The sequence below is a fragment of the Lagenorhynchus albirostris genome, chromosome 8, assembly GCF_949774975.1.
Source record: "Lagenorhynchus albirostris chromosome 8, mLagAlb1.1, whole genome shotgun sequence".
Taxonomy (NCBI): domain Eukaryota; kingdom Metazoa; phylum Chordata; class Mammalia; order Artiodactyla; family Delphinidae; genus Lagenorhynchus; species Lagenorhynchus albirostris.
In genome coordinates, this window is record NC_083102.1 from 101292329 (window position 1) to 101364417 (window position 72089).

Sequence of the window (72089 nt, forward strand, 5' to 3'; positions counted from 1 at the left end):
AATAGTGTTGTACCCATGTACAAAAAGAGGCGAAGACCAACCAGTTATAGCAAAACTGCAGAATTATACACAATTACTGATAGGAATTTATGGTATGATAATTGTGCATACAAAATCATTCAATACAAGACGTAAAGATAACCGGATAGTAATTTGGAAATTAAAACAAAATGAGATTTATATATCATGCCATGTAACAAAATAAATTCTTGACTGCATGAGCAATTTAAATATATAATATGAAGCCATCATATTGAGGAGGAAAATTTGGGAAAACTTCTTTATGACATTGAAATGGGGAAAACTTTTCTACTATGACACACAAGTCCAGAAGCCGTCAAAGAAAATGATGGCCCCATTAAAACAGAAAACATGAAAAAACAACAACAACAAAATCCACAAACTTTCTATGTGTTAAAAACACTATTGACAAGAGACCTTCAAGATGGCGGAAGAGTAAGATGTGGAGATCACCTTCCTCCCCAACAGATACATCAGAAATACATCTACACGTGGAACAACTCCTACAGAACACCTACTGAACACTGGCAGAAGACCTCAGACCTCTCAAAAGGCAAAAAACTCACCACGTACCTGGGTAGGGCAAAAGAAAAAAGAATAAACAGAGACAAAAGAATAGGGACGGGACCTGCACCAGTGGGAGGGAGCTGTGAAGGAGGAAAGGTTTCCACACACTAGAAGCCCCTTCGCGGGCGGAGACTGCAGGTGGCGGAGGGGCAAAGCTTCGGAGCCGCGGGGGAGAGCGCAGCAACAGGGGTGCGGAGGGCACAGCGGAGAGATTCCCGCACAGAGGATCGGTGCCGACCAGCACTCACCAGCCCGAGGCTTGTCTGCTCACCTGCCGGGGCGGGCGGGGCTGGGAGCTGAGGCTCGGGCTTCGGTCGGAGCGCAGGGAGAGGACTGGCGGCGTGAACACAGCCTGCAGGGGGTTAGTACACCACGGCTAGCCGGGAGGGAGTCCGGGGAAAAGTCTGGACCTGCCGAAGAGGCAAGAGACCATTGTTTCGGGGTGCACGAGGAGAGGGGATTCAGTGCACCGCCTAAAAGAGCTCCAGAGACGGGCGCGAGCCTCAGCTATCAGCGCGGACCCCAGAGAAGGGCATGGGACGCTAAGGCTGCTGCTGCCGCCACCAAGAAGCCTGTGTGCGAGCACAGGTCACTATCCACACCGCCCCTCCCGGGAGCCTGTGCAGCCCGCCACTGCCAGGGTCCCGTGATCCAGGGACAACTTCCCCGGGAGAACGCACGGCGCCTCAGGCTGGTGCAACGTCACGCCGGCTTCTGCGGCGCAGGCTCGCCCCGCATCCGTGCCCCTTCCTCCCTGGGCCTGAGGTCCAGCCTTAAGGGTCTGCCGCCCACCCAGCCACAGGGACAGTGTCACCCCAGGGTGCAGATGCTCAGCTGGACTGCTGGATGCAGCCCCCCGCTGGGGCCTCAGGCAATCCTCCAGAGAACTAGAGTGCACGCGCCCAAAGCATTTAATTTAGCCCGAAGGACGCCTAGCCGGCTGACCCCTTTGGCTCCTCAGATTCAGGACCCTGCTATCCACCTTCTGAGACTCAAGTCTACATATCTGTTCTCATCTTGCAGAACCCTTGTTCTACCCCAGCATGGGACTCTGACATTGCTGCAGCCCCCACACCGGCCAAATCCCCAGAACCCCAGTCCTTATTCTGCAGAGCCCACGCTGAGGTCGTTGATATCAAAACCCTTGCCTCCCCCTGCCTGCCCACTCCTTCCTGCTCTCTTTCCTTTTCAGGAAGGCATACTTCATTTCTATATACTGAAAACAAACAAGAGGAAAGGAAAATAAAAGATGCAATACCATTTACAATTGACCCAAAAAATACAAAGTGCTTAAGTACGTATGTCATTGACATATATACACTACCAAACGTAAAATAGATAGCTAGTGGGAAGCAGCCGCATAGCACAGGGAGATCAGCTGGGTGCTTTGTGACCACCTAGAGGGGTGGTATAGGGAGTGTGGGAGGGAGACGCAAGAGGGAGGAGATATGGGGATATATTTATATGTATAGCTGATTCACTTTGTTATACAGCAGCAACTAACACACCATTGCAAAGCAGTTATACTCCAATAAAGATGTTAAAAAAAAAAAGAAAAAACACCATTGATAATATTAAGATAAAATGGCAAACTAAGGAGAAAATATGTTCAAATATATCACCAAGAGATGATTCCTGTTTAAAATATTGAGTTCTAGGGAATCATCAGGAAAACAAATGCTCCAAAAGAAGATCAAGAAAAATACACGAAAACAGCTCACAAAGAGGTAAATAGCCATGATATTTAAATATGATATGATACTGATCTTACTACATAATAAGAGAGATGCACATTATGCTCACTCAAGGATATAAAGTGGAGGGTAAAATTGAAATATGTTGTTATGTGGTCAACAAATATTCTTATGCTTTGTTGTGGATGTAAAGTTTGGCATAATACCTGTAGAGAATGAAGGGATCAAAATTATAGGTTAATTTAATCTTTAGCTTAATAATCTAACACTTAGGAATTGACTTGGTGCAAATACATTAACGCGAGGAAAATGACGTTTTGTTTAAGATCATTCCTTCACAACCTATTCTAATGGCAAAAGTTGGAAACAAAATATCTATCAAGAATTGATAGGTTAAACATTTTTTGTTCAGCCTTACAATAGAATAGAATATGAAAGGTACAGTAAGGTTATGGAAACTCTCCTTGTAATGTGTGTTCTTGTTCACGTGTGTGTGTGTGTGTGTACCATGTTATAAATAAAAGGGCGTGAGCATGAGCATATGTGGTACTGTGGGAGCTTTGTGAAGAATGTATTACAAGGAGGTGAGAGCAATCTGATTGGGACTCAGAATTGATTACTGAATTGAACAACACAGAAGTCATTTGGGAATATTATCACAAGAGGTTTCACTTGGTTATTCCAAAGCTTTAAGTGTAATGGCTTCAAGAGAAGTGAGGGAGAGGAATTACAGAAAACTGGTTAGACAGTCCTTGAGAGGAAACTGGCCAGGAAAAGAAGGAGAAAATGGGGCAGGGGCTGGAGAAGGAGGTGTGGACAAGACAGAGATTTTTATTTCATAAAAGACGTTTACATGCTGAAAGAAATGAATCAGTAGACAGAAAAAAAAGTGGTGATGCAAGAGAGAAAGCTATCTATGTTTGGAGCAATGCCCTTGAGTCGGGGAGCTAGAATGTTATCACTAGATATCATTCCACTGAGTGGACTGGAGTGGAGAGGTTGGTCTTAGATTGGAACATTAGTATCTCTCCTGAAGAAGCAGGAGGGAAGGCCAAGTTGATGAGCTCATATGCCTGTAGTGGATGATGGTGTGGTGGAAACTGTGGATTCCTCTTGTAATTGCTTCTGTTTTCTTGGTGTGATAAAACGTACAGTTCGCATCAAGAGGAGGAAATGAAGCAGAGAGCTTATCACTATTATTTTGCTTCTTTCTGTACTGATTTATGGAAAATACACTTGAATTTTAATAAAAATAAGATTTTCAATGAGAGAAAATAAGTATAAAGATTTTCAATGTGAGAATTACATTCTGAAAAAATCTGGTATGGTTAGGTAATTGACATTTATTTTTAAACAAATTATCAGGATTTATCCTCACAAACTCTTCCACTGGCCCTAATTGTTTACTTATTTTTAAATAAATGAAACCCACACATCAATATAATTCTATTTCAATTAATAGCCCATCATTCTTGTTAAGCTTTTACACTTAAAATAGTTAAAACATCTTTCAAGTTATCTTTACTGGGCCTATTAATAAAAGAAACTGTCAGTGTGCTGTGTTCCATTTTCCTTTCCATGTGGCAGATTCTCAACAGTAGACAGAGTTGTATAATATTTGAGAAGCTCTCTCTCTCCCTCTCCATTTCTGCAATCCTTTCCTTTCTCTCCCTCTGTGTCTATCTCCCCAGTTTAATATTTCTTAATCTTTCAGCAAACAAGCTCTCCTCTAGCCAAGGTAGACCCTTAGTTAAGAACCATATCTCAAATAGCATATTACACAGAACACAAACTTGAATCCTCTGGGTCTTACTGAATACAGTTCTCACAATGGTGTGAGAACATCTTAGCAAACATTGTTTTTCCTTCAAGAATGCGTGTTCACGTGGAGTCCGGAAAGGCACACAAACATCACCAGTGTAAAACATCATTACTGTAAAACATGATGGAGGGGAAACTGGATTTTGCTTAAAGTTTAACCAACTTAGCTAAAGAACTTAGGGAAAAATTAAATCTCAAAGTGGAAAATAATTTTATCTGAGCACTACCCTTATCAATTGATTTTATTGCGTTTAATTTTACTTGATATTGAAATTAGATGTAAGAATTTCCTAGAAGACAATCTCTGACTGAGAATATTAGCTATTTTTACAAACCTTGTACTGTAAATTTGAGTTCAAAATTTAGAATCTGTGATTTTGGTCTCTCTAAGTAATATAGGTAAAGCCCACTTTTTGAAAGTTTGCTTTACACCACCTCACTTTTATGAAAGACCTACTTTTATTAAAGTACCTGTTTTTGCTAAGGAGAATAAATCCAAAGAGGATTTCACTTTTATGAAAAAAGGTGAAAATAGCATTGTTCAGCTTTTGATGTGAAGCTGACACCTAGAGCAGCCAAGCTCCTTCCCTGGGAACTACACTCAGCATCTCAATATCCAGCCACCAGCTTTGAATTGTGTGAGCATCTCTGCTTTATCTGAACTTATTTTGTGCAACCATTAGCAAAATGTGTCCTAAGGGAACTGCTTCTTTGCTTTACATCATTTGGGCTCATGAAAGTTCTCCCAGGAGCACCCTACTTTCTGATCGCAGGGGAAACCTGTATGTTTAGTATTCTAGTTTTTAAAATACCAAAGAATTTGAAACAGCATTTTAATTTAGAACTTAAAAACAATCAATGATTAAGATTTAAATAAATACAATCTGAATTTCATTTTTCTATTTTGTATATTTCAATTTAGTTTCTATACGAATGAATGCATTTCAAATGTGTCCTTTTTTTTTTCATTCTCAAATATCAGCATTGTTCTTTTGAAAATATAAAATAGCTTCTGGAACTTTTAGTCTATTGAGATAATGCTCAGTCTGACTCTCCATATTGTTGTTAACTATGTCACATATTATTTGTGTCATTTAGCAATCAAGTTGTGAACATAAGGGCTGTCTCCACAAAGATAAGAATTGTTATGGGTTATTTTAGTTTTTTCTACATTTTCAGAGTGCCCAGAGTCTTGCCTTACTTTCTTTGCCATCTTAACTACCTTTTACTTGCTTTATCATAGGCCCAATAACCATTTGGGTTTGCTTCTTGTTTTACTCCACTAGTATACTAACAATTTTTTTCAACTGAAAAGTGTTTTATTTTTAATTGAAATATAATTAGTTTCCAATGTTGTGTTAGTTTCAGGTGTATGGTAAAGTTATTCAGATATCTATATATATATATATATGTATGTATATATATGTGTGTGTGTATATATATAATATAATTATCTCTAGGTCCATCCATGTTGCTGCAAAGGGCATTATTTCATTCTTTTTTATGGCTGAGTAATATTCTATTGTGTATATGTACCACATCTTCTTTATCCATTCATCTGTAGATGGACATTTAGGTTGCTTCCATGTCATGACTGTTGTAATTAGGACTGCAATGAAGTCAACTGAAAAGTTTTAAATAATGCCCTGAGAACATATTCTGGACTTGCCTGTCTGCTTATATGAAGAATATAACGATTCATATAAAGAAAGGGGACCGGAACATAAGGCACAAGTAGCATATATTCTGCTCACATGACCTAGCAGAAATCCCCTAGATACTTCCTAGCTGATACGATGAAAAGCCTTTGACTTAAAAAGAAACTAAGAGTTCATTTAATCCACCCAGAAGTAGCAATAGTTTGTATTTACATAAAGATGCTCCCTGCTCCCCACATCTTTTTTCCAGGGACACATCCAACATTTCCTCTCCTCAAGAGACTAATTTTTACCAAGAGGGAAGCAGAGAGATAGGTATACGAGGATGCCACCCCACTGAATTCATCCCAATGGTCCCTGAGCATTCACCGAGCTTAGGTGCCTTCTTACTAATCCAGTCAGTTTGTGTTTGCATTTGAGCAATTAGATACATCATCAGAAAGAACATAGGGTAATAAATAGATCCTTACAAGGCAATCACAGTGTATACAAGAGAGTAGAGAAAGAAAGACAAATACATTGCGAAACTGAGCAATGATCTGGGGGCATAGTCACCTCTGGTGCAAAGAGCCAAATCTCAAATCTAGTCCACTGAGTTTGAATTCCTACTAGTCACTTACCCTTTACTCTTTTTTTTTTTTTTTTTTTTTGCGGTACGCGGGCCTCTCACTGTTGTGGCCTCTCCCGTTGCGGGGCACAGGCTCCGGACGCGCAGGCTCAGCGGCCATGGATCACGGGCCTAGCCGCTCTGCGGCATGTGGGATCTTCCCGGACCGGGGCACAAACCCATTTCCTCTGCATCGGCAGGCGGACTCTCAACCACTGCACCACCAGGGAAGCCCTTACCCTTTACTCTTGTGCAAGTTTCTTAACCTGTCTCAGAATCACTTTCCTTCTCTATAAAGTGAGGAAGTTAATAAATACTGGTTTTGAGTGTTAAATAATTGTTTGTAAAAGTTTAGCACACTGTTAAAAAAAAAAGCCACTCAATAAAATACTGCTTTGCTTTTTAATTCAAGTTATTCATTGTGTCTGAAGTAAAGCTGTTTATGCAGTGCCCCTGATAATGATGAACTTCTCATTACACACAAAAAAATATTGACAAAAACTATGTAGAAATACATGTGTCAACTGGAGCACAAACTCTGTAAGAAGAGTAATTTGGGCTCACGCTGTATCCCCAGCACTCAGCCCTAACAAACACACAGTAGGGGCTCAATAAATATTTATGGTCTAAATGAAAGGCTTTGCCTATGTAAAGGATCCACCAATTTGTCTTTGGCATTGGTACAGATACAAATTGGTATCTGTGCTCAAGCAAAGAGCTTTCAGAGACAAATTAAGCAAGTACATAGATTTGTCATTAAGAACTCTGCCAAGACAGGGACTAAAGGAATCCTTGGGTTGAACAGAGCAGAGGGTTGTAGGGATTATATGCCACAGAAATAAATTGCATTTACATCCCTAAAGAGACTAAGGCCAGCTGTTAGTCCTGGTTGCAACAAGAAATACCACTGCATTCTCTCTACATCAGGGATCTGCAGCGACACATTTCTCCCTCTCTGTCTCTGTCTGTCTTTCTCTCCTCCCTCAACTTTCCCCCATCTCCTTCCCTTTCCCTTCCCTCCCTCCCCCTTCCTTCCTTTCTTTGTTTTTCCTTTCCTCCCTTCCTCTCTCCCTCCCTCCCTCCCTTCCTCCCTCCTTCCCTTCCTTCCTTCTTTCCTTCCTTCCTTCTTTCCTTCCTTCCTTCCTTCCTTCCTTCCTTCCTTCCTTCCTTCCTTCCTTCCTCCCTAATTATAGTTTCCAGAGCTATAAGGTGTTGGGGGAAACAAGAGAGTGTGGCTGCCATAGCTGCTTTGGTGTTAGTGAAACTAGGAAACAGAAAATCCAAAAAGACCCTAAAGCACACCCAGGGAGGAAGTTTTCTGCATGTAGCAATATAATTTGTGTCAGTTGTCCTAAGATACTTAACTAGACAAAACAGACTCTACCCTACAGGATAAGGCTTCCCAACTACAAGGGGGATAAAATAGGTAAGCAAACAAATACATAAAAGAGCTAATCTGTATGCTGGCTAAAAATTTAGAGAGGTTTCATTCTGAAGCATCAAGAGAACTCACGCAAACAGGCTTTATATTTTCATCTTCTGAGCTTCTATAAGAAAGGGTATTCTTACTTAATGTTTTAATCAGGAAAAATCTACAAAATTATGTGCCTATAATATAGTTTCTCTCCTACTAAATTTTTGTAATAAATAAAAAATAGAAAGTATAATAGATTTATTCTAAGATTTATATAATCATGTAAGCTCTCCCTTAAGTACATAAGTTTTAAGTTTCTTCATTTAATATACATTCTTGATTTCTCATGTAGATGATTCCATGAAATATATACTTCTTTTAAGGACTTTAAAATAATCATTATATATTTTTTATAATATATATATTTTTATAAATATATTTAATATAAACATATATTATTTCATAATACATAATATAGAATATATAACATATATAGTATATTAAAATTAATATGCATTATATACAATATATAAGATTATATATGATATAATATATAAAATGATACATATATTAATATATATTATATTATATATACATATTATATATATACATAATATATAATACATATTATATATATTATATATTTTAAATTATACATAATATGTATTATATAATGTATATATAATACATAATACAGGCATAATATACTATTTACATATATAATATACATACATATAATATATGTATATTATATACATATATACATATAATATATACATACATATATAAAATATAATCTATGTTTTTATATTATATGCATTTATATATATATTATGTGTATATCAATATATATTTGTATATTATGATATATAACATATTTATATATATTTCATATTATTTATATATTATTTATATATAATATAACATTATATTAATAATCATTATTGTATAATGACATTATATTATATTACATTAAAATAATTATTATATTATTATATTATATTATATAATAATGAAAATTAGAAAATCAGTCTTTAATAATGGAGATTAAGGATAAAAGGAAAGTTAAAATCTGTCAAAATGGTCTGGTTTTTAATAATTTGTTTAAAATCCTCTTCTAAAACATTTGGTCCTGCTGCTCCTTTTATGAAATAGATCTTAGAATATAGGTTGATTTACAGGATGAATTTATATACATTCATTTTTTTTGAGGTAATTGCAAACTTACATGCATTTTTAAAATTAGTTTCCTATTGCTGATGTTACCACCTATCACAAACTTCCTAGTTTAAAACAACAGGTATGGAAATTAAAAGGTCAAAATGTATCTTGCAGGGTTTAAATTAGTCTATTCTGTCTATGATTGGTATAGCTAGCCAAGTTCTCTTCTGGTTGCTACTTACATGAAATATCTTTTTCCAACCTTTCATTTTCAACCTATTTGTGTCTTTATATCTAAATTCAGTCTCTTGTAGACAGAATATATTTAGATCATTTTTTTTTTCAATTTATTCTGTTAATATCTGCTTTTTTATTGGAAAGTTTAATCCATTTACATTTGAAGTACTTACTGATAAAGAAGAGCTTACTTCTGTCATTATGTCATTTGTTTTCTGTATGTCTTATAGTGTTTTTGTCCCTCATTTCTACCATTCCTGCCTACTTTTGTGGTTGATTACTTCTGTAGTGACATGTTTTGATTCCCTTATTATTTCCTTTAGTGTATATTCTGTAAAATTGTTTTGGTTACCATGGGGATTACATATAATATCCTGAAGTTATTACACTCTTATTTGAGTTGGCAGCAATAACATATTTCAGTTAGAATAACTTTAAAAAAATAGTAGTAACAGATGTTAATCTAAGGTATGATGTTCTGTGGGACTTTCTGTGAATCAAGAATACAGATGACAATTCATTTTAATGTTCTTACACAGTGTCCATGTGCAACAAGTTATGATTCAGCTGCCTTAACTTCTGGGTGCATGTTTCTTCCATGACTAATCATCTCTTCTACATCATATCAAAAATTTTTCATTTGAACAAATGGGGAAAACATTGTTCTTCAGAATATAGAAAAATATAATGTGATAAAACAGATCTTTTCAAACTAAAAATTGTCATAGTTTTCTCCTTCCGTATGATTACATTTTGATGTCAAACACAAATTATCTCAACAAAACAGAAAGAAGAAAACAGTTGTACACTGTTGGGAGATAAATCTCTCGTTTTCTCAGAGCATTGGTTGCCTTTTGCTCAACACTGTATTTTCAAGAGTATTTGTATAGTGGAGAGCTTTAGAAGATAGAGATAGTGTCTTCCCCAGAGCAAAGGATAAGCATGAATAATGTCTAATATAATAAAGTTGATATCTTCCTCCAAAGTGAAGGGTAGGCATGCTTAGTTCCCATAACAAATAATTCCAGTTGTTCTCCTGTAATATAATTTATTGTGGGTGAAGATGTCACTTGCTGTTCTTTATGTCACTGAGGGAGTGGGGGCTGGAAAAACCAGTGCAAAGCAAAGAAAATATCTGGTGTTCTGGCTGTCAACATTGCAGTAATAAAATCATTTGTCTCTGATACAGAACTCTTGTTTCTTCTAATAGCACCAATGAAACTGTGGCAGTTAATTTGTTAGCTTGAAAACAATGTAAAACATCAAGGCTTTCATAGGTCTTGACTCTTTTGTCAATAGAGGGCGGTGCTGAGAGAAACATGGCTTCCTGGATAAGGAAGGATGAGCATCCAGTGGACATTTTCATAGAATTTGAGGAAAGTCCATGGGAATCAATAGAAACAATGTAACCGAATTTTATGCCAAACTGGGTAATAAGTGATTCTCCCCTTATCGCCTCTTAATAAGAAAGAATGAGGAAGTGATTGGAGCTAAACACAGGGGAATAGGTGCAAAGACAGCTGTCCTAACTTTGTCCTGGTTATTGTTCACCTACTCCTGGCAGGAGGACTTTATTACCAAGCTGGCAGCCAGACTCAAACTTGTCTTTAAGTAACAATTATTGCTGAGAATTGCCCTGTATGGGCAGTAGGTTCAGACTTCTTCCAGACAACAGTTTCTGAAATGCATACCACACTAAGCTTTAAAAAAAAAAGAAAAGAAAAAGAAAAGAAAGTTGGGAGGGAGTGGAAACTATCAGTAGAAATCAAGCAAATTGTTAGAACCTTGGTTCGTGGTTTGTTGACCTGGGAAATCATGCGCCAGGTCACAATGCTTGTTAAGGAAGAATGGCAATGCACAAACCTTAGATCTATTCAGATAAGACATCAATAATTCTCAAAGTTTTGTTATTATTGCTGATGTTACAGTGGGTTTCAGCTGTAAGGGAGTTTGACCATTGCAGTGTGATTTTCCTGAAACAGACACTCAGCTGTGGGAAACCATATGTGAAGAAATGACTAGTCCTACTTGTTTATTTTTTATTATGATGCCTGTGCTTTAGTTGTCAATCCAAAAATTTATTTTCAATACCCACGTCAAGGAGTTTTTTCTTGTTTCATCCTAGGAGTTTTATGCTTTCAGGTCTTACATTTTAGTCTTTGATCCTTTTCAAGTTCATTTATGTAAGTGGTATAAGATAGGGTCTAATTCCATTCTTTTGCATGTGAATATCCAATTTTACCAGCACCATTTTATCAAAGAGGCTGCCTTTTCTCCACTGAGTATGCTTGGATCTCTTGCCAAATAATAGCTGACCTTATATGCATGGGCTTATTTCTGCACTCTTGATTCTGTTCCATTGATCTATGTGTCTAGCTTTATGTCAGTACCATATTGTCTTGATTACTATAGCTGTATAATATAGCTTGGACTCAGAAAGTGTGGTACTGCCAGCTTTGTTCTTCTTTCTCAGGATTGCCTTGACTATTTGGGGTTGTCAACTAGTTCTGAGCTCCCTGAATCTTAAGATGGGAAGGGAAGTAAAAAGACAAGTTTTCAAATTCCTCACTCCATCTGTCCTTCAGCTTAAAGTCTTTTTCAGTGTTTACAAATTCCAGGCTTCTTCCCCTCAAAGGCATTCTGGTCTAGTCAGGGGCAGCCAGAGGCAATGGAAACCACATGCAGTTTGATTTCATCCTGATAGGTTGAGATCCCAACTCTGACCTCACTGGCTACCTAAATGCTCGCATGGCTCAATTGGTTTACCAGAAAAGAGCAACGAACAGCAACGTAAGTATAAGTAAGCATTTAAGTATTATTTTATTTTATTTTTTTAACATGAAGGCAGCTACTTGATTTTGAACAAGAACATGGCATAATCAAGCAAGGGTCCCCCTAACACGCCAGCTCATCCCCCACGGCACCTCCACCCAGCTTCCTCCGTGTTTTGGGAGAAAAGCATCTTCTCTCTGCCCAGTCCTGTCATCAACAGTCACTCCTCTGCACAAAGCAGGCATGGCCTCGCCTAGTATCTGCTTAAAGTCCAAGAATCAGGTCCAGATGGGGGCAGCCAAGTGGCTCCGTTTGGGGAGCTGAAACTCACCAGGTCACAGCTGAAGCCATGAGCTGACACAGGGCCACTGACCACTGATCCTGAATCGGAGAAAATGAGTGGATTTGCCCAGATTTCCATAGGTGCTTCCATGTACAAACCGGTTCTATAGCTACTTCCATTAAAACGTATTCTGATCAAATAGCCTTGCAGAGGAAATCTCACCTAGCCTCAAGTCTACAACACAAAAGCAAGGAGAATACGACAGATTTCCTGCTGCCATCACGTCTGGGACCTTCACAAGGAGGGCCAGGGTGCGCGATGCCCCAGGGCACCGCTAGGCCGTCTGCAACAGAAACTCCAGGTACTGCCCAGGGGCCTCGAAGTGGTCAGCCAGCCAGTTGAACGCGAGCCACACAGGGTCTCCCACAAACAGCCGCATGGCCTTCAGGTAGTTCTTCTCGTCCAGCATGAAGCGGTGGTATATCCCGGCGAGGAGAGAGATCATGTCTCCTTTCTCCCTGAAGATCCGGATCCACCTGTCCTCTTTATCTCTCACATCGAAGTACCCACTGGCGTCCAGGATGCAGCGAATCTCGTCATCCAGGTGTAAATGCTCCTCGTAAAACATCTTAATCTTTTCCTCATAATTTGGTAGTTTGTCTTTGCATATGATTATTATGTCCATCCAGGAGTAGTTTCTCTCTTTTCGGATCTTTTCTAATTCCGACAGGGCGCGTGGGCTGCGCGTGGTGGAGCCACCGGGGGTTGTCGGCTGACTCAACCAAGTACAAGGACTGCACCACGGCCGGGCCAGGGATGCCGCGACTGACCCCGGACCTGCTCGGGCCGGTCTGACCCCGGGACCCGCGCGGGCCCCACCGACCCAACGTACTATTTCAATATTATGTGAACAATAGCTAATAATAGTAAGCCTAAGTATTTATTGATTATTATGTGTGAAGTACTGTGTCAAGCATGCGTTGTACCTTAGGAGATCAGTAGACTATTTCCTCAATTTTGTATTTTAATCATTTAAGTAACTTTTTTAAGGTAAGAGGATAATTTTGGGGGGATAGCATGGACTTGAGTTCCGGGTCCATCGACACGTGGAGCGCCTCTGTGCCCTGCCTCTCACTGGGCATTTGACACAGGTGTTTGAGACATGGCATCTTCACCTCCTTCCTGCCCTTCAAGATACTTTGACTTAACTCTCAATTACATCAAATCAGAAGAACATTATGCTACTGTTTTCACAGTATTATCTGAACAGAAAAATGAGATATTATGTCCAAGTCTGTAAAGGTGTCTGATTTTTTTTTTAATTTTCTCTTAAGGAAAGTATTGTTTTTGTTGTCTATTACCCATATACATGGATCCAATAACACTATCCTTTCAGAAGATACTTATATTTCCTGATAAGGTAATGTTCTTCCCTATGATTCAAAAAATGCTGAATAATATTGATGGTTATCTCTAATATTACCTATTAACCCTAAGTAAGATAAACTTATACATCGACAAAAGCCATAGACTTCACATCAAGCCACATCAATACCATCTTTGAATTGAAAACATGGTTCTCTCTTTAACTCTGTGTGCATGCATGCGTGTGTGTGTAAATATAATGAACCGAAAAAACGCTCCCATCCTAGGCATGCTCCCCTAACCTTTTATAGGTCCTGTGTTGGTGTCTTTTATTATTCATTTAACATAACATGGATTATCTTCCTTATGAGCCCAGGCTTTAAAGCACTGCACTGAACCTTGACATGTTGGCACTGACACATGACTTGTGCCTCAAAATGTCCAGTAACAGAGAAATGCACCCAAATATCTCAAGGACATCACATAAAGAAGGTTAAGTGATTCTTTTTTGTTAGCTTTGGAAGAGAAGAATGTAATGAACAAAGACGTTCAAAACATTAAAGAGTCAAGGAATTTCTAGTACAAGGTGCTAGAGGAACTAAGCCATGCAACATGACACTGTGCTTTAGAACATAAAGCCCAGCACCCCATCAGGCAGGTGGGGAAAATTTGGTTGGGGCCCTCCAGAAAATTTAGAGGTTGTCCCTGCCCCACGAATAAACAGCTTCACTTTTTTACATTCCTGGAGAATAGCCATGGGTTTCTAGCACAGTTTGGCAGCTAAGAACATCACAAAAAGGATTCATTTTCACAAGTCCACTTGGATGTTTTTCAGCATCAGTGATTTCTGCAATCCTGTGGAATCCTAATGCTGATTCCGACAGCAGTTATGCAGGTATCTAGGATGAATTTTCTCCAAGGGAGGGAGTTACTGAGTGATATGAGATACATGTCACATTTCCTTAATTTCTCATATACATGCATATATTAATCCTTTAGTAAATGCATTTGCAGTGTTAATAATAAAGGGAAATGAGGTTGATAGGATGGAATTTTTAAGGTGTGCTGTTTTGTGAAAAGGAAGTGCATTCAAACAGGGGACTGCTATTTTATACTCCCTTTGGTTCATAATGGTCACTCACTGACTTATCTCTTCCCAGGTTTCTTCTGATATCAAACTGAAGCCACAGGACACCACTTCACTGGCCAATGAGAATTCTCTCGTATTAGTTGTGTGTGCTTAGATGTGTATAATTACCTACTTCTTATCATAATAATATCAATTAGGGAAATTTTATGGGAAACTTTACTAAGAAAATAAAGAACGACTTTGATACTCAAACTTCCTGGTCTGAGGGTATATCCTAAGTAATCAGATAAATGCACAAATATGTGTTTGGGATGTCTAACACAAGAATGGTAAATGGATAAAATGAAATGCTAAATAGGCATAAAATACAATTGTATGCAGCAATGCTTACAGGAAATGAATCAACAATGTACTGAAAGGTAAGAAAGGTAGTTTATAAATTATTATGTATTGAGTCTCTATAATTGTTAAAATTATATATGTATATACATATATAGTGATAGAGATTGAAAAAAAATACTCACCAAAATGTTAAGAGTTGGTAATAGAATTATGGATGATTTTTAAAAGTTCTCCATTACACATTTAATGTACTGTTAGAATTATAATAAGAATACGTTAGCTTTGTAATCAAAAAATTAGAACTATTTTCATTTTCCAAAGCCAAAAAATAAAGAAAATAAAAGTAAAGAAAATAGGCATAAAAAGATAACCACTGAGTAAAAATCATGATCTTTAGAGTCAAAGACATCAAAATCTCTTCTCAAGTTGAACTAATACCCACAGATATTGATGTCATTTCCACGGTGTTTCTGGTACTATATAAAGTACTTGTACAAGGATGAATTGAAATTGTGTATTGTAATGGGTTTTCTAACATGAACTTGGGAAACAGAGAATTGTTCCCTTATTTACCCGCCATATGGGATCCTGATCTGTACTTTTAAGCCTGAAAACCTCTCACTATGGTGATGAGCAGTCTCCTTACCTCCTCCCAAGTCCAGATGACAATTCTGGGTCTTCTGGCCTTTCCTGATTACCCCTGTTCCTATTATCTTTGGAGACAAACTTTCATAACCACCTTAAGCGGTCCACGCTTGAACTTCATGTCACATTTGACCATGACTTCCAACGTACCTAAGAACTCAGAGGGTCTTGAGCTTGTACTCAAGTTCTTGTGAAACAAGAACTCAGACAAAGGTTTCCAAAAGGAATGGAGCTTTCCAGAGAATCAGGAACAAAAGTAAAAGTAAAATTCCAAAGTGAGGATCAGTTATGCACATATTTAATCATAATTTTGGGCCATTTTCCAGGGTCTGGAGAACAGATGCTAAGAGAAATTTGAAGGGAAATTTTTCTGATGATATTTGGATTCATTGGCTAATTATTAAAGAAATATTTTTAAAAAAACTCTAACTTTCTAGTTTGCCTCAGATCCCTACCTGCAGCTTCCAGGGAGAATCAACTGGTCCTCATGAAGTAATAAGTGTGAGAATAAGGAAAGGGTGGTGTGATGATCTTAATTAACTGCCTTGATTGGGAGAGTCCCCCACATAAGCTCAGAAACCCCTGGAAATGTTGAAGCAGGGCTGCAGAGCAGGGCAGGCACTTGTCAGTCAAATATTCAGCAGCCATCAGAGAGAAGCTGGTCCCCTTGGCCATGCATACAGGGCTAAAATATGCCTCCCATTTACTCTATTCTGGCTCAAATGGAGGATTGCAAAGTGAAAAGCCCTCCCAACATTAGATATTTAGAGGAAGTATCAGTGTCACAGAGGATTGTCAAACTCGTTACTTCATTTTAAATGATCAAAATTACTAATGTCTAGAACTTTGATAATTCATTCTTTGTAGAGTTAAAAATAAAGAAAATATACAATATCAAAATTACAGAAGGAAGCTTTATTTTAAATCCCAATGCTTAATAAAATAATATTTTGGCTTTCCCTACCATTTTAATATGCTTATCTCAGTAGCCTAATAAAATGTCTTTGGAAACTCTCTACCTGTGATGCATATTTATACTTCAATAATATCTTCACATTTCACATGTGCAAATTAGAACAGGTACAAGAATTGTTGATTAGAATGTCAAATGGGCTAGTGATAATATCCTATATGGTGTATTGTCTCTGTTAATACCTTAATTACTCATGCAAAATAAAGCTCTGAAATACGCAAAGTAGCATAAGTGCTTCTTTAGCTTTTGTGTGTGTGAGAACCAACAAGGAAGCATGTTTTCTAGGCTGCACTCTGAGATGCTCAATTGGCAAATCTACACGAAGATCCTGCAATCTGCAATTGTAGCAGCACCTTTAGGTAATTCTAAGATGGGAATTCAGAAACCAAAGTTTGAGAAATGTTGCTATATAGATTGATATATGATTCCTTTCTTGAATGTATCCACAAAGAAACTTTTATTAAAATGACATGTAGGGCTTTCCTGGTGGTGCAGTGGTTGAGAGTCCGCCTGCCGATGCAGGGGACACAGGCTCGTGTCCTGGTCCAGGAAGATCCCACATGCCGCGGAGCGGTGGGGCCTGTGAGCTATGGCCGCTGAGCCTGCGTGTCCGGACGGAGCCTGTGCTCCGCAACGGGAGAGGCCACAACAGTGAGAGGCACACGTACCGCAAAAAAAAAAAAAAAAAAGACATGCAACATTCTTTCTTCATCGTTAGTCTCTTCTTTTTGTTTAGGTACATATTATGAGCAAGGCATTGTGTGGGAACCTGGAAGAAATACAAGGAGAAAGTCTTAACTATCTAAATTACTCTGTGTAATTTATAAGTTAGTGCACACACTATAAGGTTTTATGAGTACAGTGAGTTATAGAATAAATGCCATGGAGACTTAGAGATTGGTTAATTCCACTTGATTAGGAAATAATGGCTCCCTGTAGAAAGAACACCAGATGAGACCTTCATTCACGGAGGTTGGATTAAATTTTGTGGAAGAGATAAAGTAGGTGAAGAAGAATGCAGAGACTGAAATTTCAGGGCGGCTGTGGGAATTGGATGTGGTCAATTGTGTCAAATTTATATTTAGAGAGTGGGTTTAACTGTGATTTGTAACAAGTGTCTAAAAGAACTTTCAATGCAATATTCAAGAATATAAAATTTATAGCTTAGAAAGTGCGGAAATATCAGATATTTCTTAGCAGGAAGGTGAAAGATTCCATGTTGTGAGATTTCTCATGTGAGAAGAAGATTTCTCACATGTGTGTAAGAGGGATTAGAAAATAGAAAGACTAGAGATCACAAGTGGAAAGGGGCTGGTGGCGGCAGTAAGTGTGGGGATATAAAAGGGAAAATAAACATCGGTATTCAATTCTGAAGCAGAGTTGAGGCATGCTGTGACTGATTGAATGTGAAAAACATGCAAATTTGGCAATTAAGATATACTCTTAAGTTTCTATCTTAAGTTTTAGAAAAGATGTGTATGCCATTAATCTAAATAAGGGACCATTAGGGGGATCTGGAGGCATGATGACAAACACAGTGGGGCATGCTGCCTTTTGACCTCATGCCTTTTGCACTATTGCATCTCTATCATGTGTAACTGAGCATCATTTCATTATTCAAGACCCAAGCTGAAGGATCCTCCCCTCTCTGGAACCTTTGTTATCCTTGCATATCTTGATTGAGAACCTGGATATCAGTGCACTCACAGAGCAGAGATAAACTTTATAATAAACTCTATGGAAGAGGATACCATGTAATGAATGCTGAGGATTTGTATACCTCAAAATCATCACATGAAATATTTTTCTCATCTTTGTAAAAACTAAAGAAATGAGAACTGTTAGGCATGGTTATTGTGTATATCTCTTATAAGTAGTTTCTCTAATTAGAAAAACACAAATTACATATGTATACAGTTATAAAAACTTACTGTTAGTTTCCCATCTTCTGAAAAGTAAGAAGATGGCTATGAAGATTTTTTTTTTCATTTTTAAGTTTCTTATATTGCTGTGACTTTGATGTCAATATCCAGTAAAGCACCTTCTGGTGCGTGTGATATGAAAATGTGATTGCTATTGAACATTAAACAAGGGATGCTGGTAATTTTATGACAATTACGTTTTAGCTTTCCATACAAAAACAATGGTAATCAAATCTCATGCTTGAGAACTTTAGCTGATTGTCACAGGGAGAAGCATCCTGCCACCAATGGTGTAATTATAGAGCAACATTAACGGGACATTCACCTTCCTTTGAAGGGTAGGGTGAATCATTGTAACCGGTATAATGCAGCTATGGGCTGATAGGCTGATGTAGCTTATCAAATCTTGTACTCAGATGTACTGGCATTATATTCCATTTAAATGCCATGTATTATAATTAAGTTACATTTCCATGTTTAAGAAAATGAGCTTGATACTCCCATCTGCTACAGAGTAGATGGTTCTTCTGAGAATAGAAAAGAAATACTTTTGTGTGCCATTCACATTTCCTTGGAGTGAGACTTGCTGTCATGTACGTAGGATTCTAAGCAAAATGTCTTCTTGTATTGCTTTTCCTCACCTCTCATGCCAATAGAATTCTTAAACCCATCTCACTGGAGAAGAGAGAACTTTTCTGTTGTCCAGTAAATGCTTCAGATCCTGCCGAGACACTGAACATGTGTGAAAGCTGTGTAGGAATCAACACCATACAACCCAGAGGTTACCACAGAATCTATTTTCATAATAGAACAAAAATAAATCATGCAAGAAACCATTTGCCAAGTCTTGGCCTGCATTTTAAGTGTCCCCATGAGCCCGTGTACACCCTTGTGACAGCAGGGCATGAAACTTGGCACCACACCTGAACAAAACAACAGGGATTCTTGTGTCAAATTTTAAAGGTGATTTTGGTCAGAGAAGATTTCAACTAGTGAGTAAAAGGAAGGTTGCACCATACATACACACACGTCTCAGACTTTAAGCAAAAAATTTTAAACAATAGATCTATATAGTGCAAAAACATGTCTAATCTTACCACACTTGTCTTTAAAATGTTAGAGGTAAAATGAAGGGCAAACACATAGTGAAAACCTTATTTAGAATGATTCAATATCTAAACTAAAATACTGAGGCTCCTCTGCTGTTTTTTGCTTTTCTTCTATAGGTTAGTTTTTCATGAACCCAGGTAATTCCAAGGTATACAGCAGAGAGGTCCCATAAATTGGGATTAGTAGTCATTATAAATGGCAGCTCTTGCCCTATGCACCTTAGAAGGAAAGGAAGACCATATTCTATCAGTACACTTATATTCTTTGGCTAAACAGTGGAGAGTAATTATTAGGAAAAAGAAAGAAACTGGATACACCTGAGTGCTAACTTTAGCAAAGGACTTAAAAAAACTCTCATAAGAAAAATAATCCTACTAGCTAAGATTTAAGAATTTGCAATGTATCGTACAATTGACATCATTGTATTGACACTACATTATCTCATGAAATGGCCCTATGAATCCTATGAGATAATTATTATTTGTACCCATTCTATACATATAGGAGCTGAGGCTCACAGAGGGATTAGTAATGTGATGAAGTTCATTCAGCTTCTATGTGGACAGGACTCAACCACAAGCCTGTCTCACTCACTGGTATAATGCAAAGTTAGTAACAACTCTCTCAAAAAATATCTTTTTTATAGGCCTTTGTCAATTTCCATGGTGTAAACACTCTTACCATGACCAATGAAAATAAGGAAGAATTGCACAAAATGAGCTCCCCCAAACTTTGAGTCAGTCCTTACAACATTGAACTCTGACTCCAAAATCCCTAATTTCCACCATTAGATTATAGCATGAGTCATAAAAGAAACAAGACGAAAGACAGAAACAGCAAAAGAAAAAAAGAGTAAACTCTTAGGTGGGGTTCTGGCCATGTTTCTCCTCACACTAACCATTTGGGTTACAATCCTTAAAAATTAATATATATTGTAGAAAAAGATATCCATTTATTAAAGATAAACACATATAGGAGATAAAAAAGTGGGTCAGTGAAAAAGAAAGGGATAAAACTTGAGAAAGCCTTCCTAGAAAATTATCTATGATCGGGTTAGAAATGTTTGAGCGTCGGGGATGTAAAGGTGATATTTAACTGATGCCACTATTTATTGTAGGCCCTTTATATTGATTAGATAATATTTAAGGTATATATATGATAACAAACTTTATAGAGAAACAAAATGAGGCTTAAGGTTATAGACTTAGGAAGGTAGCAGAGACTCTCAGATTTGCCTTAATCCTCATCAGTGTGCATTGTAAACCTAACAAAACCCAAAGAATCTTTCCAGTTTGTGTTGTGTTGCGTCCACACTCTACATTCGCCCACATCTACTTCTTTCTGGTTGCTGTTTACATTTTTTTACCTCTTGATGCAACTTGGTCCAAGGTTTATGTAAAGTTATCTCCATTCCTTTTCAGAGAAACCTTGTGTTATAGCATTCTTCTATTTTCCAATTAATAAAATGAGTGAAAAGTACATGGAAAATGTACAACTATATTCATTAAGTGGATGATTTTTCTCCACTCTGGTCTTCATTCCATCAGTCTTCAAAGTAATAGAATTTAATCTTTCCAATTACAAATTCCTTTCTATTTGTACAGCATCATAGTCTATTGTAACATCTGTAACAACATGCTCTCATTTATCTGATGAGATCTTGGTCTCCTGTGCTGTTAGCCTGACCTCATTACTCTTTCTCTCCATTCCTATCCCCCATCTTAGAGTCTGTAAATATATATACAGAATGTGCTAAACAAATGTCACCTGGTCAATATGAGACTAATGATTAAACATTGAAGAGAGGATGGAAAAACTATTAAAATGCAGTATATTTTAATGGAATCATAGAACAGGCTCTGTCAAGGCAAATGGAGAAAGCCTGTTTTAAACTTTTCATTGAATATTGAGGAAATGGAGAACAGGGAAGGTTTTCTTGCTACAAGTTAATTTTAAGGATATATTGCAAAGGATTAAAGATTTCAAGAGGGAACTTTTAAAAGAGAACACGATACATATAATTATGAAAACACATTTTTCTGAGATTATATGTATTTGGGGACAAAATGAGATCACAATCTATATCTGAAATGTATTGAGACTTTATTATTTGCCAGACACAGGATGGGTCCTTTAAAGGAAGTGCTACTATTTTAAAGTACGTCTGCTGGCAACACATTCTCTTAGTTTTCCTTCATTTGAGAATATCTTGATTTCCTTTTCACTCCTGAAACACACGAAGTATTATTTTATCTTCACAACATGGTGGATATGGTTATTATCCCTTCCTTTAAAATGCAGACACTGAAGCTTAGAGAGATTGACTAAACCCCCAGCGCTTAACCAGATCATAACTGGCAAACAGGTATATAAATCCTCATCTGACCACCAATCCCTGATTTTGAGCACTTGTTAAAGATGCTACATTTTGTTTGTTTTAACTATATTTGTCTGAATTCCAGCATCAGTTAAGTTCTTTCTAGATGATTCTGGGTGGCTCCAGGAATATGCCTACCTGGAGGCTTTGGTCTTGACCCTGTTCCCTATCTCCAGATTCTCTGATAACATCTCTTGCTAAAGTGAGTGCTAATGTCAGAAGTGTTAAGTGTGTCATCCGTGCCCACAGATGGGTCCTCACCAACACAGACTCTGTTAGAACCCTACGCAGGTAGCCAATCCTCATGGTCTAGAGGCAGCCGATGCCCTGTACTCTTCTAAGGGTGATGAGAAGTTTGCCTCCAAGCTTTGCCCAGCAGTCTTCCCGGGAAGAAGCTAATCTCCCTACTGCAGCCTTGGGGTACAGAGTCAGTTTATTACAGTGTTCTTGTAGTCAAGGACTCAGGAGCCCCTGGACCTGCTCTGCTGGTACACATACCTGCGTTCCAAACCCAGGCAGCTCCCTTTGGAGGCCTTCTTATTGGGGGCTCAGCTGGGACACTTTGCTTCATCCTGACTTAGCACTTTTCCACCCCTGGATCTTCTTCTCTCCTTCTTCTTGGCCCCCCACCCATAAAAAGGCCTTTGTTGGGGTCCCCTCTGCAGTGAGATAATCCCCGACTACATCATGTGTCACCCATCAGGTGCTGTCCATGGAGAGCAGTTGGACACCGGAGAGCAGCACTTCCCCTCTGGCCTCTCCCTGCACTGCACTGTCTGCAGTACGGGATGGGGGCTTGACTGATGCTCTCAGTTTAGCTTGTACTATTGACACCTGAGACTCTACAGGTGATACCACCGTTGCCCACACCTGCTATCTATGCCTAGGATTTGCCACCTGTTTCTTCAACGCTTTTGACATGAGTGCTTTTGAAAGCTTTTTCTTCTCCATATCCTACGACAGTTCAGGGAAAATCTCTTTCTATTTTACTGACTGTTTTATTGGTCACCTTCCTCACCCTGAGACTCTCAGGATCAGCAGCTGGAGCAGAGGCCAATCTGTTTGGCAGATCCAGTTTTGTGTGTTGGAACCACCCCTTTGCTCTGGCCCTCTTTTTCTTCAATTTATGTGTGCTTTTAGCATTTTCCTCCCTTTGGAAGTGCTGTGGCCAAGAGTTTTCATAGGAAAGATGTACTCAGGATCGTCTGGTTCATTTGGATTCAACAGTTCTCCTGTTAGGTTCATCCTAGATCCAGGGGGAAATTAGCTCTGTGCAAACCTGGATCCCTACTACATTAATTAATCAAAATTAGTGTGTTCTTATATAGCATTGCCATTTGTTTATAAAGCTCTTTCTACTGTTTTCTCGTTCAGCTTTAAAACAACTCTGCAAGGGAGGTAGGAAAATACCATTTTCTATAATATTGCAGAATGTAGGACCAGGCTCAGTGCTGTTAGCACATTGCTTATAGCCTCACAGTTTGTGAATAACGAACCATGGGTTTGAATTCGGTTCTGTCGAATAAAAGCCCATTTTTATTCCATTTAAACCATGCCATGCTGTTTTCAAAATGCATAGTTCCCCAACCTGAAATGAGCAGCAGAGCTAATTTTTTAAAATGATAGGTTTGAGAAGTATGAGGTAGCAGGAAAGACTGTGTAAAATAGTATTTCTAGCTAATCGGTAGAGACCCTGTGCAGAACACTAGGGAGACTTACACAGAAAGTGGAAGATATGATTTCATTTTCAAATGGAAAAAGAAATGCTGAAAGTAAACACGGAGTGATCTCCAGCTATTGGAACATACAATTGCACCCGTGTTAATGCTCATTGACTGATGGATGCTTTGAGGAATTGGATTGTAGGTAACAAGTGCAGCTCAACGTGCACATTGAGATCAAAGGAATAATTTGATTTTCCAACTCTTTCCTGTTCCCACAGCTCATGTCCTAGGAAGAAGAGTAAATTGGTAGACGTTGTGAGTGTCTGAGGACACCTCTTCCAAGCTAAGCTCTAGCAACTCCCTCTGTCATTTCTTGGTTAACCTAGAATACCAGTACATTATTCTCAGTAATACACATTAAATCAAGTCACTGTTTTGTTCCTTATGAATATAGTAAAAATGCAAAAGGGACATTGTGAAATAGAATCACATGAAATTAACCTTAGCTTTAAATTGTCTACATTTTACCTTGCAATCACATTTTAAAAATATGTCCAATGAAACACATTATCAAAAATGCTGAACTACTTGGGGGTCCTTAAGGATAGATGTTTTGTAAAGTTTCCTTAATAAAGCACCTATTTTAAACATTAATTGTCCTTCTTTCTGGCAGATTAAATGATGTATTAGACCACTGAAGGCTATAAAAAATTGTCAGAGATATCAACTCATAAAACTAACTAGAATAAATGTTTCTAGCATCTGTTCATTTTTCTCCCTACTCCTCCCATACAAAGCTAGACATATGAGCCATCTAAACTCTTTATTGTATAAAAAAATACAAGTTTTAAGGAGGAAGAAGCATCTGTTGCTATTATTCTGTGACTGAGTTAAACAGATTTAACTAAATAAACTATCTCTAGTTTTCAGGGAGCCAACTTATTAAATAGTTCTCAGTAACAACAGGCTAGATTATTTAAACTGTAAGGTAGATAGCTAGTGGGAAGCAGCCGCATAGCACAGGGAGATCAGCTCTGTGTTTTGTGAATGCCTGGAGGGGTGGGAAGGAGGGAGATGCAAGAGGGAAGAGATATGGGAACATATGTATATGTATAACTGATTCACTTTGTTATAAAGCAGAAACTAACACACCATTGTAAAGCAATTATACTCCAATAAAGATGTAAAAAAAATAAATAAACACTGTATATACTGCTATTCCCATCATGCCAGACACCAGACTTTTTTTCCCAACTTTTTAGTTTGGTATACTGCAGACCTGAAAAACAAGATTTTAGCTTTAATACAAAATGATAGAATCTGAACAGGGAAACAAAATGATTACATAATTTGTTTTATCAATTCATGCTTTGAATGTCTTTTATGTCCCCCAAATTTACTTGCCCAAGTTTATAATTTCTCTAAGTTTAAATACTCAGAAAAGTCAACAAAAATATTACAATGAACTCATACTTACCCTTCAAACATACACTAATTATTTTTTTCTCTTTCTCTTAGATATTGAAAGACTTTATTTTCTGCATACTTTAGGCTTTATATTTTAAGAATAAGTATACCCTCCTACATAACCATGTAAGATTCATAGGGAGTGGCAAAAAACTATCATCTCATGAACCCTTCGCCCAACTTCTCCCCAATGGTGACATCTTGTATAACTGAAGTTGAATATTAAAGCCAGGAAATGGACAATACTGTTATGACTCTAGTACAATACTATTAATGAGATTACAGACCTCATTCACTTTTCCCCAGATTTTACATGAAAACATTTCTGCACATGTGTGTAGTTCTATGCATTTGCTTCCATGTATAGATTTATGTAAACACCACAAACATCAAGTCAGTCCCCACAGTAGAATTCCCTCATATTATGACAGCTCTGTACCCTGGCAAGCAATAGTAGTTCTTCATCTCTATGGTTTTGTCACTTAAAAATAAATGTTATATGAATGGAATCACACTGCATGGAACTTTTTGAGATTGGCCTTTTTTTTTAACTAAGCATAATGCCCGTCCAAGTTATTGCATGGATTAATAGTTTGCTTCATTTTATTGCTAAGTATTACTTCATTCTATGACTTTTTTAATATTTGGATTGTGTCCACTTTGAGGTGATTACAGCAAAATCTGCTATGAACATTCATGTACTGGTTTTGGTGTGAATATAAGTTTTCATTTCTTCAGGATAAATACCAAAGAATTTGATTGCTGTTTATACAGTAAGTACATATTTAGTTTTATTTTAAAGAAACAGGAAAGCCTCCCAAACTATTTTCCAATGTCACTTTTACATTCCCACCAGCGGTGTATAAGATATTTAGTTTCTCCACATACTTGCCAGCATTTATTATAATTTTTAAAAAACATTCTAATATAGTGATATTTCATTGTGGTTTTAAGCTCGATTCCCCTAATAGCAATGTGCTTATTTGCTATCTGTATACTCTCTCAAATGAGGCGCCTGTTCATATCCTTTGTCCATTTTCTAAATGAGTCATCGCTCGTTTTTTAACTGTTGGTGCTGAGAGTATCTATGAATCTAAGATTTGCCCTTTGTCAGATAAATGGTTTGAAAATGTTTTCTTCTAGTCTGTAGCTTGTCTTTTTATTCTGTTAACAATATATTTTTCTTAGACCAAAATTATTAATCATTGTACTTTATCAATTTTTCTTTTAGTGATTATGCTTTGGTGTTATGTCTAAGAAGTTTTCATCTCTCACTTTAGGTTCTAAAATTTTCTTCTCTGTTATTTCTAAAAGTTTTACAGTATAATCCATGTTGAATTACTTTTTGTATGAGTGATTTTTTTTTTTTTTTTTTTTTTGCCTATAGATGCCCAATTGTTCCAGCACCATTTATTGAAAAGATACTTCCTCTGAGTTGCATTTGTATCTTTGTCAAAAATCAGTTGGGCAGGCTTCCCTGGTGGCGCAGTGGTTGAGAGTCTGCCTGCCGATGCAGGGAACACGGGTTCGTGCCCCGGTCCAGGAAGATCCCACAGCCGCGGAGCGGCTGGGCCCGTGAGCCATGGCCGCTGAGCCTGCGCGTCCGGAGCCTGTACTCCACAACGGGAGAGGCCACAACAGTGAGAGACCCAAGTATCAGTTGGGCATATTTATATGGTTCTATTTCTGGGTTTCTCTTTCATTGACCTATGTATCTATTCATTCATCAATACCATACAGTGTTGATTACTGTAACTATGATAAGTCTTAATACCAGTTGAATGATTTTTCCCTATTCTTTTTTTCCAAAATTATTTAGCTATTTAATTCCTTTGCTTGTCCATATACCTTTAGAGAAGCATGTCTGTATCTGAAAAAAATACCTTTCAAGGATTTTTTAAAAATCTATGTAAATTTTAGATTAATTTTGGGAGAATTAACTGTATTATCATGTTGATTTTTCAAACCATGATTCTCTAACCCATTTATATAGTTATATAATCTCTTTCATGTGTGTTTTATAGCATAAAAGTCTTGTACAATTTTAGTTAGATTTATACATAAATTTTTATTGGGGGAACTATTTTAAATGATACTGTGTTTTTAATTTCAGTTTCCACATGTTCATTGTTAATATAGAGAAATAGAAATGATTTTGTGCATTGTTTCATGTGTTGGTTTGTTACCTTGTTGAATTCACTTACTATAAATTTTCTTTCATTTTTTGGAAGATTTCTTGAGACGTTATACATACACAAATATGTCATCTGTTCACAGGGACAGTTTGTTTCTTCCTTCTCAATCTGCGGGCAATTTATTTCTTTTTCTTGCCCTATTGCCTTGACTATTACTTGCAGTATTATGTTGAGTAGGAGTGGTAACAACATATATTCTTGCTTTGTCTTGACATCAGTGAATGGGGAGATGCATTTATTCTTTCATCATTCTGAATTATGTTAGCTGTATATTTGTGCAGATGTTCTTTATTAAGGTGAGAGAATCATCCTCTATTTCCAGTTTGCTGACAGTTTTTAACATGAATCAGTATTGAAATGATGGCTTTTATGATCTGATCATGTGTTTTTCTGCTTTAGCCTATGAGTATGGAGGATCATATTGACTGACTTTCAAATACTTGAAAGGCTTGAATACCTGGGAGACAACCCCACTGATTGTGGTTTATAACTATTTTTTGAACTGATGAGTTTTATCTGTTAATTATTTGTTGAGAATTTTTGTGTCTAGGTTTTTGAGAGTTATTGGTTTGTAATTTTCTTCTGTGTATGTATGCAGTCTTTGTCTGGTTATTGTAGCTTCATAAAATTATTGGGAAATTAATATTTCCTCATATTTTCTGGAAGAGACTGTGTGGAATTGACATTAATTATTTTTTAAGTTTTTGGTTGGATTGAATTTCTTTAATAGTTATAGAAATGTTTACATTACCTACTACATATTTAGTGAAATTTGGTGTATATCAGGCATTGGTCCATTTCATTCTACCTGCCACATATATGCATATAGAGCTGTTTATAGTATTCTAGTACTATCTTTTTAATAACTAAAGGACAAGTTGTAATATTTCCTATTTTATTTTTGATATTGATAAATTGTGTCATTTCTCTTTTAATCCTTGTCAGTCTTGGTAGAACTTTATCAACTGTAACTGAGCACCTCAAAGCATCACTTTGTTTTTATTATCTTTTCTATTATTTTCTATTTTCAGTTTAACTTATTTCTTCTCTTTTTTTTTTTTTTTTTTTTTTGCAGTACGTGGGTCTCTCACTGCTGTGGCCTCTCCCATTGCGGAGCACAGGCTCCGGACGCGCAGGCTCAGCGGCCATGGCTCATGGGCCCAGCCGCTCCGCGGCATGTGGGATCTTCCAGGACCGGGGCATGAACCCATGTCCCCTGCATCAGCAGGTGGACTTTCAACCACTGCGCCACCAGGGAAGCCCCCTTCTCTTATTTTATTATTCCCTTTCTTCTGTTTGCTTTGAGTTTATTTTGCTCTTCTTTTTCTATTTCCTTCAGGTAGACACTTACACAATTGATATGAGACTTTGCCCTTTATCTGGTATAAGCATTTAGTGTACAAACTTCTCTCTTTTCCCTTTTTTAATGGCATCCCACAAATTTTGTTGTTTTATTTTTATTCATTTCTATGCATTTTTCCTATATTTAAATTATTTTGTTTGGCTTATTGTTAACTTTAATATTCTTTATATATTCTCAATACAAATCTAGATGCAGAGATAAAAAACTCTACATATACTGTAACACCTCTCACAGCTGCAAATATTCTAATCCCTGTAATAAATCCTTAAATCTAAATCATTCATAGTGGCTCTTCTCTGATGAAACTGTTAATGATATGTCATATATTCTTCAGACACCATTCAAGTTTTGCTAGTTTTCCAAATAGTACTCTTTAAAAAAAAAAACACACACACACTCCAGAATCACATATATGTTTTTTAATTATCTTGAAAATGTATTCTCCACCAGGTTGGAATAGTTCTATGATGTTTCCACAAATTTCAAAGCTGTGTTAGTTTGGTATTGCTGTGTAACAAATTACCGCAATGCTCAAATTACCATAATGCTCACTCATCATGACCTGACAGTTTCCATTGGTCTGGCATGGGGTAACTAGGTTCTCTGCTCAGGGTCTAGCAAGCTCGATTCTCAGTGTTGTGTGGGCCATGATCTCACAGGAGCCTGGGAGCTTCTCCTAGGCCTATTCTTGGTAGAATTTAGCTCCTTGTCCTGATTATAGGATGGACGTCCCTGCTTTCATGATGCCTGTTGACCCAGGGTTGCTCTCAGCTCCTAGAAATCATACAGGTCCTAGTCACATGGTCTTCTGTGACCATGTGCCACATGGTCACTTCTTTAAATTTAGCAGGGGAATTTATTTTTTAAAGTCTTTCACATATTTAGGTCAGATCCACTCAGGATTCTCCCTCTTTTGATGAACCCAAGTCCACCTAGTAGGGACCCAATTACATCTGTAAAATCTCTTTATGTTTGTCATATTCTCTTTGCTAAAGACCAATCACAGGTTCTGTCTGCACTCAAGAGCAGGGGACTATATTAGTCTGTGGCTCACAGGGAGTCCCCTTAGGGTATGTCTGTCATGATAACCCTGAGTCTTCTTAAGATTTCAGGCCTGCTACCCTTCTATTTACCTCTTTCCTCTCACATTTTACTATAAGCAATAAGAAGAAAGAAAGCCACTCCTTCACAATTTGCTTACAAACCTCCTAAACTAAATATCTAGTTTCATCACTCACAGGTTCTACCTTTCAAAAAAAAAGGCTAGAACACAGTTCAGCCAAGTTTGTTGACACTTTATTACAAGAATCATCCTTTCTCCATTGTCCAATAACATGTTCCTCATTTCTGAAGGCTCACAAAAAAGCATCTTTAATATTCATATTTTATCAGTGTTCTACTTAAGATTATTTATTTCATCTCAAGAAAACACAGCTTTCTCTCCAACTCTCCTTTTTTCTTTCTGAGCCTTCAACAGAATTGCCTTTAATGTCCATATTTCTACCAACTGTCCATTCTAGGTAACTAGGCTCTTTCCAGCATGTACCTTGAAATGCCTTCATCCTCCACTGTTACACAATTCCAAAGCTATTTCAACATTTCTGGGTACATGGTGCAGTCACATCGGGAGGGAGTAGAGACTGGAGCTTCAGCATGCGAATTTTGGGGGGACATGATTCAACCCATTGTCATCATGTTTAAAACACTTAAACATTTAAAAAAAAATTAAATTGAGAAGATAGGTTTGGTTTTTGTTTTGGTGTTCTCTGAAGAGACCTAGCCTTGCCTACGGAGAGTCGTTCAATTACAAGAGGGCAATGTAAACAAGCACACTAACCTGAAAGTGAAGGTTCAGGAAGAAGACGTGGTTATCAATAAATGAAACAAATATATATCTAATTTAGGATAGTAAATCCTTTTTTTTTAAATTTTATATTGGAGTAGAGTTGATTAACAATGTTGTGTTTGTTTCAGGTATACAGCAAAGTGATTCAGTTATACATATACATGTATCTATTCTGTTTCAAATTATTTTCCCATTTAGGTTATATATTTAAAATAACCAACAGAACCTACTATATAGCACAAGGAACTCTGCTTGATATTCTGTAGTAACCTAAATGGGAAAAGGATAGTAAATTCTGATGTGATTACTTAAAGAAGATAACCATCTCTCTGGCATGTAGGTAAAAGTATGTGCACTTACACATGCAGAATACAAACACACATGCACAACAGCTAACGATCAAGATCTGTAATCTAAGCAGCCTGGGTGCTTAGAATGGAGGACAGGAATGTGGATGGGAACCTTTTACTTGCACATTGTTTTATTTTTTCATGTATGTATTATTTATATTATTAAAAACTGGTTTACGTTTTAAAATTTTCGATCATGTATCATCTTCAGAGCACATATATTTTTATTTTTAAATAAGCAATATTTCTTATGAATAACTAATATTAAATGATTTATAAGCAGTTATTACCAACTATTTTATTTAGTTGTTTCAATATTTGTTTCCATTTTTTAGAAAGTATAGCTACATGGCACAATCATGTGATGGTTCCTTCACTGGTTATTCATGGGGTAGTACTCAACAGTTTTTAACCTGTTCATTCACAGTTATGATCCACACGTGATGTTATTAGGTTCCTGAGGCTGCTGTAACAAATGACCTCAGACTCAGTGACTTAGAACAACAAAAAAGTGTTTTCTTAAAGTTCCAGCGGCCAGAAGTCTAAACTCAGTTTCAATGGGTGGAGTCAAAGTCTGGCAGGGCCTTGCTCCCTCTGTAGGTTCTGGGGGAAAATTCAGCTGCCCAAGGAGGTCAACAGGATTCTCTTGGCTAGAGGTTAAATCACTCTAATCTCTGCCTCGGTGGATACACTGCCTTTTCCTCCTCTTTATGTGTCAAATCTCCCTTTGCCTCTCCTATAAGAACTCTGTGATTGGGTTTGAAGCCCACCCAGGTAATCTGAAATAGTCTCCCCATCTCAAAATCCTTAATGTAATTGCATTTGCAAAGACTCTAGTTCCTCCTAAGCTAACGTTTACAAGTTGGAGGCATTATAACCTAACGTCTTCGGGTGGTTATTATTCAGCCTACTACAGTGCCTGACTGAGTAACCAGAAGAAAGCCAACCTTGACAGTAAGAGCGAAATACTCTGTCAAGAACTCAATCACACAACTATCTAATAACATACATGATTATGACTGGAGCGAATTCCCCAAACAAAAATTTTCGCTTTGGCAGAGAGGACTATAGAGAACTCACATCTAACTGTAACTTATAAAGCAATAATTTTGTTGTTCTTAAATATTACCTACATGATTATCCTTGTTTTCAGTATTTGGGAGAAAAAATAGTTCTTCAATAAAAGCTAAAATTCTGAATAGTACTATCAATTATTAACCAAACATTTTATAATATTTTATATAATTAAGTACTTCAATTTAATATAAATCTTATCTATACAGCATAAAAAAGAAAATTGAAATTTTCATGAAATTTTTTTTTCCTTAATTTTTTTGACCCCAGAAAAATTCAAGAATTTCCACACCATTATATAATTTCCAGCCAAAAGTACTTAATACATATTGTTACTGATAACTAGTTTGACAAATTTTATTTTCAGGGAGGAATTTATGATCAAAAAAGAATATCAATTATTTTATACTTTCCAGAAAAAGAATAAATGGTAATACAAAGAGTATACTTACTCATAATTTTTGACCTACTTATCTTAGGTCAGAGACCTGTCTTTACATTTTTACTTATAAATTTATACATTTTAGTGGCCAACATTTAATCAGTACATTGGAAGTAAACTCCAAGAACTCATGTTAGGGTAATTAGAAATGATGTGTGCTATAACATTCTGAGGTCCCCAGGATTGAACACATAATGGATCAATGATTGTTACCAAGCATTACCAAGATGGAGCTAACAATATCACTTTTAAAAGCAGATAATAGATGCTGAAGCTGAAACTAAATTATAAACCTCTCTTTGGAAACTCTCTATGGGACATTAATACTGAGCCGTTGTACAATAACCCAGTGAGCAAAACGACAGCAAACAATACGTACGTGTAGTTGCTAAGGGGCCCCCCTATTCCATATCCATATATATAAGTTCTTCCAAGGGCCAGACCCTCATAGAAAAATTATTGCATTTTTCTTCCCAGTTAACTCTAAATAAAAAGTAATTAACCTCATAAATAAAAGCCATGTACAGAAGAGAAATGTCTTCATATATAAAGTAACAGGAAAGGCAAAAATATCTTGTCAATTAATATAGATCAATACTGTCTTAAAATATCTACTAAGATTCAGATGATTTGCATGGTAATATTAATAGTAATAACTTCAACCATCTTTCTTACTAGACAGCAAATAACAATTTCATTTCTCATTTTAATATTTGATTGTTATCTATCAGAACTATAAGATAAATTTTTATTTTTCCCCCCTTCTATCCTTTCCCTCTGGCCTGGCATGTAAACACTGGATAAATTCATGTAGATGCCCAGCCTAAACAGGCATTGAAACCGAACCCTCAAGAGTGAGGTTTTTCACTTTCACTCCTTTTCCTGCTTATGTGTCCAAGGTTTTGCTTGTTATTAATTTTTGTGCGTGGCAGCTTCATGAGAGAAAAGACTTTTCTGTGGATGCTAGACAATGACTACAAGTTTGGGGACTGGAGAGCCTCCTGGTGATGCTGCCAGCAGGTGATTATGTTGTTACTGAGAAGGCAGAGCACACAGTGGGTAAGAGAGGCTGAGAAAAGACAACCACACAGGTTGTGTTGTGTGAATGAAAGCAGCCAATCACATGCAGCTGAAGTCAGGGATGCTATTTACAAATGGTATTCATTGACGTGGGGGGTCTGAATTCATCCAAAATTTCAGGAAGTGCTTCATTCTTGGAGGAAAAATAGGTGTGAATGGGCTGGATTTTCATGTCCTGCATGGTTGTAATCTGCTTTTTTTTCCTCCTTCTCCTTCCTATTCTCCTTCTTCTTCTCCTTCTCCTCCTCCTCCTCCTCCTTCTTCTCCTTCTCCTTCTTCTTCTCTTCTTTTCCAAAGGATTGAGTTGAGCTAAAAACAATAGTTGTTGAACATAAGAGCCATAATTCCTTTTTGAGACACAGCTATTTGAAGATAACAGCACATACCTATGGCAGTGGTTGCCTAACTTTAATAATAAGATAATACATCATTAATTAATTTTCAAGGGAACTCAAATTTGCTCCACTGTAAGTGGAAAATAAAGAGTGGGTAAATAGTTGACCCAGTTTTTGAAATAAATGGGTGAATCTATCACTAAATTAACTATGATTCCATGACAGCTGGTGAGGAGTCAGAGCAGACATCTTTAGTTACGAATGGGAGTAGGGATTTTGGGGAAATAATCACATGTGAGAAATAAAAGTCATTACAAAAATACTTTCCCAAATACATTTTAACAATTCAAGTTTTGAGAACCCAGTTTGAAAACTGTTTGAACTACTTCACTGTCCTGTGAAGCCTGAAAACACCCTGGATAATTTAAGGTGATCTGGCACTCTCACTTCTGCTCCACTTCTACAACTAAAGCAGATCAAACAAAAACAAAGACCAGATTTGTATCATCTCTCTGGACCTGTTACACTACGTGTGGTATCTGTGGCCATAACAGTCTGAATCTTCAGAGCAAAGCTGTGAGACTAAGAAACATCGTGCCCTTATTGGCCACAACAAATAAGCTCTAATTTTAGGCATGAAAGAAGCCAAAGTGAGCTACAATAATAAATACAAAGTAATGCAATGATTTCTGTTCCTTTCATAAGCATCAGCATCAGTCTCAATCAAGAGTCATGACCACAGTACATATTCTATTTGCAGCCTTAATTTTATCAGAAACAATTGAACTAATTGTCACAATAATCATAGGCTGTAATTAAAGATGCAAATGCTTTCTCCTGGACTTGAGAAATTTAGTCAAGTTGAATTATCAGAGTGTTGAACACCATTGCCAAGAGTGGGAGACAGTTCAAAAGGGACATAGAAAACCAAATTTGGAACAGGCTCAAAGCATTAGAAATTTCACGCATTTTGGAGGGTACACTTAACCTTGTTGATAGAAAAAATATCAGTGAATCTCTTATAATAGGTAATGAAACAAACTATACAATCTCTTCATGTTACGGATAAAAGAACTCAGGGATGTCCTCTTCGGTAGCCTTAATTCCTTATGAAAATATGGAAGAATAACACCTCCACTTTTTTATGTCAACATTTTCAGGGGAAAGTAAATCAAGTTGAACAGAATGTAACAGGTGCAAGTGTTTTATGACTCTGGAAACTCGTTTGGTACTGCTTACAACCTTATTTGACTAAAATTCCAGTAGTAATTCAATGATATCTCTAGAGAAAAATAATTCATTGTAATATAAAAGAAATTTTCAGGCATGCTACTCCTGTTAACTATAGTTTCACCTAAATGAGGTAGGTGCAAACTCACTTATTTGTCATTATATTTTAGATACCTTCTTTTAGAAGGAGATAAAATATTTGTACCTAATAACAATAGTAATTATATTAATAAAAGTCCTTAGAAGGAGATAAAATATTTGTACCTAATAACAATAGTAATTATATTAATAAAAGTCCTTAGAGGCCAATAACGCAGGGTGATTTTGCATGTGTTACCTCTGATCTCTCAAACAGTCCTGTGAAATACCTATTATGATTAAGAAATCATCATTAATCATAATTAATGATATCTTGGTTATTTTTCTTTACAAAAAGAGTCCCATTCTTCAGAGGTAAATACTGACACATTTACAAATAAAATTAAAAACTTATTTATAACTCACTTTACACAAGTGAGGAGACAGAAGTTCAGAGAGATAGAACAACACTTCCAAAATTTAATGTGTCAATGACATGATTTTCCATCATTTTATCTAAATTCCTATACCACGGTATTTACACATCTTCAGACAAGAGTTATTTACAATATTTTTCTATCTTCCAAGATAATTTTTCCTAAAGCCCATTTTCTTTGTTCAATTGAGTTCAAGATTAGCATGGATTATGCAAAATAACTGTATATTCAAACTTTATTCTCTGCAAAAATAATAGGTGAAATTCAGAATCAGGGAATTCAGAGACAGATAAACACAACTTGGGAGAAGTCTGAAGATTTCCAGATAGTAGCTACCACGTAGTATGCCAGGCAATATTCTAAAATTTTACACACGACTTATGAAAACTTTAAAAAGACCCTGTAAGTTGCCTTACTTCCATTTAATAGATGAGAAAACAGAATTGGAAGTTGAATAAATTGCCCAAAGTCTCAGCGGGCAGGACCAGGAGCTCAGTTTGCATTTTGAAGGACTGATGTCTCCTTTACAATACATAATAGCATGAAGGCTGCTCCTTCATTTAGATCGGAGTCCTCCTGGCCTCACATATAGGTGTTCTTTCCCACCCACCCTTCATGTAAGTCACATGCTTATGTCAGAGAAGTTCCTGAGATCATACAGGTCCAGAGCCCTTTACACCATCTTATAATCAGTTTCCTCTTTGTACATTAGGAAAATTATTAGATTTTAGCCATTGCTTTTACATAGGATGAACCAATGATGTGATGGAGCTGGTTCATACCAGATCACAAGAGATAACTGACAAAATTTCAAGAATTTTGGAAGTCAGATTTTAAACATAGTCATTATCAAAAAGCAAATCAATATAAAATGAAGTAAATTATACTAAAATCAAAGGTAATGAATGATTAAGACTTATTACCTCCTAATTTTTGTACAGCATTTTACTACATATATGCTCCTGAGGGTACAGATTAGAGACTACTTACGTCTATCATCTCTGTATTATGAAAACCCTATAGAATGGTATGCTGCTTGGAAAATTCCCACCTCCACATTAAGTAAGGCCATGTCAGTCACACGAAATCAGCCGTCATGAGTGTGTTTTATCACAGAGACCTTCAAATGCTAAAAATCAAGTGTTAATTCATTGTTTTGTTGATTTCTGGACTTAAAAGAATGAAAGAGAAAATATTAATAATACTGAGTAAACTTAAAATTGTATCATGTCAAGCAATTACATTGTGTCTATAGTTCAAAGAAGTGAGAAAATATTATACTAATATTTGAAAACTACTATCTTATTCAACAAAGAAGTCTCTCTTGTCATAGACAAGCAAATGAAGTTCCGACATACATCCACCTGCTTCACTTTCATCACGCTTGATAACATAAACAAAGGATTCATGTCAGGATTATACTCATTCGTTGATGGCGTAAGTAACTTCTTTGCTGAACCAGTTAGTAATCAATCATTTATTTGTATTCTAATTTTATCAAATAATGGTTATATTGCACCATAGATGGTTACAAACACAGGAGTTCAGACAAAATCAGTGAAAGCCTTCAATAAGAATTAATTGGCTATAAGAATTTACAATAAAAATTATATATATTTATGATTATTTGTAAACTGAGTGCTACACATTCTTAATATCCGTAAAATTTATAATAAACTGCTTTATAATAACACACACACTTTTTTTTTTTCTGGAGAGTCAGTTGTTAAGCATTTGTCACCACAAAGCTGGATATCTACCTCATATTGCCTGAAGAGGGAAAATTCTCATTTAATTAGATTCAGTGCATGTGTGTGTGTATGTGTGTGTCTGTGTGTGGCTTATCAATTTATACCACAGATAAGGCAAAAATAAGTTGTAATTGAATTTCAGTAACTCTACCCTTCTAAGAATAATAGTTATCCAGAAGTCTCTGCACTGATATTGCCAGTAGATTGATGTAGATTGCCAGAAGACTCACTCTTCAACTCCACTCACATAGAGAACAATGGCAGCTCCAGAGTTGAGAAACGTACCAGCTAATGTATGTCACCAGCTCAGGTATGGCTCAATATTGCTTAGTCATTGCATTTAATAGAGACCAAATTTTTAGAAGATTGAAAAACTCTGTCTCATTGTTTTCACAAAAATGAAGGAATCATTGTTATGTCAGTCCAAGAAAAGGGAGAAACGAATACATCAGCTATTCTCTACCATAGCCTGATCACATCAACATAACAATTGTACCAGGAGTTTTGTGCTTCTTTTTTCCTTTTTTTAGAAAACAGAAATATAGTTGACATACAATATTATGTTAGTTTCAGGTGTACCACATAGTGTTTCGATACTTGCACACATTATGAAATAATCACCACAATAATTCTAGTAACCATCTGTCCCCATACAAAGTTTCTACAACATTATTGACTATATTCCTTATGCTGTATATTACATTTCTGTGGCTTACTTATTTTATAACAGGAGGTTTGTACTTCTTAATACCCTACAACTATTTCACTCAAACCCTCATCCTACTCCCCTCTGGCAACCAGTTGTTTGTTCTCTCTATCTATGGCAACTGTTTTGCTTGTTTTGTTTTCTACATTCCACACATAAGTGAGATCACACAGTATTTGTCTTTCTTTGTCTGACTTATTTCACTTAGCATGATACATTCCAGATCCATCCATGTTGTTGCAGATGACAAGATTTCTTTAATAGCTGAGTAATAGTACATTGTATATATACACTGCATCTTCTTTATCCATTTATATATCTATGGATGGACACAAATTAGAAAACTCTTTTGTTGAGAAGCCTCCAGCACTCTCTCACATGGAGGTAGCAGCTCTTGCTATGAATGGGCTCCTACAATAGACTTCATCTTCCATTTAGAGACATATGACATTACTTTATCATGTAAACTGCTTATTTAATTCTGTTTTCCCTCAAGACCACAAACAGCATTACAGTCTCTTTTATCAACTTCACTATCTACAATACTTAGCATAAAACCTTGAACGTAAAATGGTTAATGAATACCTGCTGAAAAAAATGGCTTAATTTTTCAGAACTAAACTGGGATTATGCTACCTAGAGTGAGTGAGGAGCTAGAATCTTAGAGTTGAAATGAGTTAGTGAAATTTTAAGACAAAGGTTATATGTGGGTTCCTTAGTTGCAGCTTGCCAGCTCCTTAGTTGCAGCATGCGGGCTCCTCTGTTGTGGCAGGCAGGCTCCTTAGTTGCCCACGTGCCTCAACTAAGAAGTTGGAGAGCTGCAACTAAGGAGCCCGCTTGCTGCAACAAAGAGATGGCACAACTAACTAACTAACTAAATCAATGTTAAAAGAAAGGGTATATGTGTATCTTGCTCCTTCCACAGCTAAATATTTATGTTATTTTTAATTATTCCTATTCTATTTGTTTCACTACATCCGACTTACTCATTACATAATCCCAGTACTTGTGGTAAATATTACTTGCATATTTGATTGAAAAGAGCAAAATTTGTACAAAGAACACCACAATGTTTTCCCCAAATTCTTCCTTTATATTAAAAAGAATCATCTAAATTTTAATGTTTTGCGTTTAGAAAACACTTCTCCTTATAACTTAGGAAGAATTCAGATGTGTTTTCTTAGCAAACACAGAAAAGCACAGATATATTTATTGTCCACCAATAAATTTTGAGGTAATTGTAAGCCATGGTCCAGCAGCTTTAGTCAGTAAATGTAAACTGAAGGATAAGATGTTTACCTAAGCCAGATGTAAAATAAAATATGTGGATAGAAATGACCTGTAATATTTCACAGATGGCTGTGTACATTACATCTAAAATGCTTCCCAGCAGCCAGGACGCTCACCACTCTGGCTCTGCTGCCTGCCTAGGGATCTTTTGGAGCCAGGGGCAGATGCTGTGTTTGTCACCTTCACAGCTGTTTGCTTTCTCTCCATGACTCACTACATTAGCTCCCTAAGGAAAAGTCAGTAGGGAAAAGCTTCCCAGTACATGAGCTCCAGCACTTGTGAAGCTCCCAACTGCCTCTGCTCTTGCAGCTGAAATTTTCCTGAAGAAGGGAATCCATCAAGAGGATAATAACCGTGTTATTAATAGTGTTGCACAAAGCTATGAATTGTCAGGTTATGCTGACATTTCAAAAAAACCTCAATCTGCCATTGCCTGGGAGAATCAAATATATGACCTCTTCCCTCTGTGGCTGCACGCAATTTTAAATAATGCTCAGATGAAACTCACAACTAAATGCATCTGTATCTTTATCAAGCTTTCTTACCCTCTGGAAATGTTTACAAAATGTTTTGGTAATGAGCTGATTTTTCATTGTTGTTCTTGCATGCATGCTTTTCAAATATAGCAATCAATTTGTAGAAATTAGCTTATGTTAGAAATAGAGTTCTTATCCTACTTGGCACTAGCCCCCAAAATTTGTTACATCATGTAGAAAATGTATTAAATTACTGGTATCGTTATACCCCTCCCACTTCAAATGCTTGTTGACTTTCACAGCACCTTATAATTTTCTTTGGAATTTATTTTTCCCACTAAGAACATAAGTTTCATGAGACACATATCTATTTTGATTAATTTATTTGTAACATGCTATCTAGCATAATGTATGTGCTGAATAACTATTTTTGGGTGATTGGATCCATGTTAGAACAACTGAATCTTCAAAGGAATACATATTTCCAATTTCTTTCAATCGATGTGTTCACAAGCAGAGAAACAGAAGTAATCTCCAAAATAGTCTTGTTTTTCGATTTGGAGACATGAAATATGGTGATCTTGTTTTAGAATGTGTCTAAATGTTGTCTCATCAGTTAGTATGGATGTAAAGATCAAAGGAAATCATGTTCTCAAACTTCAATTTAAAAAGGTGAGATTATTAAAAATAAACAGGCATTGAGTCAAGGAATTTTTTTAAACACATTTACATAGTATGAACATAAAAGGTTTGAACAAACCTTGAGTTTTTACTTTATTTGAAAAGAGAGAGAGAGAGAATATGGCTTTCAGAGGGCAGCATTATTTACCTTTATAGTAAAGATATGTTTCTCAGTAGTCCAAGAGACATAAAATTGCAGGCTTCAGCTCTGTTGCAGGTGGGAGGACTGTGGGAAATCTCTGTGTCTCCTTAGTGTTGGATGAGGTGACCCGTAGTGGATTGGCCTGAAGGGACTAAAGTTGGCATCTGTATGTTTCTTTTTTCCTTTATTTTGCCTTGATCTTCAGTCTAAAGCAACCAGACTCTGTCAAAAGATTCTGGGCCATCTCCCTCTGTAAATAAAATTGACTAAATAAAAATTTCATCTTAAATGTTACTCTTTCCCAACCTAATTATCTTTTCGGTCTTGCTCCTTCAATCATTTTGCCAATTTGATGCAACAGGCTGTATTTTTGTAGTTGTTTTAGTTTGTTTACATAATGGCAGCTCTTAGGTATGGGATTCAAAGTCCCACCATCCCCTTAACTAGTTCCTACATCACACACCCTCGAGTATGCGTCTTTTTCTATTCACACATAACATGTTCTCTCCCATCTGGGTGATCCCTTGAATAGAGGGCTTCCAAATGACTCCTACTCAAGTAGATAGATCACTGTCTATATATGCTTCTCTCTAAGAGTATCTATACTATCCTCATCCATTATTTGGGTCCCCTTGCACATCTCAAAATTCTAGGCATCCATTAGATAGATTAACTTTGCAAATAACTGGCAATGGCTCTGGTAGGAGCCTAACTATAGAAAGATGTAAAAAGTGGTGAACTTTTAGGCCATTATTTAGGGATCCGTGAAGAAGAGTCTAATGAAATTAGTTTCAATCAGAAACAAGTATAGCTGAAAGGCACACTGCAGGATACCACCAATGGGGGTGGGCAGTTCCCAAACACATCATCATTATGGGATCGCTTGCAGCGTTTCATAATGAGTCCTTTGCTTTTACCTTAATGAAAACAAGTCATGTAGATAATGTTGTTAATGATCTCTTTCCCCAAAAAACAAATTTAAATCTATTCCCAAAATACGACTATTCATAACTTAAAAATAAGATCAGAAAAGTAGGAATAATAAAATGGAGGGCTAACAGATACTACAAACAGTGATAAATTATGACTAATATATATTATGTATTATAAATAATATGCATAATATATAAAACACATGTTAAGAATTTTACCTCTACATTGAGGGAACCAGGAAAATTTTACAACAGATTCAAAGGAGAAGTACAAGTGGGACAGAGGGAGAGAAGATGAATGAATAGGAATGTGACAGAGAGTAAAGGAAACGTATTTATAGGTAGACTCAAAACTGAATTTTTCAGGGAGGAGCAGAGGATTTGGAGGAGACCCAAACCCTGGATGGGGAGTTAACAGAACTTCTAAAGAACAGAATTGATTTGTGCATCCATAAGCAAGAATTATTTTGCATTACTGTCAGTTATCTAAAACTTACAAAATTATTAAATAGCTCAAAGGTAATGAAGAGCAACCTGAAAATGTGTGCTTTAAATGATGCATAATTATCCATTGGAGACACCTAGTAATGTTTTCAGTTTATTCCAAACTTCTTTGCAGAAATAAGAATATTATAATTTAATAAACACATTTGAGAGAGCAAAGACTTTTACAGCTCTAACTGAACTACACTGAATGATGTCCCTGCTAATTGCTTAACAATGCACTGATTATATTGGAACTAGCTTCAGCTTGCTCATTTTGAACAAAGGCTGTTCAGCAAACTGCTTGGAAACATCATCCACCCTCAACCCTGCTTAAAGAGACTATAGCAAACAGTGCATGACAATATTTTAAATACAACCAGGTGAATACATATGTAAATGTATAAAGTTATTATGCCTCAGAAAGCAGGTGAAGGCATATAAAATACATTGTTTTCCTTATTTTTGTTTTAAGGAGTGGGAACACACGCTCATAGCACAAAGCAAGGCACCTCAGAGGCTCACCTGCAGTTACACGTAAAGCTGAGGAGCTGGGATGTGGGACCTTCAGGGGATGCTCCCTAGACAGCCTTTCCAGACTCGCTGGGGCCCAGTCAGAAAACACACTTCTCACTTCTCCCTGCCTCCACACTGCAAATCTCTGCCACAAACCCCCATCATTAGCGTTGGAAAGGCATTGTCACCCTGTTACCATAATTTTTAACAGAATGAGTGAAGCTTGAGAATCATGGTGCAAGAAAACATTCCATTAAAACCAGAAACAGACATAAAAAAATCCATTATCATCATTATCATCTCACAACACTTTTAAGATGTTAAAGCAATGCAAGCAGCAAGAATAAAAAATTGTCCAAACTCATTAATAAACCAAATATTTAAATCAAAGTATGATGTCATCATTTGTCTATCAAGTTAGCAGAGATTCTTGTTTGTTTATATGTATATATTTTAGATTATTTTAATGAAACTATATCGTATTTCTAAAGTGGTAATTTTCAGACATAGTTAGGGAATTATGTTATTCTGCTCTGCTTGTGTGAATTATTTTCTTCTTAAAAATGTATCTTGCCATCTATCTCTTCATTTCACTTTCAGGAATATTGAAGGATATTTAATCAGTGATAAAATATTAATATATAAGAATATCCATTACAAAATCATTTATAGCAGTTAAAAACCAGAAACTATCACATGTCCCAGAATATTTCATTAGATGAAAAAGCCAATAAAAATTGTGATTAAAAAATATTTAAAAATGGGGCTTCCCTGGTGGTTGAGAGTGGTTGAGAGTCCGCCTGCCGATGCAGGGGACACAGGTTCATGCCCCGGTCCGGGAAGATCCCACATGCCGCGGAGAGGCTGGGCCCGTGAGCCATGGCCACTGGGCCTGCACGTCCGGAGCCTGTGCTCAGCAAAAGGAGAGACCACAACAGTGAGAGGCCCGCATACTGCAAAAAAAAAAAAAAAAAATTAAAATTATGGGAAATGTTCATGATACTGTGTTAAAGAAAAAAAAAATCAGCTTCACAGTATGATTCCAAAAATGCATTACTGAGGAGAAGTTGAGGCCGACAGTTCCCTAAACCCACTCCCCACGTGGACTAGAGTTGGACTCTCCACAAGAGGTGAGCTGTCCAGAGTTTCCTGAGGACCAGGTGGCTTGCAGGTCAGCTCTAGAGAGACACCTGCTTTGTTGATGCAGGCGGAGGAGGCTGGTGCTGGCCTCCTGACCTGCCGTTCTGCAGCCCTTCCCACGGTTACACACGTCTTTTGAGTCCCTTTATTAAACCCTTGGTTCCTGGTACACATAAGGAGGCCTCTATTGTACTGTTCAAGCTCTGACTTATAATATCAGGATTGCAAAGGTAATGATACTTAAGTTTGGGCATTCAAGAAAAAATGCTTCTTTTGCATTCTCAAGACACCCAGTCATTTATTACAAATAACCCTGAGGAATTTCAGGGCATATTTAGACTTTTCTGGGCATAGTTCTTCAGCATTGACTGAATTTAATTCAGAATTTCTCCTAATTAAAACATTCTGTCCATTCTAATTTCAACAACCTCCTAAACGGGATGTTTTGGATGATCTTGTCCATTTACAGCAATTCTCTATCCTTTATATTTTATTCCCTTTCTTTTCCTCATGATAGATAAATATGTGCAGGACAGAGACACTCTTTGTCCTCATGGGAAAGCAGGAACAAAGGGATCTCCGCTGTCTTTGTTACTAGCATTGATTGGTCATTTTGGTGAGATGCTCTGTTGGTGAGTGTATGGGGAAAAAGCCACTTTCCTACAGTGTTGGAGACAGTTTGTTGAAAACTTTTTGCAGGTAATTTGGTAATACCTTTAAATTATAAATGCATATGTCCTTTGTCTCATCAATTACACTTCCAGAATTTTATCCTACAGTTATACAGTATTGGCAAATGGCATATGAACAAAAATATCCCATTCATCATTTTTTTAATAAAAGAAATATTTTAGAAACCATATAAAAGCATATCATAAAAAAAGAAAAGTGCATGCTTAAAGTAACTCTGGGAGAGATAATAAGTAACATACAATGCTGGTTGCATCTGGGGAGGGGCATTGCAAGATGGGGTACAGAGTCAGGAAGGAGAATTTTAGTGTAAGACCTTTCTATCTTTTGAATTTTGAACTATAGAAATTTATTTCCCTGCCAAAATAAATTAATTAAAATTTATAAAGTTAAAAATAAAATTTCTCCTCAGTGTTTCCCCCATAGAAGGGTCTTGTCACAAGAAAACAAAAGGAAGAAAATTGATTCCTGACCCCCCTCTTTCATGTTTCTTTAAACAATCTTTCAGGATAAAAGACACTGGAATTTCCGTATTGGCCAGCAGCTGTCTTTTAGGAAGCTGGCTGATCTAGTTCAGGCTTTGGAATGCTTTTTCTGTAAAGGGCCAGAAAGCAAATATTTTAGGCTTTAAGGGCTATGAGTTTCCTTTCACAACGACTCAAGCTGGGCCACTGCAGCATTAAAGCTGCAAGGGGCGAGGGGTAAGGTTGTAGCTGTGTCCCAGGGACTGTTTTACTTATTGTTTCCTTACAAAAGTCACCAGGCCAGATTTCACCCACAGGATTGCACTTGTTGACTGAAAAAAGTGTACAACCTGAAAGCTGAGAATTATGTTTTATTTGGTGAACAAAACTGAGGACTTGAGGCCGGGACGCAGCCTCTCAGATTGCTCTGAGGGACTGCTCTGAAGAGGTAAGGGGGAACCAGGATATTTAAAGAGTTTTTGCAACAAAGACCAGGTAGTTGGAGCTTCAAAAGATTACTATTAATTAAAAAAAAAAAAAGATATCTCTAGTTAATGAATTTAGCACCTTTCTACATATAGGAAGATGCAGGAGTCTGGGCTCATTGAAATCATTCCTTTGATCTGCATCTTAATTCTCTAGGTCTAGTATCCTATGTTTCTCCATCCTGAATGCCCTCAGGGTGTACACTGCAGGGGCTGAGGGCTTGATGGATGTAACATCATTCGTTTATTGATATGGCAGGTGATATTTTTCCTTCACACACTCCAGTTACTATTCTTGGCTGTTAATCTGTGAAATGGGAAAAGAAAGGAATTTAGGAAGGTTTCTATATCAACAGTCTAGTTTTTAGCATTATTACCTTATGTAAATTTATAATTTGAATGTTAGAAGCTAAATATTAACTCTTTCTATTTGAATTCATACATCAATAATTCTAAACTTTCCTGAAGGAAATGGATGCTTCTAGCCAAACAAGGGGAAATAAATAAGGAAAAGCAAAACAGAACAGCTCTTTTATCCATTTTGAACTGTAATCTCTCTTTTTTACTTAAGAGTTTTATTAATATAATTTACATACCATAAATTCACTCATTTTAAGTGTACAAATCACTTAAGTTTAGTACATTTATGTAAAATCAATTGTAGAACATTTTCATCATCTCAAAAAACCCTGGTACACATTGGCAACTACTTCCTATAGACAATCCTATCCCAGGCAACCACTACTCTACTTCTGTCTCTGTAGTTTTTTTGTTTTGTTTTGTTTATTGGAGTAAAATTGCTTTACAATGGTGTGTTAGTTTCTGCTGTATAACAAAGTGAATCAGCTATACATATACATATAATATATATGTATAGGGTGGGTCTCCCTCCCACCATCCCTATCCCACCCCTCTAGGTGGTTACAAAGCACGGAGCTGATCTCCCTGTGCTATGCAGCTGCTTCCCACCAGCTCTCTGTTTTTTTTGTTTGTTTGTTTTGTTTTTGTTTTTGCAGTACGTGGGCCTCTCACTGTTGTGGCCTCTCCCGTTGCGGAGCACAGGCTCCAGACGTGCAGGCTCAGTGGCCATGGCTCACGGGCCCAGCCGCTCCGCGGCATGTGGGATCTTCCCGGACCGGGGCATGAACCCATGTCCTCTGCATTGGCAGGTGGACTGTCAGCCACTGCGCCACCAGGGAAGCCTTGATCCTATTTTTTAAAACTATACCTTAACCTCAAACTTTAAACTGTGAAAAGCCTTTTATAATATCTTTCTCCTCTAAGACATTTTTAACTCACTGTAACTTTAAAAAATGCTGTCTTCCCTAACGAAACATGTTGCAAAACTGCTTAGGTCATGAGAAGTAAGGAAAGACTAAGAGATTGTCCCAGGTAGGGGGCTTCTAAGGAGAGATGATTTAATGCAACAAGGTACATTGGACTGGATCCTGAAAGAGAAAAGACATTGATGGAAATGCTGATGAAATCCAAATAAAGTCTGAGCTACGTTTTCAATAGTATACCAATGTTACTTTCTTAATTTTGACCGATATACCATGGTTCTGGAAGATGTTAACATTAAGGGTAGGTGCTGAGTAAAGGTAAGTGGAAACTCTTCTATAAATCTAAAATTATTTCAAAATAAAACGTTAAATAATTTGGGGGTTACCATTTTTGCTTCAAAGTTATGGGCCTCCACCACAGGCCAAATTATAGGGCTGGAAACTGAGCAAGCCACACTGGGCTAAGAAAGACACAGTGGGCAACCACCCAGAGGCCTGGGTCAGGAAAGTGAAATGAGCACCAGAGTCTACTCGGGAAGCAGAATTATTGTTATGAGAGGTCACCAACCAGGAGGCAAAACTAGGGACCTCTAGCAGGAGTACATTTGGGAGAATCTGGACTCAAAGCCTCAAGAACAACTGTCAGACCTGACATAAGAAATAGGACTTAAGAGCAGACTATTTGGAGCAATATCCCTGGGTAAGGTTTGTTTACATCAGTGTCCCTGGAGGAGGAGTGAAGTTCTGATTCTTGAGGACACATGGACCCACCTTAAAGGCACAGCTACCTGCATTTCCCCACCGTGCATTCTTTCCTTATTCCTTTACTGCACCGTAAGTCCCCTACACATGAACCTTCAAGCTGAGAACCTTCAAAGATGCAAACGTGCATTCGCATGTCCGATCACGTAAGTTATTTCAAGTGTCTGGCGTACATTGTCACATGTGTGCATCCTCTACAAGTGGTTGTGCTTTTGTGTACTTTACTGTACGGTACTGTATAGAGTACAGTAGCACAGTGTCTTTATTTCAAGCCCAGAATGTCTGGAAGCAAGTATGAAAAAGCAGCGGTGATGTAGCTGGTACTGCTAAGAAGTGCCAAGCGATAACTACGGAAATAAAAGTGAAAATAATTGAGAGAGTGGAGTGAGGGGAAAGGATGACAGACCTCGCTCAATTCTTATAACCTTGAACTCCTTGCTGTGCAACACGAGGAGGTTACTAATGAAGACCTGATGGAATTGGAGGCCCAGAGGAAGGATGAAGAGAGACAAGAGGAAGAAGTCACTGAAGAACTGAAGAGATTCACGATGAAGGAAACGGCAAGGGATTTTCTTTATCTGAGGAGACACTGTTAGTTTTTGAGGCACAGGACCTGAATGTGGAATGGAACACGGAGGTGGCAGCAGCCATTCAGAAGGCAATCCAGTGCTACTGCGTCATCTATGATGAGAAAAAAAGAGCTACTACCCAGACATCACTGGATCATCTCTTCAAGAGGGTAGATAGAATTGAATCCAGCAAGGAACCAGAACCTGTGCCATCCACGTCAGGCATGAGTGACATTGCAGCTGGCCCTCCACCTCCTGTTGCTGACGACCCTTCAGCTCTACCATCTCCCACCTCCTCTCCCTCCTCCAGTCAGTAACTCTTCTTGCCTGTTCACTCGATGCCAGCCCCTGGATGCCAGCTGTTGTACTGTACTTTTCAAGGTAGAGTACTGTAAGACTAAAAATGTTTTCTTTATTTTTTGTGTTTGTTTTTTTATGTATTATTTGTGTGAAAAGTATTATAAACCTATTACAATATAGTACTATATAGCCGATTGTGTTAGTTGGGTACCTAGGCTAACTTTGTTGGACTTACTAATAAATTGGACTTACAAACGCACTCTTGGAGCAAGACTCATTTGTTTATAGGGAACTTACTGTATATTTTATAATTAGACCATCTGATGCATATCTCTGTTTCAAGGACACTTAAGGTTGATCCTGTATGAATTTAGAGAAGACAAAATGCAAAGAGCAATGAACTTTACTGTTGAGCTATCTGGGGCTGATCCTGTTAGGCTGGACCCCTCTCCATGTTCACTCATATTTATCAACTAATGTTAGTACAGTGTTACCGCCGAGAACATGTGGATAAGGAGAGACAGAAATTCAAGGGAAGCACGGCAATACTCTATAAAAAAGATTACTGAATTAAATTAAATTGCACCTTCCAAAATAATGCATTCCAAACATTTTACTATATTGCTCTACATATTCTTTTTGAAAGTTTAATTAAAATGTTTAATTTATTATAGCATAAGATAGTGAGCCAGTGATGTGAGCTATTATCATAATTATTATTTTCCAAAATCAAGAAATGTTGAGGGTTATAATTGCTTAAGTAATTTTTATTACTTTTGCTATTCATATAATAATTTTGCAATCTCTTAGAGAAATGTCATGTATTTAGCTAGGAACATCACCTTTTAAGTTCATGTGAAAGAAGTCATTTTTGATATGAAAAATTATTGCAGTTTTCTAAAGTATAATAATTCTATTTTTTAGAACTTCTATTTTTCTAGAAATTTGCAAAGGAGAGATATAAAAGTTTGCCTCCGAAAAGACTTTTCTCCTTTCTGAAAAAAATACAGCCACAAAACTGTGCCTGTTTATGACATAACTAATATTAAGATTTGCTATATAGTCTCTGGTGGAATGACAGAGTTTGCTAATAAAAACATACAAGACATCATTAGCCTATCGCTTGAGTTACAAAACTAAAAAAAATAACCAAGTAAACCAATTCTGAGTTAATACCATAATCGAAAAGTAAGGTGAGATTTTTGTTCTGTTTTTGCTTATTTCAATGCAATTATTTCCAAACATTAAATATTTGAGCAATATTTGGTCCTAGCAAACATGTAAAATCCAATAAAATTTCAAAATAAAATTTAAAATTTGAATGTTAAATTTTCTTTAAGAAATATTGTTATTCATTCTTTGTTCATAGCTATAAATAATCCCTGGAGCCTTACTCTGACTGTATTGACTTTTTTAAGTATTTTTTTCCTGATCACAAGATATATTATTTCTTTTTATATTCTTCCTCAATGAGCTAATTTAATTCTATGTCTTGGACTATCCATTTGTCCCCTGATGATTCTGAAATTTCTTATTACTCTGACGTGTTACCTGACTTTCAGTCTATATTCATATCTAGAGTATGTGTATATGTATGTACATATTGCTATGTATAATGTGCATACATATATCAGGAACGCACTATATTTGCATACATTTGCATATACATATAATTCAAAAGCATGCTATATATATGTATACACATTTATATGCATATAATTATCACAATCTATTGACACATGTACATATAAGAATATAGGTACATAACTAGTACTCAATTCTCCTTTGCTACAGGCTGTCTTTAGTATTCCAATACACTTACACTTCTATTAATTTAACTGCATTTTTATCATAATTTCAGTTGAATATGTTACCAATCAATCTATGACAAACTTTACGATTATGTAATTCATCTAATCATTTCATAGAAGAATGAAATATAAGGGAAGAAAGAGAGCTAATAATTTGGAAAAACTTAAGTAGAGAATTGTCCAAAATAATTCGTCCACATTAGGAGTGAGCAAATCATCTATAAAACACTGGGAAGCATCTACAAATAATGTACACTCATATTGTTTTGCAAATACCTAAATACTGGCTACACTTTAAAGAAATAAAGACAGGAAATAAAAGATGTTGTACTGTGGGTATGGATTAGTCAGAACTCCAATTACCAGGCTCTCATGCAAAGAAAAACCTGGATCTCTTGTTAAAAATTTGGCAAATAAATATACATATACATTAAAAGTTTAAACAATATGTTACTTTTGTGCTGCCTCTTTTTAAGCAGTTCTTGGCTTAACGAACCAAAACAGTTAGAACAACAGATAGGAGAATTGTGTATACATGTGTGTGTATGTGTGTATGTATGTACACACATACACACACAAGTATACAATCATATTTATACAAACACATAAACATACAGGCACACATACATATATGTATGTGTATATTATATAACATGTATACACACACCTACACACATGAACACATGTGCATATATATTACATATACTCCATATGTATACACACATACACACCCACATTCCACACTGCATTGTTTTGAGCAATGTTTTCTTACATTTTAGATGGAGTAAAGTAAAATAGTACTGTACATTTTCTCATTGAAAGGAAGATCCTTATTTCTTTGAAAGCATAGCACACAGGATGGAGAAGTGGCATCCAGGTGAAGAAATAGGTGTCTAGCTCAAGCCAGGACTCCTAGTACCTCCTTTTGTTTTTGTTTCTTTCTTTGCCCCTTGCTCTGTCTGCACTATCAGAGATTACTGCCAAAGTTAACATGTGGGCTTGGGGGGAAAAGACCAAGGGATCTGGGAATTAATAATGGGGAGAAAACAAGTCCTGTGGTTCATGGGTAGGTTACTGAATCAGTTTTCTTTACATTACATTACATTCTCATCAGATAGAATCATTTCTGTTCCACGTGACACATTTTTCAATGCCTAAGTTATAAAAATGCCTGCTCTTACTGCTTTTCTTCTTTTTCTCTTTTTTCTTTTCTTATGTATTTGTTTTGTGAATGTATTTCAAAGCTATGTTATTTGACACATTTCATGGTTTAATCTTTACTGCATTTTTTTTTTTTTTTGCAGTACATGGGCCTCTCACTGTTTTGGCCTCTCCCGTTGCGGAGCACAGGCTCCGGATGCGCAGGCTCAGCAGCCATGGCTCACGGGCCTAGCTGCTCTGCAGCATGTGGGATCTTCCCGGACCGGAGCACGAACCCGTGTCCCCTGCATCGTCAGGCAGACTCTCAACCACTGCGCCACCAGGGAAGCACTTTACTGCATATTTTATCCTTTATTAAAATTAAATGATGACAATGCCAAAATAAGAGAATAATTACAAATTAACACAAATTTGTTTTCTAAAAGCTTAAATTTGTCATCTAGTATCTCTAATGAGAATTCTAGGTGTTACAAGTTATAAAATAAAACTGTAATTTTGTAGGTGCACCACTTGGGGTTTTTGAAAACTCTGTGGTTTAGCATGATGACTTTTATTACTAGCTGCCATTTTATGTTGGTATAATTTTTAATGATTTTTAAATCTGTAACAATTTAAAGAAACCATAGAAGTCATTTTTACCATTTAAAAACTGCCCGAAAATCCTCTAAAAAATGTGTGTGAGTTTTGTCTTTAGAATCTCATTAACAATGTATTCAGTTAAAGAAAATCTAGTAAGCTCTGTTCTTAAAGCTTTATTCTAGCTCTTTCTTTTTTTTTTTCCTGTAGGTTCCACAGCCTTTAGTCTCTGATCAGTTTATCTATTACTTTATTAATATAATTTAAAATATTTCTTCAACTATTGTAGAATATACAAAACTATTTATCAAAAGTTGACCCTAGGTCATGTATTCTTTCCTCTGTATCTTCCTGTGACTCACTGTTCATGGCTTTAATTGCTGTGTGTTTATTATGCAGAGTACAGGAACTTGGCCTGATGATCGTGTTTGTGCACATGGACATGTTTTGGGGTGTGTGTTAAGGTTGTGGTGAAGATGGAAGAAAGAGTGGGGAGGGATATCAAGATGGTATCACTATGAACTTGATATTAATAAAACTGCTTGGGTTTTATTTTTAAGAAATTAAATGACAATGCCAAAATAAAAGAATATAGTTACAATTTTACACACAATGAGAATTTATACAATTACTCAATTAACATACTATTATTTCTCCTGCAATCTTGCCAAGGATGGATATTAGCATGCCTTGTTTTTGGCAAAGATGGGTATAACTACCATGTGTGGATGTAGATATATTGAAGAGATAGAGACAGTTACATTTCTTTAAGTAATTAGAACATATCTGAATACTTTGTATATGTTTATTAATAATTTGTATTCTTTCTTATATGAATTATGTAGTTACAGTTTTAGTCATTCCCATTTCTTTCTCTTTTTTTTTTTTTCATTGCTATTTAGTGGTTCCTTACACTTGTGGAATAGTAATTTGTCATCTGCTCTGTGGGTTATAAATGTAATGTCCTACCCTGTCACTTGCCCTCAAAGTTTTTGTTCTATTTTAGTTTAGGGTAGGTTTTTAAAACATTAGCTATCACAAATGTTTCCTTTATGGCTTCTAGGTGCTTAGTCTTCTTAAAGATGCCGAAAGAGGAGATTTGCGGAGTGCTTTTAACATTATCTGTAAAGCTTAAATTATCAAAATTTATTTATTATGTGTGTAATTTAATTAATTTACTCTCAGGAAACAAAGCATTTTCTTCTAATTTTCAGCTAGCTTCATAATTTTGATCTTTACATTTGTGCTCTTGCATGAGACAGAAAGCTGTCTTCTATTTCCTAATTGGATATGAGAGGGTCAAGTTTTTAGTAGCTCACTATTATAATACAGATTTTAAATGTTACCATTATCATATATTAAATTCTTACGTATCTGCTTCAGAAATCTCTATTCTACCCCAGGGAGTCATCTGTCTCTTCCTGTCCCATATTGCCAGGCATCTGTGCTGCACCAGCAGAAGACTCCCTCTGCTCCGTTGGCAGTGCAATCTCTCAGTAAAACCTCTCCATCTATCCCAGATAAATAGTCTGTCCTAGAACTTGACGGACAGACCACAGTGCTCTGAGGCACTGCTGTGAACGAGCCCATCAGGCTCACAGTTCCGACTCCTCCCCCATCCTGTCTTCCATGACTCCCACTTGGAAGGTGCTTTTGGAAACTCATGGTGAGTCCTCAGAAAATCCCCACAGAGCTGAACCCCTGCAGCATCCTCTGCGACTTCCTCCCCTCTGTCATCGTGGATGCACTCCTCCTCAGCTGGAAGCAGAGCTCACTTTCTCGAATCTCCCAGACCGCCTTGGATGGACGAGGAGCAGGTGCCTTCCTGAGTCATGCTCACTCCTTCCAGACTCTTATTTCCTTTTGGTCCTTCAAAAGCTCGCGTTGCTTTGAGACTCCTGATCTTAGGAACCACATGCCCGCTCTTCTTCTTCTTCTTCTTCTTCTCTCTCCTATTTTGCTACTACCTCCCCTTCATTCACTAAAAATCTAAATTCCTACCTCATGATCTTCATTCTTGGCCCATTCTGGTCACTATTCATATTTCCTTTAAAATCCATCTGCCCAATTCCCAGTCTTCCTCTAGGACATGGATAGGTTTCTGGTCCCCTCACCCCATTCTCCCACACCTGACCCTCATCATGAATCTTCTCAAATTGCAAATTCAAAAAATCCTATTTCTACTCTGTCCTTCCAGCTTGTTTTAGTTACTTTTACAGGACAAATGTTCAACTTCATCAAGACCCCTCATAGATTGTTCTTACCAGAGTTTTCATTACCTGTCTCCCTCATCAATTTCTTCTTAACCAGCTGTGATTCCACAATTCAAAGGAAAATTCCTATTTTAAAAACACCCATTGATGGTTAATTTTATGTGTCAACTTGACTGGGCCATGAGGAGCCCAGATATCCTGTTAAACTTTATTTCTGAGTGTGTCTGTGAGGATGGTTCTAGATGAGATTAACAGCTGAATCCATAGACTAGTAAAGCAGAAGGCCCTCTCCGTTGTGGACGGGCCTCATCCAGCCCACGGCAGACCCGAACAGAACAGAATGCTGAGTAAGAGAATCCTCACTCCACCTGCCTGTCTCTGAGCTGGGACATTGGTCTCCTGCCTTAAGACTTGGACAGGAACTCACAGCATCGGCTCCTCCCTGCCGTTCACCAACTTGCTGACTGCACATCTTGGGACTCAATCTCCACAATCAAGTCAGCAAGTGCTGTCCTTTTTTTAAAATAAATCTTGTGCTCTCTCTCTATCTCTCTCTCCATTATACACACACACACACACACACACACACACACACACACACACACACACACTGGTTCAGTTTCTCAGGAGCATCCTAATACATACTCTAACTCCCTTTCTTCTTCCCCCTTTATTAAATGCTTTTGGAATATGATAGTAAAAACCATACTGTTTAAAATATTATAGTGGTTAAACCAATTGTGCACTCAATCTTCTATAATGGTTAAAACCAATTGTGCACTCAATCTTCCTTTGTACTAGTTCAGGTAAAATAAAATCAAAAGAAATGCATTCATCTTAAATCTGAAAGGGTCCCTTTATATTTTCTCATAGTCCTACCACTTTGTCCCAGCCTGAGAATTATATTTCACATCTGTTTTTTTTTTTCTCAAGCATCAAAGACTTCCCTCCTCTTCTGTCTTTGCTGACAGTCTTGCATTTTACCTCACTGACAGAGCAGAAGATAGGGGACTGACCTCCCCAGGTCCCAGCTGCTATCATGGATCACGTGTCTGAGTGCTGCCCACCCTCCACCAGCACCTGAGTCCCTCCCTCGGATCTCCCTGAAGAACACTTTACTGCTGAAACATTTTCCCTACCTTTTCTGAAAACAAAACTTAATGCCAGAGGGAAACCCTTTCCAGCATCCCACTTGCCTGCTTCACTTCACAACTTACGATCTACCCCATGGTTTTTCCAGTCCTCGTCTCCACAGCCACATCTCCTAGTGTCTTCTAAGTCAGTTCAGGCCTTTACTTCCAACACTCAATCTCTCTTCTCCAACTCAGTGATGGGACGTCTCTGCCCTTAACTTCCCAGCAGCAGCAGACACGGTGGATGAATCCCACCCTCCAGAATTCTCCCCTCAGTGTCCCTGCTGCTTCTGAATCTTCTCCCACCTCAAGTGCTGTTCCTTCTCAGGCTTCTTATCCTCCCTTCTCCCTTCCTTCACCATCTAAGCATCAATGCCCTGCAAGCTTCATCCTCAGCCCGCTTCTCCATATTTTCAGCATAGGTGATCTCATGCAGCCCTTGGCTTTAAGCACCATGTACATGGTATATGTGAGCTTCTATGTTCATGACTTTTCTTTCTCTAGCTTCAAACTCTCCACTAAGTTCCAGGCTCATGTTTTCCAACTGCACAGGCGACACCCCCACTGGGATAACAAAGGTATGTATTTGAGGAAACACGACCAAAACAAACTCTTGATTTCTCCAAATATTTTCTCTATTGGTGTCCCCATCCCAATACACGGCACTAGCATCCTGCAGTTTATAAGCCAATAAACTAAGACCCTAGGAGTCTTCTTCCACTGTTCTAATGCTGTCATCTGGTACACTAACAAGATACCCACCTGCCAAACATGCCCTAAACTCGGGTGTGTCTTCATATCCATTACTTCCCTCTCAGACCCAAATATCCTCATCTCTTGCCTGAAGTATACAGCACTGAGCTCCTCTTGTTTCGGTTTTAATTGCTGCCTGTGGATAATCCCCTCCTCATTACAACAGACAGAAAGATTTGTCTGTTAATATAAAAATATTAGTCTTTCCTCTGCTTCAAACCTATGGATATTTAATAAAATCACACTTTTTACCTTCCCTCAATGCCTTACATTGCTTCATCAAAGTCTATGTCTGTAATCAAATATTATCTTTTCTCTCAGTACTCTAGCTACTGAACTTACATGTAGACCTCAGGTAAATAAAAATTGTTCCCAATTCTGAGTCTTTGCCTTTGCTCTTGCCAGTCTGGGGCACACTTTCCCTTTATTTTTACATGAAAATCTCTTTTTAAAATGTTAATACTATTTTCAATAAGATCAAATATTTAACTATACAAACTGGGCAAACAGGGGAGGTGGGGAAGAAGTATGCCTTCCTGAAAAGCAAAGAGAGCAGGAAGGAGTGGGCAGGCAGGGGGAGGCAAGGGTTTTGATATCAACGACCTCAGCGTGGGCTCTGCAGAATAAGGACTGGGGTTCTGGGGATTTGGCCGGTGTGGGGGTTGCAGCAATGTCAGAGTCCCATGCTGGGGTAGAACAAGGGTTCTGCAAGATGAGAACAGATATGTAGACTTGAGTCTCAGAAGGTGGATAGCAGGGTCCTGAATCTTAGGAGCCAAAGGGGCCAGCCGGCTAGGCGTCCCTCGAGCTAAATTAAATGCTTTGGGCGCGTGCACTCTAGTGCTCTGGAGGATTGCCCGAGGCCCCAGCGGGGGGCTGCATCCATCAGTCCAGCTGAGCATCTGCACCCTGTGGTGACACTGTCCCTGTGGCTGGGTAGGCGGCAGACCCGCAAGGCTGGACCTCAGGCCCAGGGACAGCCTCCTCCCTGCAGACATTGTAGCTGTCCAGAGGTCCCGGCCTGGGCACAAAGGAAGGGACTACTCCGTTTTTAGTCAGTGGCTTGAAGGCGGACGGCCTGGGTTCTGCGGTCTCAAACCAGAGCGGTCCATCAAACTTCCTTTCTCCTTTCTTGCAGCGGCTCAGGGCCTGCAGCACCGTCTCCTTGGCACAGGGATCTGGGCGCTCCTCGACGGGTGCGCGCCGACAGGATGCGCCAGGGCTCAGCCTGTGCTCAGGGGGAGCGATTTTGACCGTCACCGGGCTCCAGGTCCCTGGGGGGTGCCGGGTGCTCGGGTGCCACCGCTTCATGTCACTCTCGCTGGGGCTGGAAACGTTCGGCCCCACGACTGTCTCCAGGGGCAGCTGGGCGGGAAGGCGCCTCCACGCGTCCGCGACCACCCTCGGAGGTGAGGTCCCAGTCCCTCGGCGTCTGGGGAGGGGTCCGGGCGGGACGCACCCAGCGCCCTGGGCCGGGCGGGCAGGGGCCTTGGGCTCTGGTGCGCTCCGGTACCTGCGCATGGGAGCCAGTGGTGGAGAGACGGCCCCGGGGAGGTATTTGGCTTCCAGAAGTTCCCCTGGTCGCCGGACTGGCCGCAAGCGAAGCGCCCAGGTCTCGGGTGACCGTTGGCACCTGGAAGTAAGGAAAGCGCGCGGCCAAGGGCACGCGAATGCCCACATCCGGCGGCGCGTGCGAACAGCGGCCGGGGTGTGGGATGATGTCAGCCGGCGCAGGGTCAGCCTTGGTGCGCCTGGTTGTCTGGAGGTCCTGGCCTTCAGCCCCTGCTTTTCCCGCTGCTGTTAGCAGGACTTTGGCTCTGGACAGAGGGGCTTAGGATCTCTCTCTCTCCTTCTCTCTCTCTCTCTCTTTCTCTCTCTCACTGTCTCTCCATCTTTATTGTGGTATCATTCATCGCATCCCACAAAATTCACCCGTTTACAGTGCAGGGTTCCGTGGCTTTCAGTACATTCACAGATGTGAATGTGCACCCATCACTATAGTCAATCTGAAAGTATTTTCATTGCTTCAAAAAGAAATCCTGTCCCCTATAACTATCACCCTCCCATCTACCTCTCCCTCCCCTCAGCCCGAAACAAGCACACATCTGCTTTCTCTCTATATATAGATTTCCCTATTGTGGATTTTCTTATGAATGGGATTATATAATATGTGGTCTTTTGTGACTGGTTCCTTTCACTAGCTTATTGTTTTCAAGGTCCATCCATGTTGTAGCATGTGTCAGAACTTCATTCTTTTCTATGGTCCAACATTATTCCATGGTGTTGATATATCCCATTTTATTTATCCGTTGCCAGTTGGTGAATATTTGGGCTGTGTCCATCTTTATAAATAATGCTGCTATAAACATTCGTGTATAAGATATTGTGTGGACCAATGTTTTCATTTCTCTTGGGTGTCTACCTAGGGTAGAACTGCTGGGTCATATGGTAACTCTGTTTAACTTTCTGAGGAAACACCAAACTGTTCTCCACAGTGTCTATACCATTTTACATCCCCACCAGCAGCCTTGACTCTATTTTTGTACTTGACATTTAGAGGGAAAAAGCATAATAATTTCCAGAGTTAAGAAAAATTGCAGATAAGGTATTGACAGAAGACCACTCGCTTGCATTACTGTAAAAAGAAATGAACATAATTCATCTGAATGCTCTTTTAAGGAAAAAATTAAAAAAAAAACAGTTTTTGTTTCAGTAAATAAGATGATATTTTATTCTTCTACAATTGTTGTTAATGTTACTTTCTGCAATTTGCCTCTAAAGGAAATGGTGAGAGTAGGCCATGATTTATATTTTAACCCTGACAACACTGATTTTATGAAGACTCTCCTATAATTTTAAGCTTTCATACATTCATATACAGATATTTTTTTCCCTTTGGACATTAATGCAATTTCTCTTTTTTCCATTTTTCGTGGTAATCCATGTATCTACAGAAGAGTGACTCACAGTTTCAACTAACAATTAAAAAGCACCTGACAACAAAAACAGTGTTTAAAGGCCACTGGGTAATTGGTTACAGTGACTGAGTTTGGCGGTGTGAAAATGTTCTCCAGAAAAAAAAAAAGCAGGTGCAGGAGGTACCTGCTGGGCTGGCCAGTAGAGGTGCAGAAAGTAGAGACTGGAAAAGTAAGTAGCAAATCCAAGAGAAGCAATCGTTTCTGGATCTGAAAGGCAAACAGGTGAATGTTGAGGCTATTAAAAGAAGCTTAATGGGGCTTCCCTGGTGGCGCGGTGGTTGAGAGTCCGCCTGCTGATGCAGGGGACACGGGTTCGTGCCCCGGACCGGGAAGATCCCACATGCCACAGAGCGGCTGGGCCCGTGAGCCATGGCCGCTGAGCCTGCGCGTCCGGAGCCTGTGCTCCGCAACGGGAGAGGCCGCAACAGCGAGGCCCGCGTACCACAAAAAAAAAAAAAAAAAAAAGAAGCTTAATGAGCACATGAAAGAATGCTCAGCATCACTAATCATTAGAGAAATGCAAATCAAAACCAAAATGAGGTATCACCTCACACCTGTCAGAATTGCCATCATCAAAAAAATCTACAAACAATAAATGCTGGAGAGGGTCTGGAGAAAAGGAAACCCTCTTGCACTGTTAGTGGGAATGTAAATTGTTACAGCCACTATGGAGAACAGTATAGAGGTTCCTTAAAAAACTAAAATTAGAACTACCATATGACCCAGCAATCCCACTGCTGGGCATATACACTGAGAAAACCATAATTCAAAAAGAGACCTGTACCACAATGATCATTGCAGCACTATTTACAATAGCCAGGACATGGAAGCAACCTAAGTGACCATCATTAGATGAATGGATAAAGAAGATGTGGCACATATATACAATGGAATATTACTCAACCATAAAAGGAAACAAAATTGAGTTATTTCTAGTGAGGTGGATGGACCTAGAGTCTGTCATACAGAGTGAAGTATGAGAAAGAGAAAAATACCATATGCTAACACATATACATGAAATCTAAAAAAAAAAAAAAAAAGGTTCTGATGAACCTAGGGGCAGGACAGGAATAAAGACACAGACGTAGGGGAAGCTGGAACGAAGTGAGAGAGTGGCATGGAGATATATATACTACCAAATGTAAAATATATAGCTAGAGGGAAGCAGGTGCATAGCACAGGGAGATCAGCTCGGTGCTTTGTGACCACCTAGAGGGGTGGGATAGGAAGGGGGGAGGGAGATGCAAGAGGGAGGAGATATGAGGATATATGTATACGTATGGCTGATTCACTTTGTTATAAAGCAGAAACTAACACAGCATTGTAAAGCAATTATACTCCAATAAAGATTTTTTTTTAACATCTTTATTGGGGTATAATTACTTTACAATGGTGTGTTAGTTTCTGCTTTATAACAAAGTGAATCAGTTATACATATACATATGTTCCCATATCTCTTCCCTCTTGCGTCTCCCTCCCTCCCACCCTCCCTATCCCACCCCTCCAGGCTGTCACAAAGCACCGAGCCAATATCCCTGTGCCATGCGGCTGCTTCCCACTAGCTATCTACCTTACTACGTTTGTTAGTGTGTATATGTCCATGACTCTCTCTCGCCCCGTCACAGCTCACCCTTCCCCCTCCCCATAACCTCAAGTCCGTTCTCTAGGAGGTCTGCGTCTTTATTCCTGCCTTACCCCTAGGTTCTTCATGACATTTTTTTTTCTTAAATTCCATATATATGTGTTAGTATACTGTATTTGTCTTTTTCTTTCTGACTTACTTCACTGTGTATGACAGACTCTAGGTCTATCCACCTCATTACAAATAGCTCAATTTCGTTTCTTTTTATGGCTGAGTAATATTCCATTGTATATATGTGCCACATCTTCTTTATCCATTCATCCGATGATGGGCACTTAGGTTGTTTCCATCTCCGGGCTATTGTAAATAGAGCTGCGATGAACATTTTGGTACATGACTCTTTTTGAATTTCGGTTTTCTCAGGGTATATGCCCAGTAGTGGGATTGCTGGGTCATATGGTAGTTCTATTTGTAGTTTTTTAAGGAACCTCCATACTGTTCTCCATAGTGGCTGAACCAATTCACATTCCCACCAGCAGTGCAAGAGGGTTCCCTTTTCTCCACACCCTCTCCAGCATTTATTGTTTCTAGATTTTTTGATGATGGCCATTCTGACTGGTGTGAGATGATATCTCATTGTAGTTTTGATTTGCCTTTCTCTAATGATTAATGATGTTGAGCATTCTTTCATGTGTTTGTTGGCAGTCTGTATATCTTCTTTGGAGAAATGTCTATTTAGGTCTTCTGCCCATTTTTGGATTGGGTTGTTTGTTTTTTTGTTGTTGAGCTGCATGAGCTGCTTGTAAATTTTGGAGATTAATCCTTTGTCGGTTGCTTCATTTGCAAATATTTTCTCCCATTCTGAGGGTTGTCTTTTGGTCTTGTTTATGGTTTCCTTTGCTGTGCAAAAGCTTTGAAGTTTCATTAGGTCCCATTTGTTTATTTTTGTTTTTATTTCCATTACTCTAGGGGGTGGGTCAGAAAGAATCTTGCTGTGATTTATGTCATAGAGTGTTCTGCCTATGTTTTCCTCTAAGAGTTTGATAGTTTCTGGCCTTATATTTAGGTTTTTAATCCATTTTGAGCTTATTTTTGTGTATGGTGTTAGGGAGTGTTCTAATTTCATTCTTTTACATGTACCTGTCCAGTTTTCCCAGCACCACTTATTGAAGAGGCTGTCCTTTTTCCACTGTACATTCCTGCCACCTTTATCAAAGATAAGATGTCCATATGTGCATGGGTTTATCTCTGGGCTTTCTATCCTGTTCCATTGATCTATCTTTCTGTTTTTGTGCCAGTACCATACCGTCTTGATAACTGTAGCTTTGTAGTATAGTCTGATCAGGGAGCCTGATTCCTCCAGTTCCTTTTTTTGTTCTCAAGATTGCTTTGGCTATTCGGGGTCTTTTGTGTTTCCATACAAATTGCGAAATTTTTTGTTCTAGGTCTGTGAAAAATGCCAGTGGTAGTTTGATAGGGATTGCATTGAATCTATAGATTGCTTTGGGTAGTAGAGTCATTTTCACAATGTTGATTCTTCCAATCCAAGAACATGGTATATGTCTCCATCTATTTGTATCATCTTTAATTTCTTTCATCAGTGTCTTATACTTTTCTGCATACAGATCTTTTGTCTCCTTAGGTAGGTTTATTCCTAGATATTTTATTCTTTTTGTTGCAATGGTAAATGGGAGTGTTTTCTTGATTTCACTTTCAGATTTTTCATCATTAGTATATAGGAATGCCAGAGATTTCTGTGCATTAATTTTGTATCCTGCTACTTTACCAAATTCATTGATTAGCTCTAGTAGTTTTCTGGTAGCATCTTTAGGATTCTCTATGTATAGGATCATGTCATCTGCAAACAGTGACAGCTTTACTTCTTCTTTTCCGATTTGGATTCCTTTTATTTCCTTTTCTTCTCTGATTGCTCTGGCTAAAACTTCCAAAACTATGTTGAATAAGAGTGGTGAGAGTGGGCACCCTTGTCTTGTTCCTGATCTTAGTGGAAATGCTTTCAGTTTTTCACCATTGAGGATGATGTTTGCTGTGGGCTTGTCGTATATGGCCTTTATTATGTTGAGGAAAGTTCCCTCTATGCCTACTTTCTGCAGGGTTTTTATCATAAATCGGTGTTGAATTTTGTCAAAAGCTTTCTCTGCATCTATTGAGATGATCATATGGTTTTTCTCCTTCAGTTTGTTAATATGGTTTATCACATTGATAGATTTGCGTATATTGAAGAATCCTTGCATTCCTGGAATAAACCCCACTTGATCATGGTGTATGATCCTTTTAATGTGCTGTTGGATTCTGTTTGCTAGTATTTTGTTGAGGATTTTTGCATCTATGTTCATCAGTGATATTGGCCTGTAGTTTTCTTTCTTTGTGACATCCTTGTCTGGTTTTGGTATCAAGGTGATGGTGGCCTCGTAGAAGGAGTTTGGGAGTTTTCCTCCCTCTGCTATATTTTGGAAGAGTTTCAGAAGGATAGGTGTTAGCTCTTCTCTAAATGTTTGATAGAATTCGCCTGTGAAGCCATCTGGTCCTGGGCTTTTCTTTGTTGGAAGATTTTTAATCACAGTTTCAATTTCAGTGCTTGTGATTGGTCTGTTCATATTTTCTATTTCTTCCTGATTCAGTCTTGGCAGGTTGTGCATTTCTAAGAATTTGTCCATTTCTTCCAGATTGTCCATTTTATTGGCATAGAGTTGCTTGTAGTAATCTCTCATGATCTCTTTTATTTCTGCAGTGTCAGTTGTTACCTCTCCTTTTTCATTTCTAATTCTATTGATTTGAGTCTTCTCCCTTTTTTTCTTGATGAGTCTGGCTAGTGGTTTATCTATTTTGTTTATCTTCTCAAAGAACCAGCTTTTAGTTTTATTGATCTTTGCTATTGTTTCCTTCATTTCTTTTTCATTTATTTCTGATCTGATTTTTATGATTTCTTTCCTTCTGCTAGCTTTGAGGTTTTTTTGTTCTTCTTTCTCTAATTGCTTGAGGTGCAAGGTTAGGTTGTTTATTCGAGATGTTTCCTGCTTCTTAAGGTGGGCTCGTATTGCGCTAAACTTCCCCCTTAGAACTGCTTTTGCTGCATCCCACAGGTTTGGGGTCGTTGTGTCTCCATTGTCATTTATTTCTAGGTATTTTTTGATTTCCTCTTTGATTTCTTCAGTGATCACTTCATTATTAAGTAGTGTATTGTTTAGCCTCCATGTGTTTGTATTTTTTACAGATCTTTTCCTGTAATTGATATCTAGTCTCATGGCGTTGTGGTCAGAAAAGCTACTTGATACAATTTCAATTTTCTTAAATTTGCCAAGGCTTGATTTGTGACCCAAGATATGATCTATCCTGGAGAATGTTCCATGAGCACTTGAGAAAAATGTGTATTCTGTTGTTTTTGGATGGAGTGTCCTATAAATATCAATTAAGTCCATCTTGTTTAATGTATCATTTAAAGCTTGTGTTTCCTTATTTATTTTCATTTTGGATGATCTGTCCTTGGGTGAAAGTGGGGTGTTTAAGTCCCCTACTATGAATGTGTTACTGTCGATTTCCCCTTTTATGGCTGTTAGTATTTGCCTTATGTATTGAGGTGCTCCTATGTTGGGTGCATAAATATTTACAATTGTTATATCTTCTTCTTGGATCGATCCCTTGATCATTATGTAGTGTCCTTCTTTGTCTCTTTTAATAGTCCTTATTTTAAAGTCTATTTTGTCTGATATGAGAATTGCTACTCCAGCTTTCTTTTGGTTTCCATTTGCATGGAATATCTTTTTCCATCCCCTTACTTTTAGTCTGTATGTGTCATTAGGTCTGAAGTGGGTCTCTTGTAGACAGCATATGTAAGGGTCTTGTTTTTGTATCCATTCAGCTAATCTGTGTCTTTTGGTGGGAGCATTTAGTCCATTTACATTTAAGGTAATTATCGATATGTATGTTCCTATTCCCATTTTCTATATTGTTTTGGTTTCGTTATTATAGGTCTTTTCCTTCTCTTGTGTTTCTTGCCTAGAGAAGATCCTTTAGCATTTGTTGTAAAGCTGGTTTGGTGGTGCTGAACTCTCTCAGCTTTTGCTTGTCTGTAAAGGTTTTAATTTCTCCATCAAATCTGAATGAGATCCTTGCTGGGTAGAGTAGTCTTGGTTGCAGGTTTTTCTCCTTCATCACTTTCAGTATGTCCTGCCACTCCCTTCTGGCTTGTAGGGTTTCTGCTGAGAGATCAGCTGTTAACCTTATGGGGATTCCCTTATGTGTTATTTGTTGTTTTTCCCTTGCTGCTTTTAATATGCTTTCTTTGTATTTAATTTTTGACAGTTTGATTAATATGTGTCTTGGCATATTTCTCCTTGGATTTATCCTGTATGGGACTCTCTGTGCTTCCTGGACTTGATTAACTATTTCCTTTCCCATATTAGGGAAGTTTTCAACTATAATCTCTTCAAATATTTTCTCAGTCCCTTTCTTTTTCTCTTCTTCTTCTGGAACCCCTATAATTCGAATGTTGGTGCGTTTAATGTTGTCCCAGAGGTCTCTGAGACTGTCCTCAGTTCTTTTCATTCTTTTTTCTTTATTCTGCTCTGCAGTAGTTATTTCCACTATTTTATCTTCCAGGTCACTTATCCGTTCTTCTGCCTCAGTTATTCTGCTATTGATCCCATCTAGAGTATTTTTAATTTCATTTATTGTGTTGTTCATCGTTGCTTGTTTCATCTTTAGTTCTTCTAGGTCCTTGTTAACTGATTCTTGCATTTTGTCCATTCTATTGTCCATTCTATCTCCAAGATTTCGGATCAACCTTACTATCATTATTCTGAATTCTTTTTCAGGTAGACTGCCTATTTCCTCTTCATTTGTTAGGTCTGGTGCATTTTTATCTTGCTCCTTTATCTGCTGTGTGTTTTTCTGTCTTCTCATTTTGCTTATCTTACTGTGTTTGGGGTCTCCTTTTTGCAGGCTGCAGGTTCGTAGTTCCTCCTGTTTTTGATGTCTGTCTCCAGTGGCTAAGGTTGGTTCAGTGGGTTATGTAGGCTTGCTGGTGGAGGGTACTAGTGCCTGTGTTCTGGTGGATGAGGCTGGATCTTGTCTCTCTAGTGGGCAGGTTCACGTCTGGTGGTGTGTTTTGGGGTGTCTGTGGCCTTATTATGATTTTAGGCAGCCCCTCTGCTAATGGGTGGGGTTGTGTTCCTGTTTTGCTAGTTGTTTGGCACAGGTTGTCCAGCACTGTGGCTTGCTGGTCGTTGAGTGAAGCTGGGTGCTGGTGTTAAGATGGAGGTCTCTGGGAGATTTTCACCGTTTGATATTATGTGGAGCTGGGAGGTCTCTTGTGGACCAGTGTCCTGAAGTTGGCTCTCCTACCTCAGAGGCAGAGCCCTGACTCCTGGCTGGAGCACCGAGAGCCTTTCATCCACACGGCTCAGAATAAAAGGGAGAAAAAGTAGAGGGAATTAGTAGAAGTATGAGGAAAGAAACAAGGAAAGGAGGGAAGGAAGGAGGGAAGGAAGGAAGGAAGGAAGGAAGAAAGAAAGAAGCAAAGAAGGAAAGAAGGCAAGAAGGAACGAAAGGAGGGAGGGAGGGAGGGAGGAAGGAAGGAGGGAGGGAGGGAGGAAGGAGGGAAGGAGGGAAAGAAGGAAAAACAGAAAGAAAGAAGATACAGTAAAAATAAAATAAAGTATAATAAAGTTATTGAATTAAAAAATTCTTAATTAGAAAAAAAAGGCGACGGATAGAACCTTAGGACAAATGTTGGAAGCAAAGCTATACAGACAAAGTCTTACACAGAAGCGTACACATACACCCTCACAAAAAGAGGTAAAGGGGGAAAAATCATAAATCTTGCTGTCAGAGACCACCTCCTCAATTTGGGATGATTCGTTGTCTAAAGGAGGGAAGGAAGGAAGGAAAGAAAGAAAGAAAGAAAGAAAGAAAGGACGAAGGTAAAGTATAATAACGTTCTTAAAATTAAAATTGATTATTAAGAAAAAAATTTTAAGAAAAAACCATGGACGGATAGAACCCTAGGACAAATGGTGGAAGCAAGACTATACAGACAAGATCTCACACAGAAGCATACACATACACATTCACAAAAAGAGGAATAGGGAAAAAAATCATAGATCTTGCTCCTAAAGTCCACTTCCTTAATTTGGGATGATTCGTTGTCTATTCAGGTATTCCACAGATGCAGGGTACATCAAGTTGATTGTGGAGCTTTAATCCGCTGCTTCTGAGGCTGCTGGGAGAGATTTCCCTTTCTCTCCTTTGTTCTCACAGCTCACAGGGGCTCAGCTTTGGATTTGGCACTGCCTCTGCGTGTAGGTCGCTGGAGGGCGTCTGTTTTTTGCTCAGACAGGACGGGGTTAAAGGAGCCGCTGATTCGGGGGTTCTGGCGTACTGAGGCCGGCGGGGAGGGAGGGGCACGGAATGCGGGGCGGGCCTGCGGCGGCAAAGTCCGGCGTGACCCTGCAGCAGCCCGAGGCCCGCCGTGCGCTCTCCCGGGGAAGTCGTCACCGGATCCCGGGAACCCGGCAGTGGCGGGCTGCACAGGCTCCGCGGAAGAGGGGCGTGGAGAGCGACCTGCGCTCGCACACAGGCCCCTTGGTGGCGGCAGCAGCAGCCCCAACGTCTCCCGCCCGCCTCTGGGGTCCGCGCCCTCAGCCGCGGCTCGCGCCCGTCTCTGGGGTCCGCGCTTTCAGCCGCGGCTCGCGCCCGTCTCTGGGGTCCGCGCTTTTAGCCGCGGCTCGCGCCCGTCTCTGGAGTTCCTTTAAGCAGCGTTCTTAAACCCCTCTCCTCACGCACCAGGAAACAAAGAGGGAAGAAAAAGTCTCTTGCCTCTTCGGCAGGTGCAGGCTTTTCCCCGGACTCCCTCCCGGCTAGCTGTGGTGCACTAACCCCTTCAGGCTATGTTCACGCCGCCAACCCCAATCCTCTCCCTGCGCTCCGTCCGAAACCGAAACCCGAGCCTCAGAGCCTCAGCTCGCAGCCCCGCCCGTCCCGGCGGGTGAGCAGACAAGCCTCTCGGCCTGGTGAGTGCCGGTCGGCACCGATCCTCTGTGCGGGAATCTCCCCGCTTTGCCCTCCGCACCCGTTGCTCTGCACTCCTCCGCAGCTTCGAAGCTCCCCCCTCCGCCTCCCGCAGTCTCCGCCCGCGAAGGGGCTTCCTAGTGTGTGGAAACTTTTCCTCCTTCACAGCTCCCTCCCACTGGTGCAGGTGCCGTCCCTATTCTTTTGTCTCTGTTTATTCTTTTTTCCTTTTGCCCTACCCAGGTACGTGGGGAGTTTCTTGCCTTTTGGGAGGTCTGAGGTCTTCTGCCAGCCTTCAGTAGGTGTTCTGTAGGAGTTGTTCCACGTGTAGATGTATTTCTGGTGTATCTGTGGAGAGGAAGGTGATCTCCGCGTCTTACTCTTCCGCCATCTTCCTCTGTCTCCAATAAAGATGTTTAAAAAAAAAGCTAAAAATAAAAAAGAAAAGGAGCTTAATGAGAAAGATGAGAAAGCTTTCACAGGTCAGAGAGGGACCAGTTCTTGGGGAGGGAAGGTGCTATCAGCCACAGGGTGCTGGAGAGTGAGATCTATGACACTTCCCACTCACTGATCCATTTTCATTCCCTCCAGATTCCTTAGTTAAGTAATGCTTCCTTAGTATATAATTTTGAAAACAGAAAGTTCTGTGCTATCACTTTCTTCTTAATAAGATATTCCTTAATAATGATAGCAATGACTTTTATAGCTACGAGCCTCTTAAGATGGTATCCTAATCATGAGAGTGGACATTATGTAATTGAGTATAGATTTCTTAAAATGTACTTTTTCTTCCCAGTATCTACTGAGCTTCCCACATCCTATTTGCAGTGCAGTCCAATGGGTGTCATTTTGGTTTGCAGTTAAACACCCTTGGAAAAATGAATCTTTCTGCTGGGGAGCTTCAGGAAGCCATGAGCTAATGGCCTCTAACTATATATACCTTCACTGGTAAATCAATATGTTGATTAATTAAAAGTGATTTTCATAAACATTAAATATGCTGTTTCTTCTCCTCACACTTCAAGAGATAATGGGTTTCATTTGGTTAGTTGACACTGGAGATTAATGTAGATCCGTGGTCCGAACTTGAGGCAACTTTGCTGCTCCCATCCCCGCCCCCAGGGACATCACAGAAAGTCTCTAACTGGGTTGAGGGACTGAGCTGAGGATGTTACTTACATCTAATGGGTGGAAGCCAGGAATGCTGCAAAACACCCTACAGGCCCTTCCCTCGGCCTTTCCTAACATTACAAAGTTTCCTACCTATGGTATGTTTCTCAAAACTGAGACACTGACATCGGTTCAGCGCTATTAAGCAAACCCCAGACTCTGCTTGGATTTCACCAGTTTTTCCATTTATACCCCTTTCTTTACCAGGAGTTCATCCTTTTTCATCCACTCTAATCAATGAAACTTTTGTCTTTTCTTATTTTCCATGACTTGGACACTTTTGAAGAATACTGGGCAGGTATTTTCTAGAACTCCTTAATTATTTTTTCTTGGAATTTCTTGGCGTTATTTTATGTTTACCTTTAAATCAAATTATACATGCAATTAGCTTGAAGCGCTAAATTGTTCTAGAATTCTTATTAAAAACATAGCACATATATACACACTGCATCCCATTTTTCCCCACAGAAATCCGGTCTCATAAGTTTCCATTTCTTTTTCATTATTTTTCCTGATGTGTAGACAACTCCTGTTGCTCTGCCCTGTTAGCCTGAGTTCTGTGAGCTTTATATTTGTCTCATGTTTATAGAGCTCACTGCTTTGTTATACTCCATATCTTGGTGCCAAATTTATATCACAGTTTTTATTCCTTTGGATGTACTTTTTACTTCTGCATATTCCTAAGTAAACTTTTTAAAACAACTTTATTGAGATATAATTCAAATACCATATGATTCACCTCATGTTCAATTCATTGGCTTTTTGCACATTCATAAATATGTAAATTTTAATATTTCATAGATGTGGGAATTTTTTAATATTTTATTTAAATACACATTTTAGTATTTTCATTATCGCAAAGAGAGACCCCTACATTTTGGCTCTCACTCTTCTATATCTCCCCAACTCTCAGCCCTAAGCAACCACTAGTCTACTTTTTCGCTCTATCAATTTCCCTGTTGTGGGATTTCAGATAAATGGTATTGTATAATATAAGGCCTTTTGTGACTGACTTCCTTGACTCAGCATGATGTTTCCAAGGTTATCCATGTTTAGCATGTGTCAGTCCTTCATTCCTTCTTATGGCCCAACGTGATTTCATGGTATGGATAGACTACATTTGTTTATATTTTTTGTTAGTTGATGGACATTTAGGTACTTTCCACCTTTAGCCTATTATGAACAATGCTGCTCTAAACATTCATGTATAACATTTTGAATGGACAAGTATTTTCATTTCTCTTGGGTGTATATCTAGCAGTAGAATTCCTGGGTCATCTGACAATTCTATCTTTAATCATTTGAGAAACCACCACACACTTTACCAAAGTGGCTGCACCGTCTTACACCCCCCATCAGGGTGTGCAGGTTCCAGTGTGACATGTCCTCCCTGACACCGATTACTACCTGATTTTGTTGTGCTACCCATTCTAGTCTGTGTGAGTGACATTACACTGTGCTTTCGATCTGCACTTCCCTACTGACTAATGGTGTGGAACATCTTTCCCTGTGCTTATGGGTCTTTCATATTTCTTTCTTGGAGAAATATCTATTGAAGTTTTTTGCCTATGTTTTTAGTTTTATTGTTATTATTATTGAGTTGTAAGAGATCATTATATATTCTGGATACAAGTTTATTATCAAATATATGATTTGCAAATATTTTCTCCCATTCTGTGAGTTCTCTGTTCACCTTCTTTGAAACACAAGTTTTTTTTTTCATTTTAATGAAATCCAGTTTGAAATCTTTGCCAAATCTGAAGTCATGAATGTAGATAGATAGATAGATGGATACAGATAGATAGATGGAGATATATAGATATACAAAGTCACTAACAAAACATAATGGTATTATGGTTTTATAGAGAAAGGGACCCACAAGAGCCATGATCACAATGCACTCCTATTTCTTGGGCAGACTTGGTTACTTTGTTGTTTTTTCCTTTACTTTTTTGTTTTGTTTCATTTAGTTTAATTAATTAATTTATTTTTTGAGAGCTGTAGTGGATGATGAAGTTCAGAATTAACTCAATACCTGTTCTGTTTCTTATTTAGATCACTAACTTCCTAACCTTACCAACATTCACCAGTAGGCCATTAGCCATTTAGATGGGAAACCAGAATTTTGTATCTATCCAAACTTCACTATTTTAAGGAGCATAGGAGGAATGTGCCCACTAGTTCTGCAGTTGGGAATAAATATCTTTAATTTTTCAAAAGATTGCCATAGAAGTCCCTGCAACCCTTTTCATTGGTTCACTTTGGGATTTCTCTGTGTTTCATTTTGATCTCAACTCCATCGTGTGTGTGTGTGTGTGTGTGTGTGTGTGTGTGTGTGTGTGTTTTGTGATTCATTCCCATCCATTTCCCATTTTCTAGGAGTTCCTTAAAATATCTGGTCCACTGATGATGCCCCATTTCATTTTCCAATACTACGATCAATATACTATTTTTTTCTTGAATTTCTTTGATCTCATTTTAAGAGAATTCAGGTCAATGTATGAGTTTATTTCTGTGGCTTTTAAAAGATATTTTTAACTTCTACATTCCAAGTCATTACAGTATTACAATATTTTGATGGAGTAATGGTACTCAAACTTGAGTGTGCAGCATCAGAATCACCAGGAGAACATGCTAAACAAAGATTGCTGGGCCCAGCCCCTGCTAGGTCTGAGTAGGTCTCTACCATTTACATTTCTAACACCTTCCCTGGTGATGGAGTGGTGCCAGCCCTGGGACCACACTTTGAGAACTACTGCTGCCTACTTCATTATGATTGCATGTGATTTTAGGATCTAGAATTTGTTGGGGTTAAACAAATTTGAATTAGACATTGAAGGGAAAGGAAACTAGCAAGACAATCATCTGATCTAGGATATACAGAGTATCGATTTTTTCATTTGGGAAAAATGTATATTTTTTGAGGGTATTTCTCAATATTCAATGTTCATTTGAATTAACAAGAGATATTGCTAAAATTCTCAACCCCAACTGCACATTAGAATAACCTGCAAACCCCAAGTACTGCTGTTCAGTTTTAAATGCTCTGGAGAGGGCTCTGTGAGTGTTCAATGTGTATTTTTAAAGTCTTCCCAGGGGATCTGATTGTAGCTATGTTTGAAAATGACTGGGCCAGCTGGTCTCTGGCTTGTGAGCATGGCCTGCTACAGACCCTGTCATCCCGTTTCCCGGCCAGCACTGATTTATTTGATATGCCTGATGGTGCAACTGCTTCCTTCCATCCTGCTCCATTTTCACCTGTCCAGGGTTTGCTTTGTTAGATAATTACAATTCATTCATATGAAGGTCTAACCTTTGATGAAGAAAGTAACATTTGTGTGATCCTTTACTATCTGATGTGACTGAGTATCAGATATATAAGATAATTTGTGC

General features: G+C 38.2%; 1 pseudogene; it reads right to left on the reverse strand.

The window, feature by feature from the left end:
* Nucleotides 1-12569: 12569 nt before the first annotated feature.
* On the reverse strand, nucleotides 12570-47557 carry LOC132524366 (acireductone dioxygenase-like; annotated as a pseudogene).
* Nucleotides 47558-72089: the final 24532 nt, after the last annotated feature.